Consider the following 72089-nt stretch of genomic DNA (forward strand, 5'->3'; position numbering starts at 1 on the left):
TAATAAAGACAAACTGACACTTTACTTTGGTTGACTGTGACCAAGTATAGACGCAAGACCCAGATTGTGTAAAACAATTAGGCTTTGCTGAACAAAGTTGCTGCTATTCCAGTTCAAGATTAGTCTAAAACGGTTTCTTAATTGTTCTTTTCAAGAGTTAAGAACCAGATTTTTTTAGTTTCCTCAGTCCACTAGATAACCTGTCAATAAAACAATCTTTCTTAAATAGATGTATAAGTGGATACCATTATATTGCACCATTTTGAGACTGTGAACAAAGATAAGTCCACTTTTAGGTTTGCAGAGTTCACCACATTTTTATTTAAAAATCCATGGAATTTGAAATAGCTTAATATTCCAAAAACTGTAAAAAGGTTCCCAAAGCTTTTGGAAGAGAAAAAGGCCCCACGCACCATATATCCTTCACCATGCTTCCAAGCGGAGAAGAGGTGCTTTTCTACATTGCCGCCTGTTATTTCACACCAAACTGGACTGGATGTTTTTTTGTTAAAAGTTCAAATTTACGCACATCTAACCAAAGCTCAAGTCTCTGTAGTGCTTAGCAAACTGCATGTTTGTTTTTGAGAAATAAAACAATAACTGGTTTTTACTTTTGCACAGAACAAAAAGTCAACACTTGAAGTAATAAATAGTAGTCCTGCAGGTCCGTTCTCTCCAATGCTTCATAAATATTTTTTTAATCTTAAAGTGACATATCATACTTTTAAATCTGCTACTCAGTCTCCCTTATTCATCAACAGGAATTCAAGAATCTCCAGCATTGCCAGAGCAAAGAGACCAACCTTGATTTACATGTCAATCAGACAAACTATTAAGATCTCTAAGTTTGTGGTTACAATCAAGCAATATTGGCAAACTAATGCTGTCCATCCTTTAACTAATGACTGGAGTCATTTAGTTGACAACAGTGGTTTAATGATGTGGGTGTACTGTATTGCTTTGTAGTGATTCTTAAGGACTTTTAGCATGAAGCATAGCTAATAAAACATCTCACTGTGCAGAGGAGCACCGCACAGAGGCTTTATTAATCAGCAAGGATCAGTTTGTGGGAAGACGAATCGTGTGCCTTATGTCCAGAAAATTAAAAGGCTGTTAACCACTTCAAAAACATTTAATATTAATCTACAATTTGGCTCTCAACAATATCTATATAAACAAATAAATAGTCACTTTATGATGATGTAAATTTACTTTTGTGTTTGACTAGTGAAAATAAGAGCTATTAAAACAAAAAGAAAGAATGAATCCATTTGTTGTGCTGCCTTAGTGAAATGTAAATAATTATTACATTTTCCAGAAACTTATTAAGTCTGATATGCAAGTAGGTAACACTTATTCACCTTAAACACACAATGGATTTGTGTTTCATTGGAAAAAACAATAAAACACAGTTGAAATAGAAAATAAACATTAAAAAAAGACTAAAACACAATCAAGTATAAGAAACGTTTTACCCAAATGCCAGACTGAATACACTAGTCATTAGCTGCTTATTAAACAGATTTGAATGAGTCCATAGAATGTGAATGAAAGACTAAAGAGTTTCAAAGCACATAGAGAATTCAACTGCAAAGGCTCCTTTAGTCTTTAGCCTTGATTTATGGCCTTGAGTAAATGACATCAGGGGCCTGGTGGTGACATACTGCTGATGAAGATCAAAATAACTGTAAAGGTCTGTTGTCTATCTCCATGCAGCATTTTGAATGTCCCAATCATAAAATATTACTTGGTTCTGTACTGGATCCATCAGCCATTAATGGTTATTTGGTGATTTGTTTCTCAATATTCCTGAAGTGAATAGAATATAAACAAAGAACACTACTGACATATAGATCAAATAAAAACAATCAAATTACCACAGTATGTCAGTTCCAAAATTTTATATGGTCACTTTAATATGTACAAATGCAATCCTGGGATTTGAAATAAGTTTTTTTTCAGTTCTGTGGGACTGAAGGTTTTGACATAGGCTGAGGTTATAAAGTCTGCTGAAAATAGCAGCGTTGTACTTGATGCTTTACAGTAACGAAAACTAATCTCAAATAACATTTTGTGACACAAATCCTTTTAAATAAAAATTATTGAAGTTATAAAACCTGTCATGAGTTTTGTTTTACAGGCAGTGCTACTATATAGTACTATATCGAACCTCCTGGGAAAGATGTTTGGAGAACCGTAATGTAAATTATTATTTTCTGGCAATAGAACTAAATATTATACTGACATGTCTGCTGTTCTGTAAAAACGTTAACTTTGGAGCTAACAGAAAATAATTAGGGCATACTCCAGCCTTGTTTTACATTTTTTAAAACTTTGGAATATTGCTTTGATTGTAGAAATGGAGAAGTTTGGGCAAGTAGGAATTTTATGAAAACCAACTCTTGATTTTTAAAGATCTACACACACTTTGAAGAATGTCTTGCTGAAATGGCCCTTCATATCATGTTTAGACCTCAGGAGGAGAGTAATCTATGGATTACTTGCTCAAAGCTCAAAGATGTTTCGGTTATAATAAAAATTAAAAGTTCATAGTGAACCACAAAAACCCCCCACAGCATTTATTTTTGTTTAGGGATGCCAATAATTTTAATTGTAAAATATACATATTTTATTTTACATTACATTTTAAATGAAATGCTAATGAATTAAATATTACATTTTCTCTTTATTTAGTGTGAGATTTTGAAACTTCAATAAAAGAGGGATATATTGTAGGACTTTTCACACGTCTTCACCAGGGGAGCGCATAAATGCGAACTGCACTGTTTTACATCTGCGCTCATGCTGGGAAATGCACTAAAATGCCATCCAAATGGTTTGCTTTAAGCATAACAAGCTAAAAAACTAACAAAAACAAATCCTTATCCTTGTCAGGGTCCACTGAAGACTGACATTATCAAAGCACTGGATAAGATAAAGACCACAAGATGTAAAGGAAATAAATTTGTCTGCATTTATATATAGCACAGCTGCATGCAAAGCCTCCCATGATTCAAAAATGCTTATTGACCTAACGGGTGTGACGGTGGTGACTTCCTGTTGTGATGCTTCTCGATCCCCTGAGATGAATATGTCTCAGACAGTCTCAAAGAAAACAAGATGGTAATCCTTGACTCAAAATATTAGTCAAAGGAAGAGATTATAAGAGGAAGTTATTTCAAAATTAATTTATTTTTTAATATGGAATCCACAAGCCTGGTGTGTGAAGGAAGAACAATTTTGTATATTTATCTGCGGATATGGGTTTTGGCTTGTAGGAAAGGCAAACAGTCATGTGTGAGTTAATATCTGAAAAGCAGGGAAAACCAGTTTTGACATTTCTGTCAGCTTGTGACCCACTACTCAGAGGACTGACCCAGCCCATCAACAAAATGTCACGAAAGACAAATCAAAAAACAAAAGCAATGAACCCTCATTTGAATAAGGATGGTATGGCAGTGGTGGCAGGTTGAGAAGTCTATAAGATGATGTTTGAGAGATTTCTTTTCTGTCTGAACCTGATGTCAAAATGCCATGAGAGGTGTCCCCCTGCCAGGTCAGTATGCCTCCAAGGTCGAGGCTTTTGCCCTGGCCTGAGCTGCAGGCCACACTGACTCGAGAATGGGCCTAGCACTGCTGTCAAGCACTCATCATGTGAAACTGTGGGGCTGAGCCACTAGAAGAGGGTTAAACTGATTAGCAATGCACTTGTGTTCAGTGGGTCACAGTTTGAAGAACAAAAGTGACATTATAGGATCTATATTTTTCCCTTGATTCCCTAAAACCATCACTTCTGTTATCATACAAAGGTCTGCTCAAGATCTCTGACAGATAGGTGCCATTTTTCTATTCAGTTGGGCCTTTTCTTTCCTTTCTCTGTGAATATCGCAAGCCCCCTTCACCCTGAGCCCAGTACTCAGAATCTTAACCCTATGTCTTCCCCCTGTCAATACATGAACTCTTCTTTTCACTTTTAATTCACACTTTTTGGCTCATACTCAAACCTTGCTCTGTCTTTCAGTTTCCTTCTCGCTTTCACCCACACTCATCCCTGGGAAATGTAGATCTTTTCCTGACAAGTTCTTCGAGTAGCAAAGCCTCTGGAGATCATCTGCCGAGCTCTGCCAAAAAATGCGTGGGAATAGCCTAGATGGGAAGGGGAAGGGATTTTTAATTGTTTTTTTTTTCTTTTCTTTTTCTAGAAATAGTGTCTGTGATTGTTCCGTTGCTGTATTTACCTAACCGTGAATAAAGATTCAAAATGTGGGTGGTAATGACTATTTGTTTAGGAGCCCCAATATGTAGTTCTAGTGCTGTTTAGAAATGTTTTCCATGTGACATAAATTATGCATATTAAGTCTGTGCTGCATGATATAAATCAAGTTACTTTGAAGAGTGAAAATTGCAATATGTGCTCCCTGTTTTCATACACTCAGTAACCTGACTGCATCAACAGCTGGAAAAACAAAGGCTAGCATTTTGGTGTTCATTAGGAGCTCACTCAGATGGTTTCCGGACTGGAGGCATTTGGGAGTTCAGCTCTGAGGAACAAGTTTGGGAAGTATCAAAAATAAAGGAACAACAACAGAAACATAGACTCTGCTATTATCTCAAAAGGGTCAGTTGTGATGTTCTGCAAGCGCTTTTTTCATAGTATTTTTTCCAAAGTGATCAACAAAACATTATATTTTTGTTGTAAATTAATTTTTGCAATCAATTTTAAATCCACTCAGTTTGATTTAACACAACAGTTGAGTAATGGGTTTGACGTAGTGTACTGGGTTACGTTTCCAACCAAAAATGGTTAAATTGATCAGTGTCTTACCTTGGGGCAACCAAAGAGCAGGTTTTAAATAACACATATACTGGATTACTACACAAGTTATATCAGGATTAGAATGAATCATTTAGTCTTAGTTTAATTTTACACTTGAACTAATCATTAAAAAAAAATTGACAGTTGAATGGCCAATGATACCAACCTTCAGTGAATTTATTTGCTCTCTAATATAAGTTACCATCATCACCACAACCCCCTGACGAAACAGTTTTGTCAATTTCAAGTTTAACGTTTTATTATTATTAAAAATGAAATGTCCACAGAAATCACAAACATCATATATTTCTGGCTAACAGCAAAAGTTCCGTCTGTGGACACAATTTTTGACTGTTGCTTTGTGGTGTCAGTTACCATCTTTGCTCTGTGATGGACATAAGAATGCCTCTATTGTTTAAACACAATGAGCCTCCGTTCTCAGAGCAGATAAGCATAACAAAGTAAAAGTAGGGGGCCGTCAAAGTTTAAAAACTGGAATTGTCTAAGCAGCTTTATTTGCATATTAGCCACTAACACAAGGGGACCAGATAAATAAGTTTTATTTTTGCTTCTGTTATGTGACACTATTCCAAGTTCTGATACCGTGGTTTGGTGCAGTAGAATGTTCATGTGCTTATTTTTTTGGTTGTAAAGTGATTTAAATTGTATCAACTGTATTATTTAATTCAGCAAATCACCAGCAAATATGGGAGAATACATCCTGCTTAGTAATTTGATTTACAATCTTAATGATACAAGCAAATTTGCAATCAGCTGCATTGAGTCTTTTCTCACTAAAACAATGAGGGGTTACCAGACTGTGCATTATCTTGTGCATCCTATGGCAGTTCTCCATCTGTGTTGGAGGAGTAGAAAAGGAACTGAGCGTCCACATATGGACAGTGGCATGCTGGAGGCTGTAGAGGTCCAAATCAGGGCCTGGGACTTTGAATCGCTACTCCACAGGAAACGCCTGGTTTGTTTAGCTGGTTGTGATTTCGAGTGGCAGTAGGGGGTGTTGCCTGATCATATGAAACACAATGGGGCATACTTTCTGAACATGACTATTAGGCAATAATGATGTGGCTCGAGTCCAAAGCCATTTGCTGTCCGTGTCTGCAAATTAAGATATACCCTCTATGTATTAATCAAATCAGTGTCTCCGTGTGAGGGCAGTGAGTGAGTAAGCAAATGTGTCCGAGTAATCTTTGCATGCTTCGAATGGCAAAAAAAAAGTTTTATGGTCTCAACCAGTAAAGAGGAGAGGAAGTTGTAATAAAAGCTCTTAGCTTAAAATTGCTCCCATTAATGAACAGTCCAGTTTAGGGATTTTTGTACTCTTTGTAACAAAGTCCCCATTCCTTATCCTAGAACTTTAGCATCCCCCACCCAACTTGCACCGTAATAATGTCCCTTGTGTGTAGTCCTATAAACATTTGGCTAAATGCTCTATTAACATATTGAACAAACAGAAAAAAACAAAGAAACCCAGGAGTATCCTATTTCAGGAATAAAAACAGTCTCATTTTCTCCTGTAACCGACTCCATGAAAAGGAGCTACATGAGAGAAAGGACTCAAGCGTTGGGATTTAGAACGCTGAGCAAGATAGATTCTTCCAAATTCTAATTGGAGAACAGTTGATTTAATTGGTATCCATTTGGCTGACAAAAGAAAGCAAGGGTAGTGGGCAGGCAGGAATGCCTCTGGGGCTGATGTGAACATGAAGTGGCTCTGCTCAACGCTCGGGGACGGATCACTTCCAAAGACAAACCGTGGGAGCTGGCAGGACAGATTGCAGTGGGAGGGAAAGAGGGAAGGCGGGTGGGTTGGAGGGTTTAAATTCATGGTGGAGCGAGAAGCTTTCAATGGAGAGGCATCTTTATTTGAAGAGGGAAACGTTTTAGACGCAAAACTAAACTCCCACTCCGGGCAGTATAGTGTGTAATGTGACTCTGACCCTGAGATGAGAGAGGTGGATAGGGTTCAGCGGTTCTCATAAATGCAGGCTTTGGTGATCGACGAGCAAAACAAACAACCTTCAGAGAAAACATGACAATATTTAAAAGAGTTATTAAAAATTGAAAAGCATGCATATGGTTCCTAAAAATCTCTGATAAAACCCCTGTAGCCTCTTCAAATTAAACAAATCATGAGCATTATGTTTTCGGAATGTTTGAAGGTCAGTCAATAGTAATCTCTTCACAGATGTTGTAGTGGCAGCAAGCAAAGGACAAGGCTGGTTATCACATCCTCCTATCAGAAGCAGGGTTTCTCTGTTATTTTTTTGTTAATCACAAAGCTCTCTTTGTCCATGCAGAAGCTCTTGTTGTGTGCGTGTGAGAAATGCATCAGCGATGTGTTGTGCTGTAGCTTGCTGTAGCAGAACAGAGGGGGAACCCAGGTGTTGGAGTGTTTTTACTGCCTCTGTAGAAAGGAAGGGTGGGAGAGCGAGGGCAGATGACCTGGAGGGGGTTCAGAGGCAGGGGCCGTGCTTGGTAGACCTTCACAGGCTGCCTCAGGGGGATACAGCCACTGCTTATCTCTTCCTACACTTTTACTTCTTTTTTATCCTCTTCCACAGTACTGCTTTCATTTCCCTTTCCTCTCAGTGCAGGAGGACGAGTACTTCGGCTTTATTTCCTACCAGCGCCAAGCCATTGTGTTATCTGCTGACAAGCATTTTCTATCGGTGGATATGTGCCTTTCTTTTTCGTTTACTGCAAATATTTGAATCTGGCTAGATTCTAAATCTTCATGTGGAAGAGCGATGGGATTAGCATTTCTTTAATTATTTACTAAGCATGCAAGCACTCACCCACATTTTAAAACAGTAGTGTCATGAAGAGGTTAAAGGGATACTTCAGGTTTTTTTTAATGAGATTCTTTGAAGTTGTTATTAGTAATAATTCCCTTACCTGCCAGAGAAAGATGAGTGTATAGAAAAGTGAGAAACTCCTCAGAAAGGTGAAAAGCTAAAAGTTAGACAGAGTGTGGTTTCACTGATTTTAGCCATTCCAAACAACTTTTTTTTTTCTTTTTTAAGGGCATATGAAATAAGCATTAAAATGGCACATCCTTTACGTTTTTCACAGACTGAAAGGTATTTGGAAATTATTCTGGTGAGCCGGCATTCAGCTAACTGAAATAGCAGTGAGTTCCCACCAATAAAATTTTACACAGTAACACTGACATTGTTTGGGAAGGAAAATATCAAAAAATCATAATGCCAGTCTCTTGGGAAATTATAGACAGCCAATATACTCAAATATAGAGTTCTATCCCATGGATAAAGAAATGGGTTATGTAAGACTGGAATAAGCTTAAGATTTTTTGTCAGGTTTCCATTTGAAAACTATCACGGAATATGGTGCTTTTCCAGGTCTTGTAGTTATTTGGAAATTACCAAATAACCCACAGCTGAAAAATGTATGTTGCCTGAGCCAGTTGTGCAATGTTACGCAGCAAACTCATTTACATAATTTTACGCTATTTTTTATTTAGAAAACAATCATTGACTTTTCTATTTTCGAGATATAATCGAGATAAATTAACCAAAAGCCAAAAACTTGAACAAAAACAGGAGAAAACTAATTCCAAAATAAAAAACACTCCATCTCTACAAACTTTTTATAATCTTTCATAAATTTAAAGGCTCGCCACTGTTGCAAATGGACGGTTGGGATCTGCAAATGATCCCAACCCAACTCATTGTTACCCAATGCCATTGACAGGTCTGGGTACCTGACAGGTCTGCTGTCCTCAGCAATTATGAATAAGCATCTGCACACTCATATTTACATTAGAAGCAGTAGTTTGTCAGCAGTTGTAACAGTAGTGAATCTATCGGGATAATTTACAAACAACAACAAGACTTGAAAAGCATCATCTTCGAAGTAGAAAGAAGTGGAAGGGCATCACACAATCAAAGGAAGAGGTCACTCCACTTCTGGTGGGTTTGCAAAAGTGATGACGATTACAGTTGTTCTCCACCAACATGGACACTTTTACTCAGACTTGTTTTAAAAGACTGAAACAGTAGATCTGTCTGACTAGCTGTTGGCCTTTCACCTGTCTGAGGAGTTCTAGTTAAGAAAACTTTTAATAACTTCACAGAACCTTTTTTCTCAAATAAATCAAGCTATTCCTCAAACATAAGATCTCTTTTTCTTAAATGCAGTTTAAAAGCATTGTTCCAATGGCTCCTTAACTGCAGGGACTACAGTAGGTTTTAATCCCCCTCACAGAATATGATGGCCCTGCCCTCACCTTGCCCACCACTTAAAGAAGCAATCTTTCAAAAAGTCCCCTTAAAACCTATGTGAATGTTCGTCCGTTCAGAGGAGAGTGCAGTATGTTGATGGAGAATTGGCCCATTCCTGATGTAAATGAAGAGATGCATATCAGTGTTAATCCATTGCTTTGTAGTCACAGCCATACCCAAAGTCTGTCTAATTTCCTTCACACTCCCTTTTGCAGCCAGAAGTGTATCGATCGGCAGTAATTGAAGTGTACTTGATAATCCGTAAGGCAACAGGGGAGAGGGAGACCCTCAACTCTCACATCGATGCACACAGAATGGGGCTGTGGGGGTGTGCGTGTGTGTGTTTCAGCATGAATGTGTGGTACAAGAAGGGGGCTCTCTAATGTATGGGCGGGTAAGGCAACACCCCCCCCTCATGGCTTCTTCTCAGCTGATTAAACTCATTGAGAGCCAGACAAGTGGAACAAATAGATATAAAGGTTTGCCTGGCAGCTTACAGCCATTCAGATTTCTTCATTGAAACGGCGAGCAGCACATCCACATAGCTTGCTTTATGCTAACATTAAGACACTGGAGTGGCTGTTTCTGAAATGAACCACACATTACAGAGTCTGCTCACTAAGACATCTCAGGTAGAAACTTTATGAGCACAAATAGCCACATCTGTTTTTGGGGAAATTTAATGTGCATTACACAATCAGCTGTAATGGTAATGATTTCTCTTTAAACACAACAACCAGCTAAAAGCTCTGCACTGACTAGTCATCCATTTCACTATGTATGCAACTGTTTCTTTTTTACTTTGCACCAAAAAAACAAAACAAAAAAAAAACAACATTTATGATGACAACTCATATTGTCTTTGCAATTGCAAGTGGACTTGTAATTTTCATCAGTGCAGTTTTAAAGATTGTCATAAAGGATGGCAACTTATAGTAATATAGCTGTTGAGCAGGCTCATTGCAATGATGTAAAGGGTCACTTAAAAATTTGCAGTTTAGGTAAAAGAAAAGCACAATGAGAGTAAGTAATATTTTATGTGCTGCATTCAGTTCCTGAGTGCTCTGCTGTATTGGTTTTCAGAATTTACACCCATCATCATTCTTTATCTGCAGAGCAGGAAATACCACATTAAAAATAATGAAACAGACAGAAAGACAAGCAAACTGAAACTGCCTCAGGAAGAAAACATACAGTGTAATTATATCTGCTAAAAAAAACTTTTTTCAGCATCGCTTGGAAAACAAGTACTGAAAGACAAATTTGTTCATAGCTGCCGTAAATGAGCAACTGCACTTGGTACTTTAAATGTGTATTTCTTTTGTTTCTCTCAGTTCAACAATATTTTTTCTACCCATACGTATACGTTGCACACTTTTTGGGCATTCAGACAAAAACTTTACAAATCTGAACTTCTCTGCCCTGACTACCCCACCTACTCAATGCCTAACAAATGCATACACACAAGCCCGCTGACACACACAGATATGGGCAGAGGGAGTGAAATCTTTCACAGTGTCTCACCCTGCAGAGAAAATAAGAAATAACCATAACTCCTTCCACTGCCAGCCTGCCCTGTATGACCCCTGTTTTAAGTGGGTTGCAGGTAATTGCTGAGGCGGTGTTACCCATCAGCCTACAAGTCCATGTGTGCCTTATGTGTCATCTCTATTTATTATATTCTGCACGCTCCCTGGGCCTTGGTAATCAATTTCACAAGGATACAGGGCTGATATCAGCTGCCGTGCACATTATGAGGCGAGCCCTCCTCTTATCAAGTGCAGAATTGCCGACTAGAGGTCATGAGCAGATAAACAGGGATGTAACACAACTCCCCCACTCACCTGCCCCCCGGTGAACACAAAGGTGGGAAGGTGATGTTGTGAGGGAGGTACAAAGAACAAAACACCCGCCAAGGAAAAGGTTGCGACCCTTGTAAGGTGCCTCTTGTTACGCCCGACCTTCAGAATTTCATCATCAGTGGCTCTGTCTGCTTAATAATTCGTCTCTCTCTCTTTCTTTTTCTCTCTCTCTCTCTTGAGTCAGCGTATGTGGGGTTCGCTCTTGTTTGTATGTGGTGGGGTTATGAGGCCTGCAGACATCCTCTCTCTGATTATCTCTGAGCACTCTTTGCAGACCTGTATAGACCAACCACAACTCCATCAATCATTTGCCCTGCCGTCTTTCTCCACAGGCTGACCCATTTTCACCTCGCCACCACTGTACTAACATTATCTAAACCTGAGTGTGTGTGCATGTCTTAAAACAAGTGAGAAAATTGCTTCTCTGAATTTTGGGGGTGTAAAAATTAAAAATGTAATGTTTCAAGAGCAGAAGCGTGGTCAATTCAATTTTTAATTTTTTTTTTATTGTTTTCTGTGTCAAGTCTTTATTGTTGCTGAGGTGAAGTACTAGGGAGCTGGGCTTTGTGACACAGCTTTGAATCAATGTTTGAACATGCCTTTGGCTCTAAAGGAAGCATGTCAGACTAAGAAAGTGTTTACAGGGATTATTTGTGGTCACTGAACAAGTCATGCAGCAGTAGAAATGTCATGCAGTTGCATCAGCCTTTGTAAACATTAATTATGAGTCCATCTTTGTTTATCTGTCCCCACACCCTACACAAGCAGCTGAGCATATTTGGCAAGCGGATTGGATCTACATGTCACAATATTTTGGTAATATGCCTAATCTACCAACCTTGTGTATTTGAGGGAAGATGTTAAAGGCTAAACAGGTCAGAGAGTGTGATTTATGTGTATCTGATTCCTGGCTTTTTCTTTCTTTCTTTCTTTCTTTCTTTCTTTCTTTTTTTGGTTTTGCATGTACAAAGTTTCACTCTGGTCACCTGCCTTTTGTTGTAGATATGCATTAGTTAAGATCCCTTGTCCTGTCCTGGATCCACAGCTGACCTTGTGCAGCTTTTCCAGGCCAAAGACTTGATGAGTGTTTTTTTAGCCCATCCCCCTTCATCCCTCGGCATGTGCGCCGCACATCCGCTCTGTCATTAAACCTTCCACCCGTGGCTTTAGGACCTAACCATATGGTGCAGCTAGTGGAGTGTTGCAGAAAAGGCACGGCTTTGGTCATAATCTAATGAATCTTTCTCAGAAAAAGTGGGTTTTCAGTGATGACCATGACAATGTTTGGTCACTAATCTGCACTGCCTTTAAGCAACTTCACACTAGAGAAGGAAAAAAAAGTAGACGTTTAAGTGAAAGCATTTTTGAGTGGGTTTCTGTTAAAAGCATTTTAAATAATACCTGCAGTAAAGATAGCATTTTGCATGAATTCAGACAGGGTGGACCCAATGGGTTGAAGCACACTTTTAAAGACTGTACCAAACTCTAAAAATATTCCACCATTTTCATGAGGTGAGGTGATTATTTCTATAGAAACTGATGATTATCCATCCATTGTCTGTACCTACATATTCTTCATCAGAGATATGTGTGGTACACCCAGGACATGTCGGTAGGCTGATTAGAGTTTAAACAGAAAATGGACATCGAATTTGGACGGAAATCTAAAGTTTAGACACAAGTCACAGAAATAAAGGTGCAGGCTCGACTTATAATATAGGTCTGCTACTTTAAGTCTGAGAAGTATCAGAATCTTTTTTTTTTCTCTTGTAATCAGGACTAAAATGAAACAAGTATTGGTAGAAAATGATCGGTGTTGCACAGTTAACATAGTATATGTAAATCTCTGGTTGTCATGATAACACTACACGCAATACCTATGCTATTTTGGTTATGTTTCTTGACACTAAAAGCTAGTAGAATGAGTCAGTGACTGTTTCTAAGTTTATCGGATTTTATTTAAAGTGCTAGTTGAGCATCAAATACAGTAAGTATGCCATGTACTGTGTATGAGTATGTTTGCTGTAATAATGACCACGCATGTTTTTCTGTATTAAATGACCTTGGTTCATTACAAGCAAAAATAATTGTGACTTACCTCCAATATATTGTACTCTCAGTAATAAACTAAACTTAGTAGAAGAAAACTTCTGTTTGTTCAAAATAAATTAACTTCGTTTGATTTGTTTAGTCATTAAACATCAACTGTTGGTAAAATATTTTTTCTAGTTTTCATTGAACATAAATGCACATTTATGTTTCTAGCGATCTGAACTTAATAATTTGCAAAATAATTTCCAACATTTAACAGTTTTTACACATTAAATTAGAGATCATGAATGAGGTTAAGATGTTAAATGTTAAGTTAAATAAGACTTAGAAAAATTGATAAATGCATTGTACTTACAACAAAGCTGTGTTTCAGGATTACTTGATGCTTCCTATCCAGTGGAAGAACATTCATTTCAGTAATTAGACACTTGAAAATTTACTTAGAGAAGACACTGCATCACTAATGATCTTAAATTGGTGTAAAAATATTTTAGCGCTTTAAGCCGGTGTCGTTTCATTAACTTGTACACTGCCTTCATTTTCTATCAGGCAATTACTCTGACCAGAAACAGGTTCTTTTTTCAGTACAAGTTTCACACAGGAAGATCCCTGGTGGGGCACCACTTCCTACCTCCATTTTCCTTGTAAATAATCATTGCCTACTGTGTAAATAACCACTTAAACCAAACTTTACAACAGTTTAGGGGTTATAGCATTTGCATTAAATTGAAGCTATTTTCAGACAGTAAAAGTCTGCTTTAGTCTTGATCCCTCCCTAATAGGTGGTTTATGTCATGCTCTCAGAGCAAAAATCTAAATTTAAATTAAATAAAAACATTCAGAGAATTTTTTATTCCAGTTAAAATACCAACAGCCTGTTAAGTTTTAATGGAAACTCAAAAAATATGAAGCTATGGTTGAAATAAAACAACATAAGAAGTTAACTTGCTTTTCTTATATCATTAAATATAACACATGTTTTCTGCATTTTCAAATTTGCATATGTTATGACTGAATGTATATTGTCACAGAAACCACTAAACCACAACAAAATTAAAGACTAAACAATTTAAAAACCTTGGTACCTTGCACAAGATAAAAGGTTGCCCCTGGCGTCCTTAAAGGCATGTTCAATAGTAGGACGAACAATAGTTGCCAGTTTCACAGTTAAGACATGACCAGTTGTCTGGCAACATGTTTAGTATGCAGCAAGCAGAGCGTATCACACACAAAGATTGAAGAGATTTTCTGTGGCTCACACAGCCCTAAAGAAGCTATCAATTCCCTGACGTAAAAGACTGAAAGGATATGGCTGATTTTCAAGCAATGTTATCTCTATCCATCTACCAAGATGAAAGCAAGAGAGTGAGGTTTGTGGTTGTACGGCCTGGGAGAAAACAGTGTAAATGAAAATCATGCTCTTTATCAAGTTATCATGTGTCAGGGAATTGTTTGTCAATGGGTCTGCAGGGTGTTGGTGAATGTGAACTTTTCTGGACTGACAAAATGTAAAAGTCACATAGAGCTTGAATTTTATAATTTACGTGTCTTGCATGTGATATCAAGTTATGTCAGTTATTTTCTGAGACATATTTTTCTTTTCTTAATAATGTTGTTTATAATAGCCTACTGACCCACAAAAATGGCAGAAAACCAAATGTGGTCACATATTATAAGCTCATTTCCTCTGTAAATGCATGTAATATCATAGGCAGCTTACAGGGACAGAAATATCCCCTACATCATTTGAAAGTGGTACAATTAATCCGTACTCCACAACGCTGCCATGCCAACCCAAATTGTCAAGCTGAAAAAATATATTTCTTTTTCAAAACATTGCTAATGATTTAATGAGTTGCAAGTTTCAAAGTTCCCTTTCAAAAAGTTCAGGGAGTGCATCCACACATAAAAAAGGAACACACACTTGCATTTAGTCTAATGGGCCTAGAGGCCCTTTGACTCTCTCATTTAGCTGTTTTATGTGTTTCAGTGTAAGGGGGCAAAGAGTGGTGAACATGGGGCAATAATTTAACCTGAGTGATGTGTGATGCAGATGGGAATTATTAATTTGTATCTGCTTTGCTTCAGTTCTGCCACTTACTGAAGAAAGAGGGGAAAGTGTCATTCTGTTCAATTTTTGTGTTTCTGAAGTCTCTTGTCTCGAGCACAGACCCGTCCAGGGTCGTGAGTGTTAAATGTCAAGCCTTGTAGTGAGCTGTCAAAGAACAAAATAGGCCCGGGATGATTGATGACTGGAGAGCCTGAAACTAAAACCTCCCAATTGCAAATGCTACCTTGCATCGGTTGTCCTAACCCCCCCGCCCCCTTCCATTCCTCCCTCCTGCTTTCTCACTTCTTATAGATCAGAATAGTGCCAGGGCAGATCCTACATGCACGGTCACACACAGCCACATGCCCACATTTGGATCATCTCTTCACACAGCCTGGAGCTGGATTAGATGTTAGTCCAATCACAAAATGCTTAATCCTAAACAGCTAAAGTTAAACATATTCAATGTGCAGATAAACATTTGTATAAACAGGCAGGGACAAATTGATTGGTACCCCTGGTAGAGATTTATGCTAACCTTAAAATAAATTATTTTTTTCATTGCATTAACATTAACTTAACCTTGTTTAGAACCTTTAAATTAAGACTATTCATTCTCTGGCTAAAATAATTCTTAGTTTCAGTTATTAGTGCTCTTGCTATAAATACATTGCGGAACCCTGTTTTGACAATATGGCTATTCTTCTGCTATAACATTCCATATAAGTGAAATTTTGACCTCTTTTCAGAATCTCCATGTATTGGTCCTGTATTCTCTCTGATATGTTCTTGTCTACTGCTCAACCCACAAGTTTTCTTTATGAGTTTACTCTCAAGACTGAGAGGACTGTTGATTTCTGTGTCAATTAGAAATCTTGAATTCTATGTCAATTTGAACATATTTTTTCCATTGTTATCTTGAATAAAGACTAATTGATCATTGATATGCTGAATTGGCCTTTAGTTGTCTATGGTGTGCCACACATGTGCCCTTGCTTTGCATTGAATCAGGAATATTGGTGGTTGGGAAAATGACACAATCACACAAAGAATCTGAAAAGGGGATGCAATGTTTTGCTTTTAATTGTCAACACTGCGACAAGTAGGTAAGAAAACAAGGGTGTCACATTTCACAGGTCAAGGCAAAGTCTTAATAAAAAAAATGGTGAGGAAGTGGGAAGCCGTTAAGTTACCCATACCTATGCTCTGCAATGTGGTGTGTTTTGGTTCAGTTAACACAAAAGGAAGGCAGCCCACACACCTTCTCTCTGACAGATCTTTGGTAGGGCAGGTGTTTCAATTAACTAATCAATCACCACTCAAATAGCCATTGATTAATTATTGCAAAATAAACACAAAGCTTGAAATTAATAATGCAGAAATGCAGAATAACTTGGATTCTTAGGTGTACTAGTAATTGTGGGCCTATCAATTTTGTTCAAATTAGTAATTTTCTATATATTTTTGAGCATGAAATAAATACTAGAATTAGTGTTTGGATTTTTTAAAGTTTAATGTGAGATCAGTAAAATATGACTTCATCTCAGGGGTTTTGCAGTATTCTACCAGTAATGTTTAATCATGACAGCTGAATGAAGAGAATATTTTTTTGTTTTTGAATTGCGTTTAAATGCACCTGTTCTTGGCATTATTACTAGATCCTGACCCATGGATATTGGCTCACTCTATGTGACAGCCTTAAGAAGTGATTGTTTCTGATGAAGATATCAACCTGAACACTGAAATGATCAAAGACTCATGCAATCACAATAGCTCCATTTGTCTGCTGTAACAGGGACACGCATGCTGCTTACCGGATGGTTAATCAGAGAGTCCCCTATCATCTTCATCAGGATTGCCTATGGTTTCGAACAATGTCTTAAGGTTAGCACACATTTCTTAATCTGTCCTTCTCCTGCTGCCATTTATTTACCTCGCAGATGCTATCTCTTGTCAAAGCAGGGCATATTTAGGAGGTTGATGAATTATCTTTTTAAACCTTTAGCAAACTAATTGCTAGTATTGTGTTTGCACAATATAAAGTATAATAAAATGAACAAGCAGTGATTCTAACATTTGCTACTACTTCCAGACATATTGGTCTCCTCTCCCCTATTATTAGCAGGCATCATTTCAGCCTCCTGAAGCAGAGAGCAAAGAGGCTGTGAAATCACAGTGTCAGAACAGCTCAACACCTGCCAATCTGACCTGCAGTGACAGGCCACGCTCCTCATGCCCACATTAATAACACAGATAAACATAAAGCTAAATACCAGGCTATGCTCTGTTAACTTTTATGTGGTTAAGAATGATTGGCTTGTTGCTTCACCACACCAGAGGGATCAAAGTACCCAGGAACAATATCAGAGTCTCTAAATAGGACTTCAGCTCTGTTCACTTTACCTTGCATGCATATATAATTGCTGGTGCTCTCTGAGGGCTGTATATAACCTCTATGGACGTGTCACATACAATATTGTCTGATATGTACTTAGCTAACCTGGCAGGGCTCTGCAGTGGGACTGTTTGACTAGGCATTCAGCACATAAAGAAAATGTGTTTGAGGCATGGACTTCATCAATACTTGCCCTTTATAAACGACACTACTTTTCAAATGCAGCATTTAGAAATCTGTTTATGAAGCCCATAATATGTCTTAGAGAATTTTCAGTCTTTTAAATAAATGAATATATATTGATTTGTCCAACTCTGATTAGGAATAAAATCTGCTGTGATTAGTGGCACTCTAATGTAGATTAAAACTGAAGTGACTCAGCTTCAGTTTCGTCAGTGCTACAACTGCAGTGAGATTTGTTTAGCTTAAGAACCCATATCTCACAGCTTGACATTTAAAAGGGTGGAATTGGAGGTCGTTAAGAGGCAGGGGATGCGGGCAGACGTCTGCAACTGTTTGTTTACCATACTGCTCATTGGTGTCAGACTTCCTGACATTCTTGTACCTTATCTTCAACATTCTGAAGTCTGCAAGCTGGTGCCAGTGAACACGGGGGTTGCGTGTGGGGTCCGCTTCCATGGCACTGCGTTGCAATCGCACCCTGGGACTGAGTCCAAAAGAGCCGTGCTTGTGCTTTTGAGGAGTCGGGGTCAGCAGAGATTAACCCATGTGATCTGGCAGTGCTGGGAGAAATTTGACTTGAGTCTGGAGCAGAGGTGCTGCAGAGGGCAGTGTAGACCGGAACAGGTTCAGCCCCTGCTTGCTTATCTCGGGGCCCCACTGTCGACAAAACTCGCCTGGTCAAAGAGTGCTGAGGGTGGTGTAAAAAACGTGTTTACAATTTGAGGAGGTCAAGGACTTGAGCACAGATAACTATTAACAGAATAATGCTGCAGTCCTTCAAAGGAGAAGACTGCAGAAGGGCTGGCTTCCCTAGCTAAATTATGTGTGGGAACCCACAAAGAAGAAAAATTTAAAATGTAAAACTTGCAACATGCATGATATCAAATAAAACACCAGAAAATTTCTAAATATGTCACTGCGGTTGTTATTCATTGTTTTAGCTCCTTCAGGCTGTTGCAGTGTTTTCCAGATTTTGCACAGACCAATGTATTTAATAGGATTTTGTGAGAATAATGTGTGACCCACTACAAAAAGTAGAGCCTTATTATGAAATAAAATTTAATTAGTGGTATTAAAGTAAGGCCAAATGATATAAATGCACACCACACTGATCAGATTTGTATTTGTATTTTTTTAAATAGTGCATTCTTTTCCTTTCATTGCATAATTATGCAATATTTTTTGATCATCTGTAAATTAAAACCTCCATATAATATTTCGAAGTTTGCTGTTATTCAAAATGTGAAACATGTCTAGGGTTATGTATATTTTTAGGATCTTCTACATAGTTTGCTTTAAATGACTTATGTTTGTTAGTTTTTGTCTTTAAATTAAGAAAAGGCACATGTATTGCGGCATGCAATAAGGTTTTCTTTTTTTTCCCGACATACACAAGGAGGATTCAGTGAACTTACTTTAATAAATAGGCGACCAAAATTCATTAATGTTTTTTGCCTCATAAATGAACAGCAGTTGTTAAGTCGAAAGCAAAAATTGTTAAACCTCTTAAGGCTCCTGATCAGATCAACTTTCCCCAATGTTCCCTCCCAAATTAACATGAGCGACAGGTGCACTGCTACTGATGTTAGCATAATCTTTCTAACAACCTCACTAAGGAAATAAAATTAAAAAAGCAGAAGACAAAAATATTGGCTATCATGTCTGAAAGATTAGGAAATGGTGAACATGAGAAAAGTAAGTTATAATTCTTGCTGACTCCATTTTCATCCAAACCTATCTAAATATGATGCCTTCACATTGTTCCATGGGTTAGCAGTTGTTTCCTTACACAATTCTTGCATGAAGATGTAAATGCTTGTTTCTACATTTCATGTTAACGTGTGTTTTCATCCTAAATAAATATGACTGCTACTTTCAAAAATGCTTTTTCCCACAGCCAGCAGCACCACAACACTTTCGGTTTAAAAATTACCGAATCCATCAGCAGCTCTCTTACAGCATAGTTGCACGGCTTGCAGTGTTTAATTTGTTAAAGTGCACCCTGGCCTCTTTTTCTCATCACACTGATAATCTGAAACTGGCTTTGAGCTGACATTGTATTTGAGGATCAGGCTTGCTGTTGACATTTGCACACTCATATCTCCTTGTTTTATTGATAGCATGACTTTATGATCCTTGTGCTGCTGTTGCTAGTTTAATCACCATTCTTTAAAAAACTGTTCTGAAAAAGAGAGGAAAGATTCAGGTGTGCAAATCATTATTGGTGTGTGAAAAGATTTGGACAGGAGAAGTATTATTGAATCTAAAACTTTAATATGTTTAATTCAGTATAAGTAGGAATTGGAATGAAAACAATACACAACTTTAAAATTTTGACAAAGAAAAGAACTGAAAAATATGTTGCATATTGATAATCAACCCACTTTACTCAAAAGACTCTTAAATGTATTTGCTCCTTTACATATTTTTCATTTCTTTCTTTTATTATCAAATTAATTTTAATAGCTGTCAATGGTAGCCACAGTAAATACAAAAAGCTATTTTTAATTATCTTGTTTACTAAGGCAAAAAGGTATCTAACACAAAGTAGTATGAAAATACAATGTTCCCCTTTGTTAACTAAAACTATCATTCAATCAAATTTATTCTGACTGACCTTTTATCTTACTTTTATTAGCCACATCCAACTTTGAATAAAGTCGGACCTATAGAAACAGGAAATCTCCTAAATGGAACCTGCCTGACAACATGAAAAAGGCCAAAAACTCTTCAAAAAACAGAAAATTGTTAGGTCCCAATTTAAAAAGGTTCAAGAACAGATGAAAAACAAAGTCATTGACATAAAGCTGTCTAGGAAGGTTTGTAATGTCATGTAAAGGGTTTGGGATGCTAACAACCAACAATCACATCCACCTATCATAAAGAAAAACATGGCAAACTTTAGCAGGAGGGACTAGCCTAGCAAAATTTCTGTAAATGTGCATCAATAATACATCCAGAAAAAGATCTAGACCATATAGTAAAACAGTTTAGGTCTCACTTATCTCAGCTTTGGTTAGAGATCATGATTCAATAACAAGAAAGAGGGTGGGGATAGCCTCTATGTGAAATTTAAAAGGTGAAAACCAATTGTGACCAAAAAGTACATGAAGAATTGTCTCTCATTTTCCCTGTTGACCCTCAAGAACTTTGGGAAAACATAATACAGACTCAAAAACAAACAAAAAAAAAACAGATGTGGAACTTGTTGGTCATAAAACTAACCCAGCACGTCAGAGAAAGAGCAATATATTGACAGTCAAACATGATAGTGACAGGGTGGTGGTCAGGAGCAAATCCATCTCTGAAAGATTAAAAAGAAATAGAAATTAAGGTTGTGGTGTGTTGTAGTATGGACAGCAGTCTAATTTAGATGCTCTGACCAAAAACATGTCATTCATGCTTGGAAGCTCTTTAAGATGGTTGAAGAAAAATATTTCTGCAAAGAAGAGGAGACAAAAAAAATAGCCTCCACCAAGATGCAAGACTTATTTGCAGTTATTGCATACAATAGTGGTAGGTTGATTTTCCTTGATAAGCTAAATCATCAAATGAAAACTGCATTTGGTGTTCACTCAGGTCATCTGTGTTTGATATTAAAATGTGTTTAATATTTAATTGTAACAATAAATAAGAAAAGAAAAAAGTTGCAACAGGGCAAATATTTGCTCACAGCAATGTGTGTATAGCATTCTTTTCATTATTTATAAAGTTATTGGAAATGCTGACAACTCTCAGCTGTTAAAGGTTTATTCATTTAATTTGGGGCGGTGGAATCATCAGCACCATACACATCAAAAACAGTATTTGAAACTCATCAATTGGCTCATTTGTTTTAACAATTTAACAATAGGGTGAACAAGACTTATGTGAGGAAATCTTTCCCAAACCATCTCACTTTAAGCAACAGTTTATTTCTTAGTATTGACATCTGTAGAAAATAAAAGAAAACCACAGCCAGTGACGTGATTAGCCTAAGCAATGCTTTAATGAGGAGAGAAAAGAAAGTGGCAGTAGCTGGTACTTTAAAGTGTCAAAGTCTTTGTAGCATTGACTAGTTTATGATGCTGATGTCGAGCATCACACTCAATGAGGCTTTTGTCCCAGGCCGAGACCAGGGCAGTGGGAAAACTGCCCACTCTTAGTCGGCAGGCCCATCCATCTTTCCATGAGGCCTTGCAGTCCCCTTTGCACCAAAACTCTTGTGTATTAAAGATCTCGCGGGTTAATGCGCTGGAAAATTGGCTTGCATTTTTATTTGGTGGAAGCCAGCTAAATGAAAGAAAAACAGCTCACGGAGGGGAGGAAAGAAGGAGAGAGAGAGAAAAAAAATATCTGGGGGACTGATTGTAGGAGAGGGACAGGCCATCACGACTTGTTTCCTGTGACTTCGATAAAGGACAACCCTGTGTCTGACACGCCAGAGATGATATTGTGCTTGGGCCTAAGGATAGGTCCATTCATTTATCATCACAGGTTTTTTTCTGCCGCAGTATTGACCTATGTTCGACGTCTGTAAAAGGACATTAGAGATTACTTCAAACACAGGTTACCAAAAAAAAAAAAGAAAACACTGTAGAAATGTGCTTCTGTCTTTACCTCCACATACAAAGACAGCAGTATTAATTTTTCTATTTATGGTTTGTTTGTTTAGTTCCCCCTATGACAAATTTAGCTTGGAAAGCCTTAGTGACACATGCAGACTGCTGCTGTCGCCCACATTTGTTTTTATGAAGGAGATCCAGTACAGAACACATCAGCACGATCAATGAGTGTGGAGTGAATGACCTACTGGACACATTTATGGGTGTGGGAGGCTAATTAGGAACCACTTCCCAGGCTTGGAAAGACAAGCCCTCCGAACAGCTGCTGGTCAGCACTGGACTCTGTTCCCTGGGTCAAATAGGTGGCAGCTCGTCACGGACAGTGACACAGCTATAGGTCTAAAGAGGCCAATTTACTTAATGGGTAGCCTGAGGGGAGGGGACTCCCAGTATTTCTTTACTTGGACACTTGTGGATGACAGTGCAAGAGCCAAAATGATCCACTTTATCACCTCCGGTCTCATAGGAGAGACAAATCCAGATCCGATTTGCTACAAAACCTTAGGAGAATGTTTGAAAGTGACGTTTGTCAGCTAAAGATTTACTTTAATTTAGTGCTACATTAGCCATTTTAATTTCTAAATGGCCCACAACAGTTTAAGACAGAGACATATTTTCACAAGGGCTTAATGTCAAACTTGGTCAGCGACATCAGCAATCTTAGCTGTGCAGCTTTTCCTTTTTTTGGTCAGGATTATACCCCTGAGGGTCAGAATACTTTGGTCCCAGACGTCTCTTAACACACAGATGTTACAGTAACACAGGCAGGAAATCATGCCTAAATATCACCTCTGACCCCAAGTGTCAGCTGATCCACTGTCACCTCTTTTGAAATAGACTCTCAACTTCTATAAATTACCAGATTTTCCCACCAAGTCTATCCATTCATTTCGTCTGGCTCCAGCCATTTTCCACCACGGACCTTGTGGTCAACTAATAGTGATTGCACAGTTGCTGAAAATCTGTCCCCTTGGGTTCACCGGGGTCAAAGGGCTCACACTGGGGTCAGCGCCTGTCTTTATGTCTCTTCCCACCAAAGGCTTTGTGATGAATACAGAGCCCCGGGAAACAAAAAGCTTTCAGCAAAGACAAGCAACTTTGCTCAATACATCAGCACCTCCTCTCACCACCAGCTCTCTAGTTAAAAAACACACTTTCTAATAGAGATAATATGAGATTCAATGGCAGAGAAACAAGATGCAAGAAACATTTAAAGATGCAAGAAATATTTATTCATTTGAAATAAAGCAAAGAGAAAAGAGTACGAGTGTAATTAAATTTCCTATTATCACATCCAGCTGAAATCTGCAAATTTAGAACTAATCTTTTATGTATGTTTCACATCTCAATAATTGCTTTTCCTGTATGTATGTTTACAGTACGTTTAACACAAGAAAGCTAAGGCATACCTTTCTACATTTGGAAAGTAAAAGTAGCCTCGTAAAGCCTCACTTCTACGCTTTAAAACAACTTCCCTATAGCTGTGTTTGACCCTCTTAAAACTGTATCAGAAAACTAATAACCAACTTGGTCTCTAATCTGCTGCCTTTGTTCTGGTCTCCTCTGTAATGTGTTGCAGATTCCAGAGGTGGAAACTGGCAGGGAGATTTTAAGTAAATGGCATCTGGCTAAAGGTCACATTCAGGGGGCCCAGTGGGTGAAAGGTTGAATAACTCCTAGAAAGGTACTGACCAACTCTTTAAAGGGGTTTGTGAACTTCTGCAAGCAACTTATTCTTTATTTTCACCCATCTAATCTTTGAAAATGTAGTTTTTAGCTTTTGGAGTGCCTAGCAAAAATATTCACACTCTCTTCTCACCCTCAACTACAAGCAAAAAAAGTTTTATTTGATTTTCATGTTATAGACCAACACAAAGTAGCACAACATAGTTAAGATGGAGGAGAATTATGCTTAGTTTTCAAATTGATGTAAAAACAGAAATGTGTATTAATATAACAATATCCCTATCTCAATACTTAGTCCATCATTAAAAAATGAAACGTGAACGGCACAACTGCAAGTTTTCTAAGACTTTTCAGTATGACTACTCACACTGAAAACCTTTGCAGGAAAGTCAGAGAAGCAATGAAGAGATTCATAGTAGCTAGAGAGAAACTGAAAACATTTCAGGACGGAGAATCTGTTAGCGGCACAAATGTTAGGCATACATGAAGAAAGCCATAAGAAATTTACTTTACAGTTTGTCACCAGTCATGTTGGGGAAAGAAGGTGTTAAAAGATATTATGTTCAGACAAGAACAGATTCGACTTTTTTTATTTTTGCCAATTTATTTAATACCACTGGAGGGATAAAACTAAGGTTGCACACAGAGTGCTGGGTAGCTCAGTTGGTGGAACAAGCCCATCATGTGCAGAGGCTGTGGTTGTCCTGGATTCGGTTCCAGGTCTTTGGTCATTAGCTGAATGTATTCTCTTTCTTTCTTCACCCTCATTCCTGTCAAGTTACAGTTCATTGAAGGCCTACTGACAAAAAAAAGCAAGTTAACCTGAAAACACCCATCTTTATTGTGAAATATTTTGATGTAGATGTTATGATGTTTCTTCAGTGTAAGGATGGTCCAGTTATTACCAGTCCTGATCCTGAGTCGTTTGAGCCCAGACTTCAAAAGTCATTTTCACAGATTACTTCTATCCAGTGTGATTCGGCTTGTGCAGTTTTGCAAATAAAAATGGGAAATAACTTCAGTCTCTAGATGTACGAAGGTGATAGAGGCATAAACCATAAGACCTACACCTGTAGTAGCAACAACAGCTTACTCCAAAAAGTATTAATTAATGGGGGTTGCAGTCATTTTTCAGATTTTTGAATGTAAAATAAAATTTAAAACAATTTCTTATTTTCCTTTCATAATGATGCACCAATTTCAGTTGATCTATCACGTAAAATTACTATAAGAGGCCATAAAGTTTGTGGTTTGTAGTGCATTTCAGTGAGTTATGAGACTTGTGTGCGGCAGAAAGAACTGGCAGTCTTTCACTAAAATAATATTTGATTAATGTTTTAGGACCTGTCTGTATATGCTTTATTGCAATTTTGCAGTTCCCTTGCCCAGCCATTTAGTTTTAATATGATGTTGACAAAAAATATAAAATCCAAATGTAATTAATTAAACATTTTACAAAATGTCGTTATTGTCTATAAGCTCAAAATCATTTCATTTCTGTTTGCCCTCTTGCAAGTTTAAGCAAAAGAATAAAAAACTGCATAAAACTATAAATTGTTTGCCATATTAATTGTATTCATTTATTTATTTTACAAATGACTGAGCTGTTCCAGGGGTCATTATGTTGTGTGGCGTAGCTGCTGTCGGTTTATTGTTTTTACAGCTTTTAAAAATAAGTGAAGGTAAAGGTTTGCCGACGGGATCACAGTCCCGAGTTCAAACTACAGGTGTGTAAAATGGAACATGCACTTTTCCTCTAAATTAGGCATCGAGGTCTTGGGGAGAGTGGCTGGGAAATTAGCGGAATAACCGGTTGATTCAAACCAGATGATTGCTTCAGTTGGACACCAGAGAGTTTTCATTAGGTCTCTAATTTACAAGCCTCCCTCTGCATTCCATCCCAGCGTCCAGCTGCCCCCAGGTCTTAAAGACCTCCTGTAGCCTTTGCCCTCTGCAGACGTTCCTAACAAAGTCACACACTTTAAAATACACAAGTTGTAAAAGAGAAGTGGTAAACCAGACAAGAATCAATATTTGGATGCAATCTTCATGCGGTTTTGTTATGCATTCTTGCAGACATTATGTCTCTGCTTAACCACTATGCAGTTTATGTTGATAAAATCATTAAAACTCTTCTGCGAGAGTTTACTGCCGAGGTTGACCTAAAGTGCTTGTAAAGTTTTACACTTGAGCTCTTGTTTCTCAAGGAAAAATACACACCAGAAATCTGTTTTTGTTTAATTCACTTTCAGCTATTCCATAAAATTATTAAATTCTGGTTCAGAACTGATGAAATTGATTGCAGCTAAAAGAAACAGTGTGTCCTAATTTTTTTCTAACCTTTAAAGTTTTGTGGAAGCTTTACACAAGACTTTCCACTTAGACTTTTTTTTTCACTAACAATAACACCATCATGGTTGTTTTAATGACTGATGACGTGTGAACGTTCAGCCACCGTTTGTTTTTTTTTTTTTTCTTTAAATGAACATGGGTGGGCGAGACCATTGAAACTGTAATAAAGGAGAAATCCACGCACACTTGTGCAAGTGCAATTTATTTTAACTTTAAAGACTTAAAATAGTGTTTTACCTGAAACTGTGCTGTTTGTAAACACTGCAGAGGAAGGAGGCAGGCCATGTGCCACTGCTAATGATGTTGTTGAGAGGGGAGGGAAGACTACAGGAGGCCCCATGCTGCTGCTTAACTCTCTCTTAGCTGGCAGGTCATGTGTGATTAAGAGGTTTGTGTTACCTGCAGGTCTGCTGAGGAAGTTTTCCCTGGAGTAGAGTTTGTCCCTTCCACCTAATCTGAAGTGGCCCCGAATGGATGTAGCATCGCTTACCAGTAGTTTTATCATGTTTCTTTGCTCCTCCAGGGAACTCAATGAGGCGTCATATTCAATTTAGAAACCAGACTGGTCATATCAATTAATGCTGGTTGAATGTTTGATCTGACTGGATTTTTGTTTCACAATAATTATCTAAGCGATGAAAATGTCATATACTAAATTTTCAAAGCATTTAAATTACATTACATGCAATGTCTTAATTTGTTCTAAATATTAATTACAAATACAAAGATTATTCATGCAATAACTGTCTCAATACTATATCAACATTATGTACCTGCCAATGGATTTCAAATGAACACCCGGAAAATGTCCACCCTGTGTGTTTTCCCGTTGACCAAGGATAATAAATAGTTTTCAAATTGTCCTTGAAATTGTGTCCAATAGTGATTACAATTGGAATCATGCTGTGTTTGTGAGCAGTAGTGCTGGGTTGGCGATGACAACAGGAGGGACACAGATGAGGCAGAAGTCAGATACAAGCTGGTGTGTGGGACAAAGAAAAATGATCATTATGAGACATTTTTAACCGTGAAAGGGTCATGTTTGAATGTTAATAAATGAGCTTTGGTGGGAAGATTATGGTGTTTAGATGTTGGTGGTAAGAAAACAGGCTTACACCCAAATGCAGAGCAACAGAAGCCCCGGTTCTTAAATCTGACTCACGATCAATTGGAACATACTATATGTGTGACTGAATTTAAATATCTTTTTTTTTTTGTAAAGTGCCATCAAGACATTTGTTTTGAACTGGCACTATATAAATAAATTCAACTGAATTAAAGTGACTTCTGGCTATCAGTTTAGTAAGTTGAGGTTTAGCCTCTGAGCCAATCACGTAAATGCAACCGTAAAATGGTTCACTCAGTTCAAAATAAATGTCCTTCCATTTATGTAAAATCAGAATATATGTATAAATAGTGAGTGTTTGAAGTAAAAATTCCATGATTAATTCTTAAATCTTTATTACCCTCAAAGATAGAGAAACACAAAACTAAAAGGAGACATAATAACACAGATTACACAGAAAAATCTGTTAAAAAAGTGCTTTGCAAAATCAGATATAGAATTTACTTGAAACTACTAAGTATTTCATTTTTGTTTCGTACTAAACATGATTAAAAATAGACCAAATATTAACACACTTCTAGGAGTAAATATCCGTAGATATCATCTGGAAAAAGTGTAGTAAAATTGTAGACTGGCAGTTAGCAATAGCTGCCCATTCTTTTTGATCTTTTCTTCTTCAAAACTGAAGTTCTTGAGGGACTGGTATAAATCAACTACGTTTTAAAACTCTCCAAGTAGCCACATTTCAAAAATTTCAAGCAATGTATTTTCTTTCAATGTGCTTTCTCATGCACGACAATTCCATGTATTCTAAGATCATAATTGACTGGAGGAATTTAAATCCCATTTAATCAAGTTTAAACCCATCTAGAACAATTCTACAGTTTTATGTTCAGCTATGAATTGCTTCAGTGAAAGAATTTCAGAAGGCATAAAACTCAGCAGTTAATTTCACCCTTTAGCTAAGCCTTCCATACAAACAGCAGAGTACTTGTTGTTCTTCAACTCAAGAGCACCAGGGAGACAGCTAATACTGTCAGCATGTTGAGCTGTTGTGGTGCTTTGAGTGGGAGAGGCAGAACCGGGGGAGCCCCAAACAGGACAGGACTGCAAGTTCCGCCAGCTGCACCCTGTCTTTGAGGAGGGGATGAAGAGCTGCTCATTGAGGTTGGCAAACGCTGCCTCGTAAACTTTCCCCTGTCTCTCCCTTTGATTTTCCTTGGACATCTGCCTGGCCCTCCCATCAGGAATGTGCAGCAGCTGTTTGGTGCAAGTGTCTTCGCCGTGTGAACCCGGGCCTGTGCACGGGTCTTGGCTTAATGAATTGAGCCAATTCAAACTGAGTCGCCTGGGACACCGGGCTCTGGTGCATAACTCTGCTCCCAGGATGACAAGCAAGCTCAGTGAAGGAGGCTGGGAAATGTATATTATAGAGGTTAACCATTTGCCCTCGTACTGTAATTGGCTTAGATTGTCTAGCGACTGGATTTGCAGGGGCAGAACCTGCACCATGCTGTAGTGCAAAAGTTCATCAGAAACCGACACGATTGCGTGGTCCTGTGTGTGTTGGCGTGTGTGGGCGGGCGTGGGTGTGTGTGTGTGTGTGTGTTGGCCTGACAGAGAGAGAATGTGTAAACAAAGTGAAGCATGTGGACACACAGCAGATACACAGTAAAAACACAGGAAAGTGCATGAGGCTAATTTATCTTGTTTAAAAGTGTCTGTTAAACTGCAGCGTCTTGTCACTGTGGGTATACAGGTGGTACAACACTGCCAGTAAGAGTTGTGAAAATCTGAAATGCTATACAATGTGTTTACTATAAAGAAAACTAAAAATCAATGTTTAATCAATTGAAGCACCATAAGTGGTTTTGTTATGAGACAGTTATTCTTAATGGACTTTATTAGAAAATTTCTCAGGCCATAATTGAGTCAGTTACACACATCTTTTTGCTCTAAGCCAATAAACCTCTTTTCAGTCATGTGACGACTAATGCACCACAATGCTATGAAACCCCCCAACCCCCACAAATGAATAAACACACCCTTACAGAAAAGTACAAGAAATTCACATGTTTCCCTTATAATGTCATTTTGCACTTGTGATTACAACAAAAAGCACAAGTACAACTTATTATAGTGAAATTTGAATAAAATGTATTAAACTGAGTGAAGAAACGTCATGTGAAACACATGTAGATAAACATTTCCAGTGTGAAATTTTTTCAAGTGTTTAAACGGTGTTATCCATTGAATATTCACATGTGGAACATGTGCTTAGATGTTACCACACATGTAAAACACATTAGCAAAAACCTTTCTATGGTATAAACTAACATTGACATTTTTATCAGTTCTTTGTTGTAAAATCCCATAAAGGTAGACAAAGTAATAGTTTTTAGTAATGTCCAAATCAAATTATTTTATTATCTTAGAAAGTACTCCTATATCAGTTCTTCCATTACTTTTTTGTGTCTTCTCAAACTCCCAGTCAGTTATGTTCACTCCCGTTAGCAAGAAGAGGTTTCTTCTTGCTAACGGGGAGTTTTTTTTCTCCCCACTATGGCTACTTGCATGCTTGCATTGCGTAATCTTAAGTCTTCATGCCTAATCCAGCCAAGTGTATTATTAAGGACTACATAAGAATATGTCCAGGGGCTCATAAAAAAGTGATTTTCATACTGTCATAAAGGAATTTTATATGGGTCACATATTTGGAAAAACATCAGATTTGGTCATTTTTGTCTTTAGTGCAATCATAGTCACAGATGCTTATTTGTACAGAGAGAGCTGTCCTCACAATTCCAGTGGTCTTATAAGTAATGGTTGTGGCTTAGCAGAAGAGTAGTTATATAATAAACTTCAGGCTGTAAGATTCATTCTTGATCTGTATATGAATGTGTGAGCATTTGTGAATGCCACAGCATGAAGGAGATTTGTTTATCTAAAGTGCTTTGAGTGGCTTCATTAGAAATGCATGACATGAGTAATTTTTTTGCATTTAATTGTATTGGTTTCACTTGTGCGTCATGTGCAATTTTGGGCTTTTCCATGCAATCCCAGTGGTATTATTTAGAATTTCTCATGTTCTTCACAAATTATTCTATCAACATGTACCAAAAAGTAATTTCCCATTTGAAAAAAACATGTTTTATTAAAGTCTGAAACATAATTTAAACATGGGAAATTCTACATGTGCTTCGTCACATGTTATGACATGGTATCACATGTTATGACATTTCATTTTCCATGGGAAATTCATGAGCTTTGCTTTTATAAGTGTATGTCAAAATAGAGGTTCAGACGCACGTAATGTTCACCCAGACTTAACTCCAGATAATGTGAATGTGGGGATGCTTGTGTGTTCGAAGTATGAGATTAGCAACATTCATTGAGATAAGCACTGCTAAGAAATCGCCATGATTGTAAAGCCAGTCAGTTTTAGACATTTTCCTGCTGCTTTTCTGAAACTGAAAAGCTTCTCTTCCTGACAACTTTTAAAAGATTCATTTAATTGCCTAGTTGAAAGTGTTTTTTCAAGGAAATGTGTCTAAATACTGTTGAGTCTTCTGTGTTCATTTGTTTTTACTGTTTTTTTCCCCTTCCTGTGTATTCCTGTGTGACCGTCCACGCATCGCAGTGAGGGGAACTCCATGAGCCATGATGAGTTGTTTAAAGTCTAATCAAAAACTAACAAGTCCCTGGTTATTTGTTTCTGCCTCAATACTTGAGAGTTCCCAGATGTTGTTGAAGGCAGGGAGTAGATTGTTTATACAGCGGTGAATCTCTTCCAAACACACACATTTTATCAGCCTTCGTGGCTATCTATCAAGGGAGGCACAAGTTACAGTTTTTCTGCAGCCAGGCAAGCACAAAAGCCCTTCAGCAGCAAATTACAACTCCCACCCCACCTGCTGAAGCCAGCGTGCTGGCGGCGCAATGTTCAGACGGTAACCTGCCTCCGATCGATCGGTTGTTGTTGCAGCTGTGCTCTGGTTGATGGTTTATTTAAGCAGCTCCACATGCTTGTTGAGGGGAAGGCAGCTGAATACATAAAACAGCTCTCAGAACCACTTTGTGGTCCGGCTAAGAGTAAATGGAATAATAAAAACCAAATGGTTTCATTCCATGTTGTAGGATCATAAATCCAGGAAGTTGCTTTTACCTTTATGATCCAAAGTGTGCAACATTTTAAGTTTTGTGGGATGGGAATTAATGGTATCCAGGTAGAGCTAGATAATTGTCATAGGTTCATCTGTTTTAACATCAGTAGTTATATTGAAAGGAATTCCTTGAAACAAATGATGTGAGTCAATTTAGGCACCCTAATAACAGTTAATTAGGGACAAGTATTTCAAGAGTTTTTCCAATGAAAATGAAATAGAACTAAAGGAGAACTTTAGCAGAATCCACATTGAACTCTAATGTGATTTCAGTCCTCTGTTTAGTCAGCTAGACTTCAAGGTCAAGCCTTGACTCTCTTCAGAGAGGTCAGTGACATCCCATGTCCATTCACACTGTTTCCTTCCCTGCAGCCAGAGGGGAGGATGTATCCCTAACTTCCTGCTGCCATACACACAGACAGGAAATTAGTAATTTGCTGTGCTGTGCCTGACATTTTAACTGTTCAAAGCTATATTCTAAAGGACTGTAATTCTTCAGCTTGTTGATAATATATGTCTAAAATTTAGGGTGTTTTTTGTGGCATGAATCATTAGAATTATTATTGTTGTAATTGTCCTTTACTCTAATATCATCTGCCTGTGTCTAGATTAACCTTGCAATAACTACAGATGTTCTGTGAAGGCCTCGAAGGTTCCCACGCAGCTCAGGAAACAAGTAACCCTGGATGAACTGCAGACATCTACAGCTCAGGTGGAAGAATCTACAGTATCAACATGAAAACTATTAGTCAAGCATTCCACAAACCTGGCCTATATGGAATAGCGGTGATTGTTAAAAGAATGTAAATTTGCTGTCTGGTGAAAGTCATGCAGAAGAAAATAGCAAACAAGTAAAGGTATGATGAGTGGAACAATGATTGATGGAATGAGACCAAAACTGAACCTTTTGCCTTACATGTAAATGTTTTGTGCAGCAGACTACTAACACGAAACGGCACCCTCCACCCACTGTGGCCATGATGAAACAGGATGATGGTGGCATACTTTTGTGGGAACGATAACTTTTGGATGGTGCTACATACAGAGAAATTCTGGTAGAAAATCTTAGAGATTGCAAAAAACTTGAGAAAGGTAATGGTTTATCTTCTGACAGCACAACAAGTAGAGCTAGAACTAGATGGTTTAGATCAAGGTACTTTATTCATTCCATTTTTTAGACAGAAATGAATAAAAGAAATCGGGCCTGGCTCAGTATTATTGCTGTTTTCCAACAAGTTCCTATTCTGCAGAAAATAAAAAAACACACAGATGTCCAACATCACATCACATTAACAGACACATAAACATACCAAGTTACAAAATAGAAAAATAGCTGCATTTTTACACAGCTGACACCTAATGATTGAAAAAAGAGGTGTCCAATAAATGACAATCATGAGCTTTCCTAAAAAGTGCCAATGTAAAGATTTACTTTTTATGTTGTAGAATGTCATTCCATGCTTTGGTATAAACATAGAAAAATAATCTCTGGTCATAACAGTTTTTATAGGCTAGAAATAGCAAGTGTCCACTAATAACACACCTGGTTGAGTGACACTGTCTATTTCTTACCACTTCACAATGATGAACTAAATTTGTGGTTGGGTCTTGACAAAATATGAAAAGATTTACAGGGTATCAATATTTTTAATAGACATTGTAGGGATGAAGACAGTAAACAATGGACGCTCTTCAAAAATTCAGCAGATGCTAATATCACAAATTAGTCCATAACTGAAAACTTGTTTTTCACTGAACGAAGAGCAAGGTACAATATTAATGGCTTATCCTGCCTGAGAAAATTTATTTTCTCCAATATCAAATTGCTTTGGTAACAGTTTGTTTTTATCAGTTGGCTAGACTCAGAGTGCCTTAATTTCCAAAGAGTTCATCTAATCAAATGTTCAAATTTGGGCCAAGTGTTTTTGGCAAGTTCTTTTCTAAACACTCTTGCTAGCAGAATTGCATTTTTTTTAAACACTTTGGCATTTGGTCAGGATGATAACTGTTTATTTTTTCAACTTTAAACCACATTAATTATACATGGCCTCCTCTTCCATATTAGTAGAAAATTGATGTAAATAATCTACTAGATTTGCATTACTGACTTAATTAGCATGAAGTCTTCTTTGTAATTAAAGACTGTGTAAATAATATGCAAAAATTATGCAACAGCCACAACAACAAAAACTTTTTGAAGTTAGAAAAAGAATACTGTGCTAACCTTGCTGTGTCTTCTAACCTCTCATCATGTCTGATGATATTAAAACCCAAAACTAGAGGAAGGACCACCTAACAAGACAGAATTTTTTTATGTTTGTTACTGCACTTTCTTTGAGTGCCAGCTTTATGTTTTGTTTTTGTTTTTGCTGCTCCATCTTCACAAACAATGCACACATTTAAATGTTAAATATTGCATCAACAATTTGCATGTAATCCTCTATGGATGCAGTGGCAGGGCCAGAAAATGTTTCTAGTGGTGACCAGGCTGGGAACCGTTGCTTGCTCAGAAGTGGCCATGGTGGCCCATGAGAACAACCAATGATTTGCCAGGGATGGGAAATGATTGGTCCCAGCCACCCCCTGGCTCTACCCTGCATGGAAGAATGACATGACAACAGAGCCTAAGGCTCAAGGTAAAGTGAACAAAGCATCTACTTAGGACCCCCAGACCTTCAGGGCCCTCACACAAATGCTTGATTTGTAACACAAATCACAGGTCTAGATTTTTTTTTATTTTTAAAGGAGATAAATTGAAATCATTTAAATTGCTTAGCATTTAAATTTAAGATTTAATTGCCAAGTTTCATTGGTAAAGTGCAAAGATTACTTACAATAGATTGACTTGTGTTATCAGCAATTATCTGATGCTATGTGTTTGAGCTCAGTTTTTTCATGAATACATCTCAGTAAATGATAGCCAATGATCAAAGAGCTCAGCTAACTAAACTTGGTTCCTTAAAGTCCTGTATTGAAACTAGAGGTGATGTTTTTTTAACAGAAAAAGGGGCCCCTACGCCATATTCTGCATAAGGCCTCAAACCATTTTGGGCCAGCCTTGCATGATGAACTCGAGCCAAAGCACTGTGCATCTCTCTGCTGGATGCCAGAGTGAAAAGGGGAGATTTAATTTGTCGTACTATTATCCTAGCACCACATAAATGATACCCTCATATTCCAGGCTTCATGGGACAAGTTTTTTTGATCTCCACTTTTCATCATCAGCTGGCTGGCCCTGTAGGACCTGTTCATGTGTTTACAGGTCTATGCCGCAGCTATATACACATTTTATATGGCGTAGCTTAAGGCATCTTGGTGGCACAAAATAATTAGCGTTCTGCATGACTATGAGGCGAACGCGACAGCTTCTAAACAACCGACCCACTAACCCATCGGCCCACTGGGGATATCCCCAGTAGTCCCCTATGCCAGTCTGTCTCTGATTGGGACTAGTTTGTTTTAACAAGCTAATTAAGAAAGATGTCCTGATCTGTGCTATATTGTCCTAGATACCAGTCCAACTAATTTGAAAAAAGGCATTTGTTGTTAACAACTTCCAGCTCTAGACGTCATTAAAATTGTTGTCGTCTGTATGTTGAAAGCTAATAGAATTAAATATAAACCCTACATTTTATCAACATCACATGGTCTACATTGCTATTGTGATTGTTTCCCTTGACAGTGACAAATATTTTGTGTGACACATTTTTTAATTTCAGAACAAATTTGACATGTTCAGCTACAGTTTTCAATAATTTTCAATTATTATTATTTTTTTTATTTCAATTTTTCATGTCTTTATTTGAAGCAGTTTGTTGAAGCGCTAAAAGAAACAAAACAAAAATAAAAATACCCAAAGTGGTCAAATTCCAGTATCATAGCAGCAAAATGACAGGCAGTCAAATCATGCAGATTCCCAATGCTGGGCTAATGCTAAAATGCTTTAAACAACTGGATGTTTAAAATGCTGCTCCTCACATAAAATCACAAACCATATAAATTACATTTCTGGTGTTAAGATCAGTAAGGGACTCAGGAAGCGAACATTTAAAAAAACTCTGCTTTAAATGAGTTAGTAAATAAATAAAATTGGAAAAATTTAATTACGGGGCTGTTCTTTTCTCTAGATGACAGAATTCTGAATTTAAATCCAAATCTTGCATGCATGTCTTTCTTTTTTATGAGGCACAAAATGTGACTGAAACTCTAATTGAATGCAATCTATCAATTTTATGGATTTTAGTATTTTATTGTCAAGTTTACTTACTCTACTCATCATAACTGTTACTTTTTTACAATCCAAAGAAATTATTTTAGTCATTGAAGCCAAAGAGCTTCAAGTGAGTAAAATGAGTACAATCTATTAGTTCTTTCTATGTATGTAGTTTTGGAACAATTTGAACTAAATCCTAATTATATTACCATGTTTCTTTTATTAAAACAATGTTTTTAGCTTTCTTCCTATATCTCAGTTCATCAACTGTCTCTTTTAGAATTGTCAGAAAACAATGTGATAATTTTTTTTCTAGATTATAAATCCATGCACATTTGCTCATTGTGGTTTATTTAATTCAAGTATTTTTTTTCTTAAGCTACATCTTCTTGGTTTTGTAATGTAAAAATTCCTACTAGTTATTTATAAAATAGTAGTTATGGCTTGTAGTTACAGTGTAATCCACTGTAGTAAATCCTGCATCCCCTCTGTATCTCAACAATTTAAACTCTTATGATTACAATAGCTGGATCATGTCAATACATTTTATTTTGAGTTAGTTTCAGTATTTCAGGCATGTCAGATATTTAGGTAAAATGCAGTTTAAAATGTTTACTATTTTTCTTATAGACAATATAAAGTTTATTTTCTCCCTGAAGTGGTCTTGAGAAAAAAAAATTAAGTCTTTTGTAAAAATCCAGGAAATATCTAAAATTTTGTTGGATGTAATATAGTTCCTGTTGACAACTGAGGCTATTGGAGGAGGAAATCTGACAATAAGTAAAAAGCAGCCACTCTGATATGGATGGTATTTCTGTAAACTCCCAAGGGTTCAAGACTGGCCTAGAAATAGCTGAAGGCTGAAAAGTGCTGGAGAGTTAGTTTTATTTGCAAAAACAAGCTCATTGTAAGGAAATAGGAAGTGTTCACAAGAACAGCTTTAATCCAAAATATTTTTGCCTTATATTATCTTGAAATTGGAATGAAAACATCAACCTTCATTCTAATATCCAATTAAAGCGGAAAGTAATAGCTACCATTATTTGTAGTTTATGAATCAAACATTGCAACACATAGTCAGCATTGATGCAGTGATTAAACTCATTGAGGTGAATAGAATACTTAATCTAACTACTTTTGAGCTTTTTCATATTTTTCCAACAACAATTTTAGTTAGATTTTTGAGAAACCAACACAAGTAGCACCTAATTGCTAAGTGGAAGGAGAATGCACAAGGCTCCACAGCAGCATCAGAGTCAGCGACTTAAAAAACTCAACAATCTGATCAAGATTTCTGGTCTGTGGATTGCGCTGAAACCTCTGGAGATGTCTGTTCAAATGATTCTTCATAAGATGAAATGAAAAACATTACGTATATGCATGGGAGTTACTCCATCATAATGTGGAATTTTTCATTGCAAGACACAATGAAGCTGGTCAGAGCTGACAGAAAGACGGATGAAGCTAAACTATGAACACTTGGGCAAAGGCTTGCCTTTGGGCAGGACATCAACCCCAAGCTAAAGCAAAACCAATAGTAGGATGGGGAAGATTAAATCCCCATATTAGAATATTCTAGTCAAAGTCCAGACCTGAATAAACTTTACAGCCTTTGCCAAGACTTCAAAATTTAGTGAGGTGAAGATATGAAAAATATCCTCAGTATTAGATGTGTAAAATGCTAACTCTTAATTTTATATAAGAAAGACAACAATACAATTGTAGTTATACTTTGCATGCTAGTATGTCTAGAAGTTTTCTGACCTTTCGCTTGCATCTTGTACAGTTGGCACATGTAGCCTGCCCTACCAGTGATTCATTTTCATGCCATGCTTGGAGACAGATATCCCAGGCATCTGACCGGATCCAAATATGATCCGCTCAATTATCTTGACATGTTTAGCACCAAATATAAACAGGCCACAAATATCAGAAGAGGTCACACTGACAGCACTGTAAGTATACATTTACTCAAATGGAAATTCACAAGGATTCTCAAGAAGTCGGTGGACGGCATGACTGCCTCTCAGACACTAATATTAACATTCCTGCCAGTTCTCTGTAATCTTTTAGCATTAACTGCTCTTAAAAAAGTCTCTAAGCATTTTAAAATTATTCCACCACAACAATGGCAACAGTCTTCCTATGGAAAAACTTGAGAAAATTACATTTGGTCTTTTCCCTTCTCCCAGAGTGGCTATTAGCCATAATTTCACTGTCCTCTCTGGGTGTTGTTGTCAGTATTCTTACTTGATTAAATCCCTATGGCATAAGTGACCAGCATCATTGATTTGCTATCCACATTGCTGCATTGACTTGCCAGGCCACTAGAGGCTTTTTGAAGGCTGCTGATCCTCAATATATATTTGTAACACATTTGTTTTAATTAAGTGTTCACACAGCATGGAAATTGGATACTTGACTAAATGACTGGAACCAATAGTAATGGGACTAATTGCGGTTAGTGTTGCACCCTTTGTGCCCCGTAGATCAATATTTAGAGTAGCTGGGTATTGAGTTCTGAAAAGTAGAAGTAACGAGGTAATTTTAAAGCAGTGTTTTCAGAAATGATCAGTGGGAACTTTTAATCATGATTTTTTTTTTTCCTTTAACAATTGTAAACTATGAAAATACTGTCAGAACAAAACAGATCTCTTTTTATGTAACTATTATAATAAAACTGCAGTTCTAGATGTTTTGTGGTCCAACAAAAGCTTGCGCACAGTTCAAAGCAGCAGTTTTTCAAACTACAAAACTAAATGAAATAAAACACTCTAAGGATTAGAACAATTTAGAAAGCAGACCCCCTTCTCTTCCATTGTGCCTCCACCATGCTGGGGCTATTTCTCTATGCCCAGCATGGGCTCCACTTTGTGGCTTTTAATAACCTACCCCTTCAAGCTTCCACCCCCCGAGACGCATTTTTTTTCCCTTGCTTTATTTGTGCCGCTCTGTTTCTACCTACAAGCAGCTGCAACCAGGAGCAAGCAGTGCAGGCAGGAGCGGCAGCAGCAAATTTCTTCCAGTTGCTCAACACGCTAATACTCCCCTTTTCTTTGCAGCTCAAGCATTATATTGCAGTTTCATTGACTGGGAGGTGTTGTGTTGCAGTGGAATCAATAGCTGAGGGGATCCCAGCCCAACGATTAGCTTGTCAGTCAGGCCTCTGCGGTTGAAAGGAGGCGAGGCGGCGTAAATCCCAGAATACCAGGGGCCACCAGCATGGAAAAGCTGGAATGCTGGGAGCTGCCGATCGTGCTGCACCACCTGTTGTAGGAGGCAACATGTGCTGAGTGTATTAACCTTTCTGCTACTGTGATTTAACCGCTTCCCGCCGTCACTTGTCCTTCTGTACAGTGCTGAGGACATTCACCACACCAGTAAGATTCTAACTAATTAAATTAGCAGTTCGTAGTTGTTTTTATCACAAGCATTTGTTTTTATTCAAAGAAACTGGTTTTTACCTAATCACTAGCCTGCGGTCAGCTGTAGAAGCCTCTGGAAACAAGTTGTTAGTTTCATTTTTATGGAAAGAGGACAAGCATTTGATTGTGAGTTAAGCAAACAAGAATTAAAAAATTCTTCGGTACACTTAAATTCAGGAGTGAAAAGTATCTCCGGAAGAAAAAGAACACATCCCTGACATGTTGGGGGACTTTTCATTGCACTCCTTTTAATTTCATCTCTCAAAATGCCGTAAATCTGAAAATGACTGGCTCATACAAAAAATATGTATCTACTAGCAAACATTTGAGGTTTACTTCCCATATTCAGTCTTTTAAAGTAAAGATCCAGACTGTCTTTTTCATACAGGTTTAGACACTGTCATACCTTTGTTGCTTTATTCCCACAACTGACACTCACTTTAAGAGAAAAAGACAAATTTACAAATCATAAATCTTTGACTTTGTTTTGAATCTTGCCTCTCTTAACATTGGGTTAGAAGCAAGGCAGAAATATACAACTTTTGTCAGATGTCAAACAATGGAGAAAAAAAAAGTATCTTACTGAGGACTGCTTATTCGATCATAAGTACATGGAAAGAGTATGGCACAAGTGTGAACCTAAGATGCATGGTTCCATAGATGTAGCTCCTGGAATCCATTTAATGTAGCAGTAACTTTGGGCCAAATATTAAATTATCTCGTAAATGTTGTCTGATAAGATTACTAAGTAGGCAATCATAATCTACAGCTTCAAATACACTATTTACTCTTAACTCGTGAAGTAAAGTCTAGTGTATTACATGCATTATCCTATTTATCTGACACAGAGTGCACAAGGACAATTCATCCTGCAAGCTGCAGAGGAGAACTAATGAGCCTCCCGCTGGAGGGCGTGCTCTGGTATCAAGGTTGGTGATCAGTTGATCATCTTCCTTCAGATCAGGGTTTGCAAAAGGCAGCTTAAGTTTTCAGCTTGGACAGAAACTGTCAACCAAGGGTCACTCCATGAGAAAGCTGGGGCATCAGGCTACAGCACCAGAGGAGGAGTCAAGGGCAGTTGTGGACATTTTGTTTTGAAAGAGGATGGAAAAGGGTAGGGGTCACTGGAAAAGGATTGAGACCCCATTAGCAGTGTTACACTTACTTCCACTAGCTTAGCCTCTGGCTTAAAGAGCAATTTTGTGGTTGAAAATCACTCTGACCTTAGCCTTCTGAGTTGCAGCAAATTAAAATTATTGATTTGTTGGAGAAATATTATTTATTTTCTTGTTCTGTTGTATGTAAAGAGTGAGAAGAAGTTCACGCTGTAATCTATAAATAACTTAATTTCTTTTAAAGGTAACTGAGTGTGGAGAAAGAGTTATTCTTTCCCCAAACTCACTCGCAGTTTCACTTCCCAGCATCTCTATGGTGAGCTGTTCTTCTTGCACATTGTCTGTCGAATCTTAAACAGACACATCAGAAAGTAATAAGCACCAGTGTTTGTGCCATTATAGTTACCCCATGTATATGGAAACATAAGCAACAGCAGGCTAAAGTGTTTAAATAAAATAAAAAAAACTTTTGGTTTTATTTAGAAATATAATCAAAGAGTTGTGAGTCTGTCATACCTACCATATTAGGTAAGCATATTTAAGCAAACTGCCATTTGTTTTTTTAATCTCTTATTTTAATTAAATGGAAGGTCAGATTTGAGGATGTGGAAACTAAAGCTATGCTCAAACTAAAGCATGTTTTGGTTCTCTACCCATACACGTTTCTTATATTTAAGTTATAGTGGGCTAGTGAGATCTTTCAATTTTCATGGGTTTTTTTTGTCCTCGTCCATTTAAAAACAAGTTTTTCAGAAACACATTGAAAGTAATGTTTTCACCCCTACAATAAATATCAGTCTTAGACAGAAGCTTAGGTCATGCTGTTGTTAGATCTGAGAGGCATTGGATAAAGTCCCCTGATTCGGCCTTCTCAACACTAGACATCCACTGTTTTTTTTTTGTTTGTTTGTTTGTTTGTTTTTGTTTCTTTTTAATTATTTCAAGTTATCCAATCAATGGGCTGATGAGACCAAAAATATGACTGACTTAGCTTAGGTCCTTGCCAAACATATTCTAAACAGAGACATTAAAAGTCATTCCTGACTGGTCCATCTGAACAACACTATTCTCTTTTCAACCACATCAAGACATTAGTAGATGTTATTATGTCGACAGGTTTCACTTTTCAAACATTGTTTAGACAGAAGCCAAACCTTTTTCATGTGTTTCCAACAAAATTAAATCAAAGGTATTACTTATATACACTCCTGCCAAGATTTGCCTTGATTTCTGGCTTCTTATTGGATTTGGTATACATTTCACAGCGCATTACCCTGACACACTCAGTTCTGTTAACTGGTAAATGATAGGGTTGTTACTTGGATGATTATGTGACAACATAAAGTTATTGCTGTGACCAAACAATTTCCTTATGTAACTATTTTGTCATAAAATGCATCATCAGTGCTATCAGTATTTGCAGTGTTTTAGTACAACAGGTTCTTGTTTCCTGCAGATATGCTGAGTTCAAACTAAAAACGTCTAATCACTGCTACTGCCTAACCACTATAAAGAGAAGTTTGGTTTTATTCAGGTAAAACATATTTTTTTCCAGACATGATAAGCATTACAATTAGAGTTAAGACAGCAACCACTAGCTAGCGCACTGCAATATGACATTATGACGATTTATAATTGTGTGTGGCACACATGGACAGTGTTAATGTATGTTTGTGATATAGTGAGAGACAGAAGCCAATAAAGAGAGGGGAATCCTTTGTAAAGAATTTGGCAAGTCCCTCAAGGGTCCTCACCAAAGGATCTGGGAAAATGTTCTGGGTTCCAAGGAGAAAGACCTCTCAAGAGTGAAAACACACTAGTGCTAAGTTATTAGCTCCACTTTGAGCTGTGTATGTGAAACAAGCTCTCATAAGAGCTGGTGAGAATCCCTTTACTCACATTACTCCTCCCCTTGGCTTTGTCTCTTTTTCAGATTCAGACTGGGAGGGTTATTCTCTCCATGTGGATAGGTCCTCGGACCCAATTATCTGGCTACAATGCTCAATTAGCCGTAATCCCTCTTTTGAGGTGATAAAAGGGGGGTTTGAGTTTTTAACTTCTGGAAAAAGATGAACCTTTTGGTGAGATTAATGCAAAATGTGTTTCTGCTCTTCTTCAAAAACTCAGCAAATTTTGTTAAAATTCAAAATGCAAAAAGGCATAAGAGCAATTAAGTCAATTAAACTAGATGTGCCTTATTCAGAAGATGAAGCAGAAACTTCTACTTTACTTAATTTAATTTATATTTTTGGCTGACCTGCATTTAGATAGAATTGTTAAAGTAATTGTCTCAAGACAGGTCATATTCTGTCACTAGGTGCTAGTTTAAAAAGAGCATTAACCTTGTTTACATAATACAAGAGCAATACGGATTGGTGTAGTAAATTTATTGTAATTAAACAGTAGGAGGCCACTTTCTCTTGGCTGCTTGCCTGTGAGACATATCAACTGGGCTAGTTAACACACAAACACACACGCACACACCCCTTCCCATTTATGCCAGCACTAGCACCAGCGCTACATCTGGGGCACCCCTCTTCTACAGCCAACTAATGACAAATGGTTCTGCTTTACTTTGGCTTAGTTCTTGACTAACGAGTATTTGTGAAAAGTAGACTTTAGGAGCTTGAGGTGCCAAAAGCCTAGGAAAATGTCTGCCTCAGTTTTATGATGTGGTAACTAAAATGCATTAAATTAAGGTGACTGCAAAATAAGCTCAGACATAAAATAATGAAAGTTTGGTACTGTGCGTGTCATTGCACAGCTACTTAAAGCGAGACTAATGCTACTCTGTTTATTTGCATGCCAGAAAGTACACATGAAAAAAGTCATTTTCAGGCTTTAAGTTTTTACAAGTTGATTTACAAGATATTTAGGAAAATTATCCTGCACTAGGCTTTAATTTTCCAAAACGTAGAATATGAATTGCACATGTATGCAAAAAATGGTCCATAATAATCCTCCCTCTGGCCACAAAAAGTAGATTAAGATTTCCAAACAGTAATTCTCTGACTTTTTTGGTATAGCCCACAAGATAGTGACAGAGTGAGTGCTTGTGATCCCTACCCCTGCCTTTCTGTAACAATGCCTGATCTCATGACAAATTTGATACCAAGTGTTACTCCTCTAAGCTTTGTCACAGGTTCCTCCCGATGTAGGTATTACAACTGTCTTTGTTATTCTTGGAGGAGTGGCTCTCAGTTAACCTCAAATCAAGAGCTGTAATTTGTGGTTGATGGTGCACTTTGAGATCTGTCTGATCTCTATGCCTCGGGCTTCGAGGCACGGGACTTGATTAGAGACAGCTACATGTGGGAACCGCAGCGCTAACCACAGCTTTGAGCAAATGTCAGCCGCATTCATGTCACACGTCTCTTTGCAGAGATATATGGCTACGTGAGAGCCACAGTGGAAGCGTCTTATGATGTCTTCTTCTGGCTTTCTCTTTGAGAGCTTTAGGAATATAGCACTAATATAGTTACTGTTTTTGACTGATGGGATGTTAAAAATAAACTTTAGCTTCTGTTCATGTCAACATTTATTTACTTAGTTTAAGATGAATATTCCACAAAGGAGTCATTTTTATTCAATTAAAAACCTAAAACGTGATGCATGTATTTGTATTTACCCTCTAACTCTGATACTTCAAAATAAGACTCAGTAAAAGCAACTGCCTTCAGAAGTCCCCTAATTTCTAAAAACAGCCCACCTAAGAGTCATCTATTACTCATTAGAAAAACATCTCTAACTGAAACCAAAGTAGAAGTTTATAGCCTCCATACAAAACTTTATGTGTGTAAAAAATCTAACAAGGCAAATTACTCTACACACACCACTCTTACAGTGAAGAAAGGTTGCAGTAGCTTCATACTTTGTAAATATTTTTGTTCAGCAGGAACAGTGAAGCTTGTCAGAGTTGTAAAAGACTTCAGGCTGTGGCAAAGTTTCACATTCCAGAAGGACAACAACCCTTAAAACAAAGTCAGAGCTGCAACAAAAGGATTTAGGAATATTTTCACGTTACAATCTTACAAACTTGTGTTTACAAAAACGTATATCTGACTAAACTTAATTTAAAAAGTAAAGGTTAAAGGACATCCACCTCCAAAAGTGCAAAGCTGACAAAAAAATACCCCTAGAGACTTGAAGCTGTAATTGAAGGAAATGGGGACCGCATATACTAAGGCAAGCCAGAAATTTTAGATATTTTTTTGTGTGCAAACAATCTAAAAAGTAAGATAACTGTAAAAAAAAAAAAAAAAATCATCTCTCATTTTGATTTTGTCTTAAAATTATAGACTTCTTTGTGCTTGTCAATCATACCGAATCCAAAAGTAACCTAAAGTTAAAGATTGTGACTGTAACAGAACAAAAGGAAACAAGGTCAAGTGATGGATGCTTTTGTATGTCTCTGCCATAAAGTTCTTAGATCATCATTTCTTGAATAAAAATTGCCATTCAAAACAGATATTTCTCATCATGTACAGATATACAGATATCTGCAAAGCTTTTACTTTGGGGTCATGGCTACTCAAGCTCGCCCCTCACCAACTCTCAGTCCACACTACACAGGAGGAGCCGCTGAGGGGGGTGAAAAGAAATACAAGCACAATGGGAATAAAACACGGCCACACCTTTCAGCGCCTGTGCTCTTGAGGAATTTGATGAGCGACATTAGCGGTGAACAACTATTTACGCTGCTGCACAGCCATGCCGTTGCCTATGGATTCATTAGCCTCTTTGTCCCCCCTGCTTCCCTTCGCCCTCTCTCTCTCTCTTTCTGTGTCTCTCATTCTTTCTGCCTCTCTAACACCCTCAAACGCCTCACTCTTTGCCTTTCTTTCTTTCTTTGCTGCCTATAAGAGGTTTTTAAGCCTAGCCAGTGTTTGTAATTAGCTCCCAATGCTGGAATGGAACATGTTGAGGTGGGTGTTAATGGGCTGGCCAGGCCCTTAGTCGCACAGCAGGCTAAGAGCAGAAACAGAAACCAGTCTTTGTTCCTTGGATAGGGAGAAGACAAAACGTGGGCATTAAAGTGTTGAGAAGGGCCTCTGGAAAATATTAAGCGTCATTCATATTTTAAAAGAACACTTGGACTAAAGCACATGGCCTTATAATGACTGCCACCTCTCAATATGAGCTCACCTGGAACGTCTCTGGTGACTTGGTGTGAATAACTTTAGTTTACAGAGTTTAAAGAGCATTTTCTGTCTTTATATTTATAAAAAATATAGACAAAAGAAAAAAACAACATGAATTCAAAGGCATCATTTAAGTGACCAAGTATTTTGGGGACAATAGCCCAGTTTTGTACAGTCACTTGAAAAGCAGAGGAAGTAAAAATTGTAGCTTTTTGTGTTTGGCGTTTCAGGTCAGAGTTCAAACGGACTGGGAAAGTAGTGGGCGTAATTCTGAAACCTTTCAAGATCTTCCCTCTCTCCTTTTTTTTTTTTTCTGGCACATTCACATTAGGCCATGCGGCTGCAGGAGCAATCCATTACTGTGTCAAAGTTCTTGTTCTGCTTTGGTCTGGAAGCATAGTGAAACAGCTTGTTTTCATTGCAGTAGGGGAAAGGCAGGGACTGTGTTTCAAGTCCCACTAACCCTCCAGATGTGCCTTGATCAAGGGAAGTTGACTATGTGCTTTGTGTTCTTTAGGACACTAATGTGATTATGTCACATATTTTCAGCTGATTCCCAGTGCTATTAGTCTTGGTGTGGGGTCTGTATTTCAATGGACTCTATCAGGATGGGAGTAGGAGGGATTTTTCTTTCAGCAGTGTCTGACTCCCAGCCAACCGGAGAACACTGAGGATTGTGTGAATAAATCTCTCTGTCTGTGCAGTAAAGTATAACGTTTAAGCTTCTCAAATACTGTCTAAATATTTCACCAGGGCTTTCACATCTCATATTTACTCTTTAAAAAAAGAGAGAATAAATATCGATGTCAGCCCCTATTCCTCTGTAAGAATATAAATATTTGTTTATTTGTTTGTGATTCATTTCTATCCAGAACGTTGTGTTTTCATATGTTAGGTTGTCTTCATCCTACACAAAAGCTCCCACATCTTGAATTTTTTGTTGCATTAAGTTGATTTAGGACAAATGTAAATATTGAAACTCTGGTCACTTTTCTGACAGAAAGAAGTAGAACAAATCAACCATTTGATTTCTACCACACACAACATTTTGGTGTAATTCTGAGTGATTTTTTTTTTCTTCTATACTCTAAATGTGCAAAAGCCAACTAAATCACAAAGTTTTATATTTGTAACTTTTTAAAACAAAAAACGTTACTAGCTACCTGCTAGCTAGTCACCGAGTTAAATAAATAGTATCTTTGTAAACCTTAATTTGGAAAAAAAAATTGCACCAACTAGAACGCAAAATATAACTTCTGTACATTTTTATTTGACATAGAGTGTTTGCTAGACAATTAGCTGGATAGATATTTATCTGGTTATCTATTTATCTTGATAGATTTATTTTACATTTGAAAATGTTGATTTGAAATAAAAATAATAATAATTAGCTAGCTAGCTACTTAACTTCCATAAACTTTTGTCAGACAAATCAAATGTACTTTATAAATAGCAAAGTAGATGCATGACTAGATATCTAAATTTTATTTTTGTAAATATTTAATATAAAAAAGTACTAGCTACTGTGCAAACAAAAGTTTGTAAAATTATGAAAATTTGAACATTTATAGACTTTGATAAAAAAAAAAGGTTTCTAGAAAGGTATGCAGCTACTTAGATATATTTGTTTAGCTTTTATTGTGGGAAAATTTGATTACTTATCTGTGCTGGACTGGTAACCTGTACCCATCCTGTTGCCAATTGACAGCTCAAGATAAGCAACAGCCCATCTGCTGCCTGACAAAAAATAAGCCAACACTTAGATGGAAGGATGGATGGATAACTGACTGAAAAGCTAACTAGCTCATTGAATTTTACTTTTTTAAATGTTAACTTTTCGATGTGATTATTTCATTGTTTTGGGGCACAATAATTACATTTGATACAGCTGATTCTGATAAATCGTTTTTATTGATGAACACACACGCCCCTTTACAGTGGTGTATTCATGAACATATTAATGCAATTCCATAATTCAATGTGCATTTGATATGATATGAATAAAAGAAAACATAACTTCATTAACATTTTTAGGCATTTTATTGTAAAGACAAACTTTGATAATAGTTGTCTAACTTTAGCTATATATTTTTACTTTAAAAAATATATGTTTTACAGTGTAATATGTCAACTGTGCTATAGACAGCAGTGTAAACAAAATCTAACAGACACAATTATTTTTAATTTCTTTACATAATACCCTAATACTTCAAATTGAGATATTTCACTTAAAATACACAAAAAGTGAAAGAAAAAAGGTGTACAGTACATTACAAAGTTATTTATATTATACTGGCAACACAGAGCACAGGCAGGGGTTCAGTCTGCTGGTCAAGCTGGGAGCAGTTCAGTGACTGGGCCTTCTGAGACTTCTGGCTAGCCACAGGTTAAAGCGAATGATAAAAAATGATCTATCAGTGTAATAGAAAATACATCCCTGATTCATTCACATTCAGGAAAAAATATATCATCACCATATCAGGGCATTGACTTAGCATCTAAACACAGACATTGGGAAGATGAGCTGTGAAACAGAAGTCTGAAGAAAAACAGCTCCAGCTCTGATCTTTATGAACCTGTCCTGAAGAAATCCCCCGGTCTCCTCGCTGCTCTCTGGATTAATGTACTTTCAGTCCACTTCAGGTTCGCTATTATATCAAACAAATTATTTTAATCTACATAAATTATAAGAAGCATCTTATAGACAACTGACGTACCTTAAAGTAACCATGTTTGACCACAGACAAACAGCGACTTGTCTTGCAAACTTCTAGATAACCATGGCAACAATAAAGAAAAGGCAAATGCGCCCGTTACAGGTTTCTCATTGCCTCTCTCTCTTTAGAAAAATAACACAGTATAAAAAAAATAGTTAGCTAAGCTAAGAAAACAATCAGAGTAGTTAACTGGGGCAATTTAGTTACAAAGGAAATATTTCTCTGTTGTTTAGAAGTTTGTTTCACCACAGAAATGCACAGTACTGGCCACAAAGTCAAAAAATTCTGCTCGTAAATTTACGTTAATATTATCTTTAATTCTTACCTGTGAAAGGTAAAGGCAGTGGGTCCACTTTGACTGGGTCCACAGTTGACTAGTTTCAACTGTAAAACGGTTGAAACTAGTCCACGCAGCACGTTCTTTCCACTGTCACCTTCAAGATGGTGGCGACATAAGTAGGACTCAGCGTATACGTATTCATGCCTATTGTCCAATCAGCGATTTCTCAGGTCTGACACTGGGACATACCTCTTCCGTTTTGTTAATGTTGTAGTGTTTTTGAATTTACAACTGTGCTTTTTTAATGTTGTTGTGATTTTGAATTTGTTGAAGTGGTCTGCACCTCAGGGCCACCGTACATTGCAGAGCCAACAATACCAAGAAACCAAACAGCACACAACAAGCTCATGCATTTTGTAGGTCTGGTTTCTGTGACTCTGTGGTAGCAAACATTTACCCCAACATTACATACATTAGCCTGTCCACTCACTAAAAATCAACATGAGAGCGTTTTATGGAGAGTGGCAGCATTACTACACAGTGCATCCTCACCCACTCCTAGATTAGAGACCATCTGGGAAGACAGCTCCATCATCTGTGAATCCAAATGGTGTACCCCACTTTCCTTTAAGCTGCCAGTCTGGGTAAAAACAGGATTAGGCCTCCTGCTCACAGAATGGGCCTAGATTTGGCCCATGATAAATGCCAATTTTTTAATTATTTATTTTTAAACAGGCCGCTGTCAGCTGTAACTCCAAAACTTATTGTGTAAATGCAGTCTTTAATTGTAAATTTTTCATTGCCTTGTAATGGTTACAATAGATGGCAAGAGCTGGCTTGCTTATTCACTAAACACATTCTGTTTTTTCAGAGCCACAGACAGGAAAACCAATCAGCTTATTTATGGAGCAAAATCACCAGAAAGGCAGTTTCAGATCTATTGGAGGAGTCGCACAAGAAAGTGTGTAGTTTGGGACAGTTACAGATAATCTTGGCCATAGTTTTATCACAGTAAAGCTCCATGGACGGGATCATGTTCAAAACTATGGCAGGGGGAATCAGCTGTCCCAACAAAGTCAGAGCAGGAATTGAACATTCTTGAGTGATTTGCTGATTGAGCCAGCATTTACTACAGTCCTAATAGTTATTTGTGAGAGTAATAGTGATATTGTGAGAGTTTGTTCAGTTGCTCTTTCCAGATAATTAACTATTTTCATCTTGAACCTTTTGGAAATAGTGTTTAATAAGTTTCCAGTGGTTTTTCTCCAAGTACATAGTTACAGGACTAAAGTTTTGTTTTGTTTCACATTTCACCGAAATGGTTGTTTGATTAGGTTTAAGAAACAACTATTTTCTTTAGGTTCAGGCAAATTAATAATAATAACAAAACCTTCCAGACTTTGGATCTTGAAAATGTTATACAAGAGAGTGATTAAGCATTTTTCTCAATCTTAGTTTTTATATATTGGCAAAAAATATGGCTATTCCCAGTAACACTAAGTATTTTATTATGCTGGTTCATAGTAACTAATTGTATAAAGTTGAGATGTATCTAACATAAAAACCTGATCATTAACTGACTAAGTGTGAGGATGAGTGGAAGAGGTAAAGGAGGGCTGTCTGTGGTCAGGAATATATTTATTCACTTTCGAGACATCTCTAGCAACTTTTGGTTAAAAAAAACTGCATAATATCCCTCCTTAATGATTTTCCTTTTTTTTGATAGTAGACATTTATTTGCAGCTACACCTGGTATAGAACTGCTACATTCCTGGTTATCAAAATTGGATGAGAAAAAGCAGTGGAAATAAAATGTTAAAAAATAACTAAATGCCAACATTATTGCAACTCCAACCCACACATTGTTGTTTTTATTATTATTATTATTATTATTATTATTATTTTTATTATTATTATTGAAGGAGAAGATAATTTGCAAAGAAACAGTATACATTGTTTTCTATGCGAGGCAGAAATTCCAGAACCAATTTAATGAAAAATAGTCACATTTGAATGACATCTAACCTAGAAAGCAGTTGCCTTGTAATTCTGTAAATACACATAATCCCACGTCTGTCATTGTCTCACTGAAATGATTGTTGATTTTTTCATCCAAAGACATTTGTACTTTTATTTGAACCATTTGTGTTCTGCAGTGTCTGTTTTATCAACCAAAACCATTCAAGTTCCCACCATGAAACATGTATCAACTGTGCCCTCTCTGACATTTGCATTGCCACAAACTGGATAATCCTGCTGTCAACAGTTTGTTAAATGCAAGGGCCACTTTCTGGTTTCATCACAGTTTGGGGCAGATTAGTAGAGGGTAGTGGATCTCATATGGCCTGGTCAGAGGTCATCATTGAAGGGCTTAAGGGATTAATGTTTTCTTGTGCTTTCACTGTCTCTCCAATATTCAGTGTAACTACGCTGTGAGAACTCATGAAGAACAGTTTGTACAAATATGTCTTATCAAAGTAGTTTAACAATACCCATCTATTTGCTGAACTCTGTTCAGCACATACTACATATTTCCTCCAGATGGTTTGCTTAAGGATTTTCCTGACTTCTGCTGAGTGCTCAGACACTGCAGCATTGCAACATTGAGCGTCGCAGTGCAGCATGAAGCTATCTATTGCAGCCGGACCGTGATGTAGTGTCCACGGGTTTGAGGAAACAGGTCAAAGGCTAAATCCCTGCTTAAAGACGCCATAGTGAGCCTTTTCTATCAACAGACAGGCCATTTCAGAACGTGTTGGATAAGATGTAATTTCCCATCTGCTTTATGGCTATTTCTGATCCCTGGGCTCTTGTCAGCAAACTCCTCAGGACAGATATCATCAGTAATATAAGGAGGACTCCAGCGATACTTAGGGCCTTAAAAGGCCCTTCACTTCCCTCCATGATGTGGATGGCTTAAGGGGTTTGAGAGCGTAGGTCACAAGTAAACGTTTCACAAACACTATCAAATAGCTCTGATTTAAGTGGCTTAGGACAGCTTCTTCACAGAATGCTGGGGTGTGTGTGTGTGTGTGTAGTTGGCTGGGGATGGCATGTGGCATTTTGAATCAAAGTCTGCAAGCCACACTGAGTTCTTACAATTTGTTTTCCAATGGATATGTGCATATACACTTAAATCATCTCTCATAGGATTGTTTTTATTTTGACAACATAAAAATAGGTTTTAGATTGTCTCTAATCCCAGAAACAAAGCAGGTGTTCTTTGCTGGTGTTATTGCATATCTGTTATTGTATTCTGATAAAGTGTTGTGGGACCGAGTATTGTAGGCCAAACCATTTTTAGTTAGTTCTCTAATTACCAAATTAGTACCAAATTACTAACTTTCTTAAGATGCTAGCAAAGTTCAGCTGAATGAGCAGTTTTTATAGAACCGATTCCGAGCTTTTTGATATGTGCGATAATGGTTCAAGTGAAAACTTGCTGGACTTTTAGACGGTCTTTGCATATATACCAAAACATAGTCAAGTGCAGCTTACTAAATTGCAACTACAACTTGGTGTCGTAAGATAAGAATTTTCACCTGTGGTATGATTTGTTGTGTGAGAGTAATCTCTACAAGATGTGTGATTCAAATAGTAAGATACTTATGGTAAATGCTCTGAGCAGAATGTAAGAACAATAATTGTAATATTTAAAGGTTGAGGCATGGCCATTGTTGATATTTGAAGGTCCCATTTTTCTAAATCTTTCAAAGTATGCACACATATATTGTGTTTGCTCCTTTGGGACTCAAAGCCTGGACCGCATAAGAATTGTTGGTTTGAGGTTAGGATTTCGGTTTAGGACTAAGGTATGACTTGAATTTTGGTTAGGTTAAGGGTAAAGGTCAGAGTTATGAAAAATTAATGGAAGACGTTGCAAAGTCCTTGTGAAGATAGACAAACACACTTCATCCCAGCATCCACCACTTAAGCATCATATTTTGGGGCATATCATAAATGTCAGTGTATTTATATTTAAAACTTGATTATATACTAATTATATAATAATGTTAGAATTCAGCCCCAAGAAGTAGCAGAACTGATTCCCGTTGTGATTAACATGTCATTGAATTTGTTATAAATTCACCTACCTCTAAACTGAAAGCATATAAAACAATTGCTCCAGGCAACAGTTAGTTGTGCACATTGCCATTCAGCTGATTTGGTGCATAGAGCATGAAGGAGGTAATCATGTAAAGTTTAGACCATGAGTAGAGACACTTTTTAAACTGCACAGTTAAAGGCAACTAAAGCCGTGTCATAAAGGATCAGGAGCAAAATGCTCATTAGAACGAAAATGTAAGAAAAGCACTCGTTCAAGTAAACCAGCGCTGTAAAATGGAATCTCTCTCGTTTTTTTCCTCCCTCATTACAGGCAAACAGAATGTTGGCATTGGAAATGAGTTATGCACACACTCTTGAGAGGAATACAAAACAGCATGAGCTTTAGTCTGGCCAGGAGTGCTGTAGTTATAATGTAAAACATCAACTTGGCTCCACCTCATCATCCCAACACATGTTAGTGTGGCTGCCAAGTGCCAAATTTGAGTTGAGATAATTGTGAAACAAGTTGATAACATATGCTAAAGTCCTGAGTAATTTTGAGGTATATTCTGAGGAGCAGAGGGGATTTCATTTTCCCCAGACAAATGTATGCTTTTCAAATTACTCCCTCCTAATTTGTCTGGACTTTCAGTGACACTTGTATCAAACAAGAGATCTTACCTCTTAATCAGTTGCTGTTGATTGTTACTCAACTCAATGAATCAAATAAGTTATAAAGAACAGCATATATTTTCTTAGCTGTTTAGTAACAATTTCCATTAGATGAGTTACATTCCTGTTCTTTGAACTCTCATATTTATGCTTCTATTCTTCAAACATATCTTAAACTACTGTTTTATCCTCCACTCCCACTGCAGAACTAGAGACGCTCCTCTTTGACCCTAACGCCAACCGCACGGCGTTCAAATCCAGCTGTTTCCCTTCACTGATTTAGCTCTATCTTTTTCCTTCATTCACTAGAGTGTATTCTTTTCACTTTAAAAAACCAGTTTGTGGGTGGACGGTATTGGAAACAATGGATTGTTTTCCTTGAGTCACTCAATGCACAGGGCCCATATCCAGCTGTGTTTCCTCAAGCATGATACACTTCACTTGTTAAACACAGTCATTAGTTAGTCAACACTTCTCGGCTGCCTGGCAAGGAATTAGTGATGACAGTCTCTCCTTCATGCTCCCTCCCACACACCCAGAGCCTCCCACCATGAGTGCTCACAGTTCTCGACCTGCTTAGTTTCATGGGAAAGTCCCAGTGCTGCTTAAAGTTATGACCAGAGTGAATGTGTAGGAAGGGCATTATCGTTTTTCAGTGTTTTAGATTTGCATAACCCAAAATGTAGGATGAAAACTATCCTAAATACGATCATAAACATATTGTTCCTATGCCTCAAAGTTTATATATGATTGCTAATACATTTTAATGGGGCAGTATTATTCATTTTCAACTCACATGCTGCCATTTTATACCACTATCAAGTGGCTATGTTACCTTCAGTTGTTATGCAATGCTGTATATATGAAACATGACAAGAAATTTGACTTTGCAATTTAACGCCTTGAAATCGGGCTTCTGTCTCTTTAAGAAGCACCTGCTCTTTCCAACACTCCATCTGCAGGAAATCATCACAACATTTCTCCGTCAAGCTTTTAACAATGTTCTTAGAAATGTGGCACTGAGAAGTAGCTTTTATGATGTGCAATTTCACCATGTGTTTGCTAATTGCTGCTGCCACTAGTCTGAAGGAGCTGAGTGGCAAAATTGTGGGGGAAGGGTTATGTGAGGCTGAGGCTTGGCTGGAGACTGCAGCACCGGGGAGGAGCTTTGTGGAAATGGGTGGCTCTTTTTGAGACTTTGTTTTGGTTATTTATTTTTTAAAGGTTTTGTTGGCTCTAGTGGCCTTTATTTGAAAGTAGTCTGACAGGAAAGAGGGTAATGGGAGAGGGGGAAGACATGCGGCAAATGAAACCAGGCCGGGAATCAAACCTCCGACTATCACCACGAGGACTAAGGCCTCCATACGTGGGTCGTGCTTTGCTACTGCGCCACTACAGCACCTCATGTTGTTTTATTTATTTTTTTAATAGATAAGCATACAAACCCTCAGTCATTATCTCTAAGGGTTGTCTGACTAAATGTTACTCTGAGGATTTATTCACTTTTTTTCTGCAAGGTTGCTGTAATATGACATGTTTATCGCAAGTAGCAAACTATCGATGACGATTACTTTACACAACCTGATTGAAATATTAACTGGTTTAAATTTGTCTTTTGAGGAAATGGGGAGCTCTGTGATCCTGAAATGGGAGTGATCTTTGTTGTGGCATTGAGACATTCCAGGACTCCACAGATGAAACATGACCTGTCTAAATTAAGCCATGTGTAGGTGACTGCCCCCACCTTCTATTCTAACAATCCAAAGCTGAGAAATGACTGGAACTGCTGTTATATCTGGTTTACTCAAGTTAAATATTTTATTTGGATTAAGACTCATCATCTTTTTGTTACAGTCGGGTGGCTTCAAGCATGTGGGATATCAAGTCTTTTTTGAATGTTTGATTAAGGAATGAGATACAATCAGCTTAAAAAGAAATAGAACACTTTTGTGTCTCCTTCTCACACACATGAACACATGACACATCGAGACACACTGTATGTTTTTTTTAAGTCACTGAAGCTCTATACGCTGCTGTGTTTCTCCTTGGAGTTTCATTTCAGGAATGCAAATGCCTTGGGCCCAGACACTCCGTGATTTATCTCCTCATTTATCTTTCCACACATCTGCCTGTGCCCTTGTGTCTGCCTGTTGCTCATTCCTCCTCTCTTTCAGCCTGTGTGTCTCCCGTGGGACCTAGGACTCCCCCACTTGCCCCGCTCTGCCATGTCACATAGGTGCTCATATGCACGCCTACACACAAGAGCATACACATGCATACGGAAGATGAGAACCTTCACTTGCAGTCATTGTTGCAGCTCCTTGATGCTACCATCACTGTCCTACTGTCTGTATGGCTTGGGGACCAAGTAATCCAATCTGTTCATGACCAAGAACAGGGGCTGTGCACCCAAAGCATCAGCAATCTGTATGCTGTCGCTGCTGGATGGAGAAGTCTGTGGCAGTGCATTACTGGAAGCCACGGAAAGTGACCTGATAGCTGCACTTGCTTTCTGTCAACAAAGTTTACACTCAGACAAGAGCACGACGGGAGTCCCGGGAAGACCAACCTGCAGCTTAATGTCTCGCACAGCCAAACATAGGATGTGCAAGACCGAATGGAGCTTTGTTTTTCTTGTCAGAAACAGGTATGAATAACAGCAGGGCCTGCCACAACACCCCCCTAAGTGAAGCTTCATATCTTCACAGTATTGCCATGAAGTAAACACAAGTACAGCAACAGCACTATGTTCCTCGTCCAGTCTCGATGCTCACTCAGACGTCCCCTGTCCTTTTGTGCAGTGCCCTCCACCCTTCTTCTTCTCCTGAAGTGCCCCACATTCTGCCGTGATTTTCACATTTTCTTGCGCAAGTCTGTCTCGGGCCCTGCAGAGAAACCACCGCCTGGTGTGAGGTCAGGTGTTATTTATCACAACCGTCTGTGCGGGGAGTTGACATTCGCACAGGCATTCTGCTCTGCCACCGTAATTGACTCTCCTTGTCTTTTCGAGGACACCAACAGGTATAACTATGTCAGGACACATCCTAGCTATATATTATCCATCTCACTGAGGAGGACAACTGGTGAGTTATCATTCTGCATCAGCTAAACACATGACAAGCAACATTGCTGGTCACTGGGAAGGGGCAGGACTTCTCAAAACCAATATTTTGCTCAGCCAAATCCCTTTCTTCTTTCTTTCTTTCTTTCTTTCTTTCTTTCTTTCTTTCTTTCTTTCTTTCTTTCTTTCTTTCTTTCTTTCTTTCTTTCTTTTTTCTTTCTTTCTTTCTTTCTTTCTTTCTTTCTTTCTTTCTTTCTTTCTGCTTTGTTTGTATGTGGGTTTATGACAACAGAAGAAGTACAAAAATTGAGCTTATCATAGGCATCAGTGAACGTTGTTGCAGATAAGCAACTTTTGACTGACAGATTACAACATAGATTGTAAAGCATTCCATCTACATCACAGTTCATTGAGATTACCTGCCATGTTGCACGACATAAAATCATCGTTGGTCACAAGATTATGTTGTCAATGAGCTCCAACAGGGGAACAATATGTATAAAAAATGTAATTATCTGCTTTGATTCTGAACTCCTGTTGAAAATGGATCAAAAATGTACCGCACACAGAGCAGAAAATCAGCCAGTACAAGTAATCAGACTTTACTTATTTTATTCTTTTTTAGCGCTAAAAAAGGAGACGCTTACCCTTACAGACTAGGTGTGGATGTGACCGAGTCTATACAGCATCTGATCAAAAACGGGAAGATTCGTTTACTATACTACGGATGCACCTGGTGGTCATCTGATGTCTTACGTCATTTTATCAACTAAGTTTCTATTTCCTGGGAGACGGGAGTCTGAGGAGTTTCTATAGATGTTACAATTACAAAGGGCCTTTGTGTGAGAATATGAGAATGCAGTGTGTGAAAGCATATGAATGTATTTGAGCTTGATAAGCGCCTCAACACTCCTAAATCAATAGCTTCAAAGTGATTTGAAAAACCACATTCTAATTCAGAGCTCATGTTGACATTTGAGACAATAAGTTTGGACAGTAACATGACATTTTTCTTGCATGTTTTAAACTTTTTTGCTGCATTTTTAAAAATATAACTTCCTTTGCAATGAAATCTTATCTGCACAGACATGTCTGTGGATAAATTCTTACTCATAGCTTATTTTGTTATATGTTCCTTTGAAGTAGCCAGACCATTTTTTCTCTTTCATTTTAAGCTGTAAAAAGTCTCATGAAATAAGCACATACTGAAGTTATCCACTTTTTTAGCACATACTGAGTTCATTAAATTTTTATTTTGCTGTCAAAGACCAGCAACCTGGTAATTCTGTAAATCTTTGTTCTTTGATAGCAATTCTTCCTTTGACTATATATTGAAGTAGGGCTGAATTCTTGAACAATGTTTTTTTTTTTTTTTTCATTTCTGTAAGAGTGTTTTTTACTACAATGTTAACAATCTTTATATCTAGGAATTAAGTCACAAACAGGTTTTAAACTCAAAAAGATAAAACATGTAGGAATCCTTTCCGTCCATATAAAAGCCTGTCTGTGGCCTCCCAATCATTTGCTGTTTAGAGACAGCCATGCAGAGTTTTTTTTCTCCATGCAGAGTGTTTTCTCCGATAATATTGTATTATTTTCTTCTGGCTTTTCTATATACAGCCTCACTGTCTGGCTTCTATGCAGAGCATAGCAGGTCCTGAATCACTCGGGTTAATGGTTCAAGTCTTTCTACTGAATCAAGAATCTGAAGTTCAAGGTCTTCATTTACCCAGATCATGAGACCTCATGCTGGCTACTGCTAAGTACACAAAACGGATTAGCAGACTCATGGAAAGACAGCAGAGGCGCAGGGAATACAGCGATGATTTGGTTCACCTACTTCACTCACAGTGACTGTGGATGCCAACAGCGAGAACATGACTGCTAATTATAGGGTGCCGCCATATACACAACATATAAAGAAAAACACAACTCAGGACCATAAGAGGACGTAATTACAATTCTAGAGAAGTTGTACATAATAAGTTTTATTACTGTAACTGATCCCTGGTAAAAGATGCATGATTAAATTATTTTTGTTCATGATGGAGCATGGTCCGGAGCATGGAAACCATTTGAGGACTTGTGGTGTATGTGTTGAAGCATCCATGTTTAAACCAGAGTTTAAATCTGCACAATTTGTCACTCTTGAAAAGAGTAGAAGTCACATTCTGTAGCCAACTTCATATCTTGTCACCAGAGGCATGTGCATTTAGAAACTTGTTTATGAGAGAATTAATTTTATTTTAGGTTAAATAGATTTTACAACACAAAAAAAATTCCAAAACCAGCTGTGACATGCAAATGTAAAGGTTAGTCAACTTTATCTAAAGCAAATTTGTTTGACCTTACAGAAAAGTGTGGCTCTTAGCTTTAAATCTGCAAATATAAAAGTCTTGAAACTACACAAAAACAACACAGTTCAACTTCTATGATAGACCTGACATTTGTAGGGCAAAGGCGGCAGGCACATTACAGAGGTCATCAGGAAGTAAACACGTATTAATGGTTACCTGCTTGACAATCAGATAAACAGGTCATGGTAATGATTAAACTAAGGTTGGCCAGGTTAGAGGCCATGTGTGTACAAAAGCAGGTTTGATGAAAGCAGGTTCAGGCTGGTGCTAAAGGAGTGAATGTAATTGTTCGAGGACAGCGATCTTTGACCCAAGATGTGTGAATGCAGGGGAATGAAACGGCAGCAGAATGCGGACACTTGATGGCAGCTACAGTACACCCCCTCACATCCCCACAAAATCAAACACACACCACCACCTCATGCACACACACACCCCAACACACGCACACTACTCCAGTGAGATCTGAATAGTTGAAAACGATCCAAATTGCAATGCAGGTTTTGCTGAGAGACTTAGCTGCTGACTGAGTGAAATAAAAGAGAAAAGTGGAGGCAGAGAAAAGAAAAAAAACACTCAACCCAGCTTAAGTTCACAAGGTCATTTCCAGCTCAAGGATTAAGTAAACTAAACAAAACTACACAAGCTGCAACTTATCAGACTTGCTTGCATGCCAGGACTTTTTTTTATCTCCCCTTTGTGTTTGTGAATGTGACACAGAGAGCTCCCAGTCCTTGAAATCATCAAATATCAGAATGACCTTCAAAAAGTTAAGAATTAATATTATTTTATTTAAAAAATGCATTTTACCTATTTTAAAACAGGTGTTCTTAGCAGCTTGCGGAAAAACAGTAATGAAGTGAATGTGTGATATGTCAGGTGAGAAGCAAAGAACTGTTTTACCTTAATCAGTAATTGATTACCCAGCTGATTTATCATCTATAACTGAAAGAGATTGTCCTGAACTTCAGCTAGCTGGTTATTCAGTGTCAGAATGAGTAACAGCAAACATGGTCCTTAATCGCAGTTTTGGTCACGCAGGAAATGGCACTTTAATTCTTTGTCTCAACAAAACATCAGTGCAGCTTTTATTAGGATCGTTTTGTTTATTTAGATGAAATACAGAGAACTATTTACATTGCTTCCTCCCTTTCCTCTGACAGCCAAGCTGAGCAGAATTGGAAAAGCTTGTTTTCTGTAAATGACTTCAACATGTGATCACTCAAACCACTGGGCTGCCTCAGACATAAATTCTCAATATTTTGATGCATATTAAAATAGAGAAAGTCAGTGAATCTTTGACCTTTGGATTTTTTTTTTTGACATGTTTATTTATGAAATCCTGCTTTTCTGTCTCTAACTAAGAAATGTTTAAAGATGGGTTTAAAACTTGAGCCTCCTGAAACTACTCTGAAAAGTGATTAAAAAAATATGGTGAATACATAAATGGCATATATTTTGTGACTGAACGGTAGTAAACTTTTTGGAGGTCTGAAAAAGTATTGCTTTATCAATTTGGAAGAAAATCTAGCTGGTGAGATGTTAGATAACATTGTGTTTAATTATTTTTTAAATTTGATTCTTGATCTACTATGTTCAATATTGATAGCTTTCTTTACACAATGTTTTTGTATTTAATTATGGAAACAATCAATTTTCATTTAAGGTTGTCTTCTTGACATCAAAATTGTAAATCCAAGACATGCAGGCATATTTACCAGATTTACATTTGTATTGCTAAATAAATCTTAGTGCCTCTATCTGCTCTTAGAACTAATTTAATTATACCTAGTCATGTCTTAAAAATAGCCCAAGCATTGGACATCTCATTGAGTACTGTTCAATTCATCATCTAAAAATTCAAAGAGTATGGATACAACTGCAAACATGGCTGCCCACCCAAATTTAATTAGAAATCATCCATGGTAACTCTGGAGGAGCTGCAGAGATTCACAACTAAGTGGTAGGATTTGTTGACACAATGGCGATCAGCCATGCAGAACACAAATCTGGTGGAATAGTAATAAGAAGAAAGACATAATGATTTCAGATAGAAGTCGTTCCAAACCCTGTAGCTCATTTAGAAAACATTGGGATGAAAATGAAAGTTCTGGTCATATGAGACAGAAATATAACTTTTTTTTTTTTGCTTACATACAAAACACTATATGTCACAAAAACCTAGCAATGGTTGTCATGGTTTGAGAATGTTATGATATTTTTCTCAATAGGGACGTTGACACAATAGGTCATTTTCTCATAGAAAAGGTGGACATGGATGGAGCAAAATAAGGGACAATCCTGGATAAAATTTCATTAGGAGAAACAATTGAGACAAAAGCAGAGGTTATCTTTCCAGCAAGACAATAATGCAAAACATACAGTTACACTGAAATGGCTAAAAACTGCTTTGCATGGGTTGCATTTCAAAATCTTCATTTTGACCACATAATCTGTGTGAAGATACAAGTGGTCATCCATGTTTTAAAAGCTGCCTTTGGTTTCACGCAGCCTCAAAGTTGCTGGCTGCGGGGGCTGGGTGGCTCAGTTGGTAGAGCAGGCGTACCAGGTGCAAAGGCTACAGCCCTCATCGAGGTTGTCCTGGGTTTGATTCCCAGTCTCGAGCCATTTGCTGCATGTCTTCCCCTTCTCTCTCCACCCTCTTCCCTGTCAATTTACTGTTCATTAAATGCCACTAGTGCCAAAAACAATCCTTTTTTTTTCTTAAGTTGCTGGCTGCAGCAAAAGGTGAATGAAACTGCCCGAAACACTGGCTTGAATTACAAATGGACTGAGAGAACACTTAAAGTGTGTATAACATCAGGAGAAACTTCAACATTCAAAAGGAGCAAGAGGGGGAAAAAAAGAGAAGAAAGGTCATCTGGTTTCCATTAGGAAGATACAATTGTTCATTCTGAGCATTTTACTGGCTGCTTTGTAACTAGGAGGCATCCAGGCTGCTCTCTCCATCATCATCCAGTTGACACAACATTAAAGGCTTCAAACAGCCGTACAGGCTTCCTTAATCAAAAACTAATTGTAATAGATATGGAGGAGTGCTAACACTCTAACTGCTCAGCTGGTATCAGTGGTCCAAGGCTGGAGATTCCATTAAACTAAACAAAGGCATTATGGTTTAGGCAGGCCAATGTAAGAGTGAAATACAACATGTGGCAGAAGAGGCACAGATACACTGATACTGTAAAGCATTTGTCTGTGGCGAGCCTGTCGAGCCTAGAGGATCCCAAACAATGGATAAGGAAAATTCCTGAAAGTGGATTCAAAGAACAGAGAAGTAACACCATGGTTCAGTGCCACAAATATGAACATGTAGATATGTGCAGTCAACTGCACTATGCATACTTCATGCAATAAATGAATTTTTGTTTAATTAAATTAGTTATCATCATTAAACATAACTCATGTCAGGTTAAAGGCTTTTCCCCCTTATATATTAACCTTTCAGACACACTCCCACTTAGCATATTAGAACCAGACTTCAACTTCACAAATGAGGTGAGTGGAGCTTCTTTCTCAGAATGATACATTGTGTAATTCTCATCCTCGCTGGGTGACTAAGTAAAGGAATTAAAGCGACACCAGACTTGTCTCCGTCACCGTATCCCTCCTTTTGAGGAACGGTCATTCTTTTTCTGCTAGAGAATAAAACTGTATGATGAAGCCGTACTCGAAATAATCTTAACAGACCTGTGGAGGTCAGCCCCGTTAACAGTGGGCAGGCTTTTAGGAGAACAGACTTTTTATAGGCATCTAATCTGCCATTTGAGTTTGGAAAGTGGTAATGATTCAGCTCAGTATCCCCGGGAATTACATTTACACTGGATGATTTCACACTTAATGATTTACGTTCAGCGCCAATGTTCACGGCCAACACATGAAGTAGTTCCCTTTTTTTTTTTCTTTGCAGAGAGGTGGAAAGTGCAGGGTTGGTGCTCAGAGTGGTGCCTGTGCACTAATAAAAATTATATCACGCAAAAATTGCAGGTGCCAGAAAACTAAGGGAAAAAAAACAACCTGTTCTGAAGTCATACCTAAAAATGAATACAGTTACTGTTAATACTTTTAGACCTATATTTATTTTTTTTATCATATACCAGCACCACTGTAAAAAAAAAAAAAGTGGTATAGAAAGTGAAATAATATGAAAAATCTGACAGACACATTTTACAGGTTACCTTAAGTCAAACCATTTGTTATAGAGAGACGAGATCTTAAAGAGTAAAAGGGAACAATTCTTCTAAGAAACACAATGAGGAATTAAACTATGGTCACTTTGGAAAGCCAGTCCAGTACACATAGCTTATTATACTATCTATGTAATGTGGTCCAAATGTGAAACTAAAAGGATCTAAATGCGCTGGTGCTTTTTTTGAGCCCAAGTGTATTTAGTATGTCAATGGGGCAAAGTGGAAGGGTGATAAAATTGCAGTTTTTTTGTTTGCTTTTTTTTGTTTGTTTCTGAAGTAGCCCGTTTCCAAAAAATATCAACCATAAATAAAAATATTTTTACATCATTTGTTCTAACAGAAATTAAGAGTTTTTCAAACATGCAGTTGCAGCATATTTTTTTCTGCACTCCAACCAATTAGTTGTGCTTTAGAACTTTTTCACATGGTTTTTACAAGTTTCAAAATATTTTTTATTGGATTTTCACTGGCAGACCAACACAACATGGTGTAAGGAAAATGATGCATGGTCATCAAAAGTTTATAAAAAGTATTGTTTTTCTTTTTTTGCTAAAAAGGAAAAAAAGAAATATCAAGCTCAACTGGATAGAGACCATACATGAATATCAATTAGCTTTTTGTCTGAACTTTTCCAACAAATAAATGTTTTTGTACCTCTGGCTGTAAATGATGTACTTCCAGAAGTAGTTCTACTGCACTATATACTGTATATATACATGGGCACCATACTGTGTACAGCCTATAAAGAAGAGAAGTCATTTTTATATATATTTTTATATATATATATATATATATATATATATATATATATTCCAACTGGGACTTTGATTCCTACATGTGGACCATACAGCAAAGCTTGCATGTGTTGGTCCAATCTTTATATTGCAGGCTGTGATATTCAGAGTCTATATTGTGCATTACTTTGGCTTAGCACAGTCAGTTTTCTCTGACTATAAATGTATGCCTTTGCACGGTAATTGTGTGGAAAATGCATGCAGTCTCCACCTAGCTTAACCACCCCTGCTGCACTCCCCCGTGGATAACAAATGGGCCTTTTTCCCTGGGAATTGAGGCTAAACGATGGCTTCACTTAGGGAGCAAAGTGACTGTCCATCTTCATAACAGTGCTCTCCATCAAAGAGCAATGAATCCCATCCCTTCCCACTGGCTCTGATTAAACACTGGCAATAGATATCCCTTTTATGAAGGCCCGTGTAGCTGGACCTCGTGTTAGCCTTGCACCTGCAAATATCAGCTTCTCCTTTAATAAGAAAAGAAGTCCACACATCTGGTCAGGGGCTGGGCATGCTGTTCTGGCAGGCCTTTCCAGCCAAATCTGTTTGAATGAGACACACCTCCTCTTGATTCAAATTATCTAAGGCATTTCTTATTGGTCGGGATCACATTGATCGCTCACAGGTCACCAAGTTCGCTGGCCAGGGGACTTTTTTTCTTGCTTTCACTTTGAACTCACCTCCTTTTTTTCCCTCGTAATTTGCAAATGTTTACATCTTATTAAAACATCACCTCTATTCAGTCACATGAATGTGTGTATACTGTTGTATACTTATGTAGTACATAACTGAAAGTATGTTGAAGCTGATGAATACTTTTTCCTTTCAAAATGCCAAAATTCCCTTTTGAACAATAAGCAGTTGAAATATTACTGCTAAACAGAAATCATTTCTGAAACCTTGTAGGTTTCTGAAACTTTCAGTTCAAGCAGGTGCCTTCTTAAGTCACCTAACTGATTAATATAGTTCACCTATGTGCAATTTCATTCAGCTTAAAACCAGTTGTTCAGAGAAGGTCTTAGAGGTTCATGAAAATCAAGAAAGAAAGCAGACAAGTCAGAGATGAAACTGTGGAGAAGTTTAAAGAAGTTAGGATATAAAATAATATCCAAAGCTTTGAACCATCCATCCATCCATCCATCCATCCATCCATCCATCCATCCATCCATCTCTCTGTCCATCTGTTGTCTATACCAGCTTATCCATAAATGTCCCCAGGGAAGTGAAGGTTGGTGACAATTTCCAGCACAAGTCAGCTTTTATTATAAGACACATACTGTAGGCACTATGAAAGAAAAATAACACAGCATTTCAGGGAACCTGGTCAGGGTTGATAGAAAGTTGGATGGTACTAAATACAGGCCAATCCTGGAACCAGGTTAAGGCTGATAAGCCTTGAGACTGGGTTAGAGGTTCTCTTCCAGCAGAACAATGATCCTAAGAAGAAAACCTGAACTACAACGGCTTTAATTAGAGTATGTTCATGTGTTAGAATGACACAGTCTTAAATCAAATTAGGAATCTGGGGCCAAAAAAATGGCAAAAAGGAAAAACTTCAAAACCAAAAGTTATTTTTCTCACACTTCACAATATGTGACTTTGAGTTGTTATAAAACACAGTAAAAGTTCAGTTTGTACTATGATAAAATTGTAAAACATTTCTGAGGTTTTAATAAGCTTGCAAGGAATTATATCCTAAAATGACTTCTCTTCTTTATAGACTATACACAGTATGGTGCCCTTGTATAATTTATTTATTTGTCATTTGTTTTAATTTAAACCTATTGTAAAGCCCTAGATCAACAGAAATTTGACCATGTGGCTGATGGGAGTATCACTATAAACATCAGTAGACCACTAACTACATATACAAATTTTCGTCTGGTTAAAAACAGATCAAATGTTAAACAGTAAGACTATGGTGACCTGCACCTGAAGCTAGAATCACAAAATTCAAAGCAAATAGTTAACTTGAGAACAAAGTGCTAGAGTTTCTCTTTCAGTCTGATGTCAAAATGCACACAGTGGTATTCTGTTGTTCGTACATTAGCTAATGCTATTATATTGTCTCTGAAGGCAAAAGGACTAATCTCATGTCATAGGATTTGCAGCTGCCTGGTCTGATCTCATTGGACGAATGTTTGGCAGTCTGACAAAAGAAAAGGGTGAACATTCAACTTCGGTAAGTGGTATCAATAGATCAACAGAAATTTGACCATGTGGCTGATGGGAGAGGCATAGAAGTAGATGTGGCCATTTCAAAATTTCCCTCTGAAATATGAGCTTTTTTGTTGTGTTCTTTTTCAGGAGTCCACTGGTTTGTTCACACAGTTACATTTGAGGGATTTGATCAATTCTGTATGTTAAAAAAACAACTGAACGCTTTTTGTACGTCTAGCTTTGTAATTTTAAACTCAGATGGTCAATTATACCTTTTTATTTCTCACTTAAACCAAACTGAATGTCTTTGAATCATTCTCACTGTTGTTGATTATTTTTGCTTCTTTAGTGACAGACGGTTGCATCTGCAGTGAACGAAGGAGCATTACTGTAGATCCTTCTTCCCAGAAGCTGTCAGACTCTATAAACATCACTGCTTCCAACATCAGTAAGTGTTTACATCCCTTCTGGCATTTGCACAATCATTGACTCAGTTTTGCTAGTGCTTAAAATAACACTTCTGTTGTTGCACATCTGTTTTTTTCTGTACTGCATCATCCTGTGTTTTTGATGTTCAATACACATGCAAATTACATACATCATTTACTTACAATTCATCAATGTGGTAAAGGTACAGTTTACTACTGTTTGACATCTTCACGAACTTAGAAAAGATCTATTTCATAATCTATCATATATCGATGTATTAAATTTGTACTATTAGTACTACTACAATAATTTCCTACTTTATTGTAAACTTTTTCTTTGCAAAGTCATAATAAAATAGATCATATCTTTTGATCTGTTGACAGATGTAGTTGATATATTTAGTTCATACATTTAGTTATGAAAATTCAAAAAAGTTGGATTGTCAATGCTTTGTTGGGCAAGTTAGACCAAGCTTACAAAACACAGGCTTCAAGAGGCCAAAGAAGGGAAATGATGGCACTTTCATTAGCACATAATGTACTTTACATGCATTTAAAGGTAAGCCTTAATGCAGGAAAAGGTAAGCCTTAATGCAGGAAGTAAAGAAAAAGACATCAACAACACAATTTAATTTCATTCTTCTCTGGACTTTTCAGTACTGTGTAGGTATTCTAATATTCCTGACATTACAGTTAATGCATCAAGTAAAGCTAGCTCTCTAGAATGGTCTATGTGTGAGTAAAAAATAGGATACAAAACGAGTGAAATGACATGAAATCTCATGTTCAAAGGGGGTACACCAAAATATGTCGCCAACCAAACAATGTCTTTATCAGCCAAGATTTTGTCTTTATTAATACCAACAAAATGCTAAAAGTAAGTATGCTGAACATGCCTTTCTACCACAAGGGTCCATTCTCTGCAGTGACAAGTCTTGTTACAAGGTGTTCAACAAAGGAGACCCTTAACTGAAGAGTAGCTCAAATCCTTTATCACAGAATATGAAAGCTAGATTAGAAATCGTTTTGCTTTTCAAGACTAAGTTTTTTGTTGTTAAAAGAAGAGATAATGCCCAGAAGGGCATGTTTGTTTGTGCTATTATTAGCACAAACAAACACAAATACAGTGGTTTAATAATGAGAATCTGAATAATACCAGCCACAATGATAACACCCTCAGTCAGCAGCACAATTGCAAAGTATGTGCAACTTTCTTTGTAACATTTTTTTTCTCTTTTCATCTTTTCAGAATCTGGGAAAGTGAGGTCACAGTAGGTGAGAAAACTTCCTTAAAACAGACTTAAGCTCTGCATTTCTCTTGGGAATTCTTAGAAGGGCTCTGCTTTTATGTTGTTCTTTCCCCTAGAGCGTCTTCTGAATTCATTAGTCTCATAATGCCCATTTGCCATATTTGTTAACATGTTGGGTCACCTGTCTCACAGCTGTACATGCTGACTAGACCTACCTATTCATCGTTGAGAGCTACCTGCCATAATGACCCCGTAATAAAGTGTCATTATCTATCCATCCAGTCTAGTGTAGCATGCACAAAGCCACTGGAAGAATTCAGTCCCTGTCTAATTCATTTCTGCTGGGTATAAATGTCAGCGTCCTTTTGTAAGGATTACAGACATTCCCACATTAGGGCTGGACTGATTGTTCTATATGGAACGCTGGGAGTTGAATAGAGCATTTGATTTCAGATAATGTAGTATGAGACAAATGTCACTGGACTGGAAGTTTTTTTTCACCGTTTTTGTCTAATCTTGGCTTCAGACTTAAATCTGATACTAAGACTGTGTCAGGGAGAGCTTAAAGTCCTGAGAATGACAGTGGTGTGGATTACACAGACCGTTATAACAATTTGTCAGGTTTTACGATGTTGGCGGTGTCTGGAATTTATTCCTGGAATCCTTTATGCTCCATCGCATTGTGGCTTACAAAGCCAACTAAGATCTTAATTTGTTCCTTCATGCATTGTTCAACAAAAGTTACTTTAAAGAGATGGATGTATTAAATCAATATGTTATAAACCCTACCCTTTAATGACAAATGTTCTTTAAGTTAAGGTTCACTGTTAACTGACTTTCTTTTTTAGCTAGTTGTTTTGAAGCACACATAATTATATTTTAGAGATGGAAAATATAAAAATATTTAAAACATCATCAAATCATCAAATATCAAAACTGTTTTACAAACTAGTAAGACACATTTTTCTGCCTTAAACAGGAAATTCCAAGTCATGTACCTCAAAACAGAAAACACTTTTATATAAGGTTGCAGTTTGTGAAGTGGCACAGTCTTGTATAATTTGTTTTTCCATGACAATAGACAAAAATTGGTTTGTTGGCTTGACAAACAGAAACAAAAGCTTTTGGGTTAATATTTCTTTATACTTGTATCTTTTCTCTAACCTAGAATAGTCAATCTGTTGGTAGCCACATTTTCCCCAGGATTATAAGGAACTGGAATCTGGGGCTTATATAAGGCAACCAGACACAACACCACTCATGCTTTGGCTACGACAGATCGCCCGAGTCACCTGCCAGATCATGGAGTTGATCACAGATGTTTTTTTTATGAGCACAAAGTTTCTCCAAAGGGAAAACTTGTTTTGCTGTAATTTGCTTTTTCGGTGTCCTCTGTCAGAAAGAAAAACCAGTAATTACTCTGTCCAAATAATTCTTTCAGAAGATGGTGTTTCGTTAAATCTCCTATCTTCTATACTACGACAATATTTCTCCTGACTTCTTCTGTCTGACTGGGTAGATTACACTATGAATCTTAAATTTGTTAATTCACATACAAGCTGGCAACTTTCTTCTCACTAATATTATCTTGGGTGCATATCATGTTATGCTTTGATATCCTAGTTGTTGTTCTAGATGTAACATCATCTCTCTTTGGTAACTTTTGGCTGAATTCTTGTCTGGCATTTGCTTCCTTATGTTCATGCTCTTTAGAAACATATTTTGCGATTTCAGTCATGGAAATAAATGTTACCATTATGAGCTACAAGTCTGAACACAACTCAGAAGAAAAACTTGTAGAAATCTTCAAATGTGACCTCAAATCACAAGTCCCATCCTGTTCATTTTATATGTATGTTTATCTGATTTTAGTTTGAAATGTGCTAAAATAAAAATCAGCATTGTGCCAGCCATGTCACAATTCTGTAAATTTCAGAATTGCAGATTATTTACTGTACTGTTGCAGAGATCACTGCTTAGCACAACATTCTTAATATCTTGTTCGGTAATTGGTGTATTGATTGCTAACGTCAGTGTGATTTAGTAGAGATGCAGTCATGTGACAGCTTCAACAATTCAAGGCCCCCTTTGTCCATTCATCAGCACCCCTGATTGGACCCATGTCATGGTTAGCTGCAGGCCCATCAGATAAAGATCAGTGGATGATTGGGCACACACATTCTTAACATGGCTGACCCGTGACATCTCTTGGACATGCAGGGAGCCCGTTATTATGTGCACAATGCGGCGCTTTCTTCCCTCTTATCTTTGCTGATGACATTGAGAGTTTTTGCATTAACTCATTAATGAAACGTCTCATCAGTAAAGGCATCACCGGGTGGGGTGCGGCGGCTGTGACATGGCTCCGCCACCGCGGGCAGGAATGTGTCCAAATGTCGGCGGGCTTCTGTGTGCTTTGTTGAAGACATGAAGCTGTCGCATCAGCAAGTTCCCTTCTCACATCTTGTGTTTTGAAGGCAAATGTTGTATTTATATGTGACATTATGCCTTTTCCAGTGTATTATGAGAAATGGCAACTGAACATTTTATTGGTGTTAATAAATCACAGATTTTTTGTAAGATATGGTAATTAGATTATTGTTTGGATTCCTTGGTTATAAGAGCATCTCAGAAAACTCTGTAATTGTGCTCCTTCTTACTTAAAGCCTATCAGGACATCATATTTATCTTGTTTTATGTCCAATCGTCTGTCCAAATAACCAACCAACCATTATCCTCCATTTGTCCGAGGTCAGGTTGCTGAGGCTGCAGCCCAAGCAGAGAGGCCTGGACTTCCCTCTCCGCAGCCATTTGGGGCAAATCCTCTGTGGGGGATCCTTGGTGTTTCCCTCCAGGGTCTTCCTCTGAGTCTCCTCCGAGTGGGACATGCCTGGAACTGCTCACCACTGAGGCATCCTAACCAGATGCTAGAGCCATCTCAACTAGCTCCTCTCGATGTGGAGAAGCAGCAGCTCTAATTTTTTCCCCATGTTTTTCTTTATCAATATGATTTTAATATTTTCATTTTTAAACGAAGAATTCTAAGTAAATTAAGGTTTATTTTTCATTTTCAAATTCCTTAAATTTTTACTAATTTTCATAATGAAAAATAGATGATGAAAATAGATTAAACTGGATGGGTGCTTGAACTTACTGGACTGAACATCCACTTGGCTGTATTGTATTTTAATTGTGACAGAACTGAATTTAATTAAAATAAATTAGTTCAGTTGAACTGGATTATGTATTCAGTGACATGATGTTACCTGGACCAACTTTTATAACATGATTTAGTGCAAATACATGATCAACATTTACTGTGTAGTTTTTCTCTGTACATCTGCAAAGTCAAGAACACTAACCCTTGCAATGTAATCACTTCTTCTATGCTACCTGAAATACCTTGTTTTTATTTCACCATTCTCTTTCTTACGTTGAAAACATCACACTGTAATACACTTGCACAACTCCAACCCAGTGTTTGGGTAAGAGATTTGAACTACCAGTTGTGCCATGCAGCGCTCTATATGTTTACCCAATGAACAAAAATAGGTGCAAATTCTGCATTTATGTAGGTTTCAGGAAAAAAACATTGAATCTTCCAACCACAAACTTCAGTATTAGCATGTCATGTAATATACCAACATAAAGAATAACATCACTGTGAAAGGGAAGACAAATAACATAGCTTTTATAGATTCTTCTCTTTTTATGCAATTCTTTTCAGACTAACACAAACTTACTCAGATTTCAAATGGAGAGTGTCTGAAGTTATCAATTTCTTGCCACAAAAAGAAATTGATAACTTCAATTTATCAATTTAAGTTATAAAGTCAATTGATAAATTGACTTTATAAATGACTTTATACCATTCAAACTCCTGCTGAAATTATTCTATTTTAACTTTATTCTATTTTTAACTATGTTGTATGTTTAGGACATTCATCAATACTCTGCTACAACGTGAACCATCACCGACATCTCAGGTCTTTTGCTACAGGTTTTCTTCCAAAGTTGCTTTGTCTTTATCTCCATCAATCTTCCAATCAACTCTGACCTGCTAAAGAAAAGCACCCTCACAGCATGATGCCGCCACCACCATATTTCCTGTGGGGATGAGGTATTCCGCATGATGTATGAATTGTTGGTTTCCAGCCACGCATTGTAGTGTTGTCAAACTCTTTCCATTTTCAAATGATGGATTATAAGGTTCTCAGTGAAATGTTTAAAGCTTGGGATATTGTTTTCTCTTTAAAATTCTCCATGAGTTTCCCTGCCCTGTCTACTGTGTTGTTGTTTTTTTTTTGTTTGTTTTTTTTAAACCTGATGTTGTCCTTTAGCAAATCTCTACGGATTAGCTATATGTATTCATAGCTTAAATTACACACAGGTGAGTTCTTGGTAGTGGATTTATTTAAGTAGCATCAGAGTAAATGGTTCAAAACAAATGTACATCAAATCATTTAGAATTACATAAGTTTTATCTTTTCTAAAATACAAATAAAATGCATTGGTGCTTGGGATTGTATTGTGATAAAATGTGACAAAATGAAAGATCTATGAAAACCTTAGCAAGACGCTATCTAAACACTTTCTTATCTTTGATAATTTGCCATTTCTTACATTAGGCTCATTCAAATCATTGAAGCGTATTAAATCCTGCTGTGATTATGTAGTGTTCAGAGGTATTGATAAGGTTGTAGGTTGTAAATGTGTGTGTGTGTGTGTGT

This window comes from Xiphophorus maculatus, chromosome 2 (assembly GCF_002775205.1).
Source record: "Xiphophorus maculatus strain JP 163 A chromosome 2, X_maculatus-5.0-male, whole genome shotgun sequence".
NCBI lineage: Eukaryota > Metazoa > Chordata > Actinopteri > Cyprinodontiformes > Poeciliidae > Xiphophorus > Xiphophorus maculatus.